The sequence below is a fragment of the Sturnus vulgaris genome, chromosome 1, assembly GCF_052056855.1.
Source record: "Sturnus vulgaris isolate bStuVul1 chromosome 1, bStuVul1.hap1, whole genome shotgun sequence".
NCBI classification, from domain to species: Eukaryota; Metazoa; Chordata; class Aves; order Passeriformes; family Sturnidae; genus Sturnus; species Sturnus vulgaris.
This window is the reverse complement of record NC_142243.1, coordinates 142,510,655-142,582,743: the sequence shown is the minus strand read 5'-3', so window position 1 is coordinate 142,582,743 and position 72,089 is coordinate 142,510,655. Positions and strand designations below refer to the sequence as shown.

Below are 72,089 nucleotides of genomic sequence, written 5' to 3'. Positions count from 1 at the left end.
AACTACCATGTCCAGCAGCTTTGTTGATGCATTTTATTGGTGGCTGAGGAAGAATGTTAGTAGCAAATTTTGTACTCAGCACAAGAGAGCAACCTACAGGTTATGCTTTTGAAATGATCATATATTTTATTTATATGGTGCCTGTCAGTCACAGAAGCCTCCTGTGAAATATTACTGAAATGAAACACAGCTAAGACTCCATATTAAAATGACACAGTCTGATTCGCCACTGCCTTGCATGCTGTGCCCTGAAACAGCTGAAATCAAACCATGTGGAGAAAAAAATATACAGGTATGAAGTGGACTTACAAAACAAGAACATTTTTCAATTGCTTTGCTCTGGTATGTTTTGTCCTACTAAATGATCAGGAAGAATTCAGAGCCATGGCTGTTCTGAGTTCCTATTGGGGTTTTATTCCCAGACCAAAACATTCATCATCCCTTCAGCTCTCCTGTAGCACAGGTAAGAGGTCTGAGGGACAGATGACCATGTGTCAGGTCACACCAAAGGCCATCAGCCTCCTTGCCTTGTCACAGCCTGAGTCAGGATTTCACCCACAGCTGTTTCAACAGGAAGAGTTCCTGCATCACAGCTCAACCCAGTTCAGCACTGATATGCCAACTGAAGACACAGAAGGAAATGGATCTTGCAAGGCTCATCAGCACAATTCAAACCTTAAATGAAACCAACAAGCAAACAAATGAGCTGTAATTTTATCAGGTGGAAACAGAAATCAGAGGAGCTGTAAGTTTGCAGCAGCTGAGACTCCACTGCTTAAATAAGTTGCACAAAGCCACTGCTGCAACTGGAGTGTTTTTCACCTCAGAAGGCAGCAAGTGGGCCCCATGCCCAAGGAAAAGATATTGACACTGTACGTTTTTGAGACATCATTTCCATGCTGTGAAATTGCCCATGTGCTAGACTTGTATGGATTTCAATGGGAAAGCTCACCATCAAACCACATGGCACCCAGCCCATGCAGAGCTTTGAAGAAGATACTAGAGATAATATCAAAATTGCCATGAAAATGGGACCAATGGTTAACAGTACAGCTAAAATTGGTCCCATAATTCATTTAAAATGCTGTTAAAATAAGTCTAGAGCTGAAAGAATCTCAACAAGCATCATTATCAGCTGCACTTTTCTTCTAAGAATGAAATACAATGGGAAAAAATTGTCTTTGTGGATAACCCAGTGCTTCAAGGTAAAAGGACTGAAAAAAATTGCTCCATTAGGATTTAGAAGTTGACACATTAGGCTACAAAATTCCATACAAACCACACAGATCTCATTTAAAAAGCACAAAATCATACACAGTGATGGTATATTCATCTAAGCTCCCCATACAGCTGTTTTCCCCAGTGCTGGACCCATCTGTGTATATCCCTACACGTGTCTGACTTTCATAGAAAATAGGATCACTGAACACATTTTCTTCCTCAGTCTCACAGAAAAACAGGCCCTCACTGCTGCCCAGGATGACCCTAATGACCCTAAATCAGTTGTTCTTGGAAATAAGCACAGCAGCGTCCTGCTGGAGGATGAGACCTCATACCTACCTAAGACTAGAGAGCAGGCTCAGGATGCCCAGAGCAGTAACCAGGCTGTAGGAACTGGGAATGCACCCACTGCTCCAGTGGGCACCAAACCCACCTTTAAAGACACTGTTGATGTGATCACTTCCTTACTTAAAGGATGCCAGTGATGGAGCCTGTGAGGCATGAAATTTAGCAAGAAAAATGTAAAGGCTGATAAAACTTTGGCATTGGTGAGGTCTAATTGAACATGGCATGATCCTGTCAGAGGTTTCTTGTTCGGTCCCTGGAAGAGGTCTGAAAAAAACCACCAGAAAACTACTACAAAGAAGAGTTCTGCATTGGCAAGGCATCCTGCCCTGCTGTGCTTCATCCTTACACTGGTACAATCAGTTTACTCAGGAGATGTTCACCTATTTAATTTTAAGTTAAAAAAAAAAAAACAAAAACAAAAACAGAGAAGGTTTTAAAGCCTCAGGGAAGATTTATCAGCTTAAATATTATTTTTTTAATGTAATGGTTATGTTTTTATACTGATTGTTTAAAATTATTTGAATGCCTATGGGGGAATATGGTAGTGTTATGCTTGCACCAGAGACACTGAGAACACATCTCCTCTCTAATTTACTCAGTATGACTCCACAGACTTCAAACAGGACACAGAGGAAGCAAAGGAGAGCAGAAGTTAACCCTGCAGATGTTTGTCTTGCTGGACTCGATTAGTTTATCTGCTGGTGCCCAGCTGGCACATGGTTTGGATTAGGAGGAGCATTGCCCTGGCCAGGGAGAGTTGCAGCAGTGGCATTCTTTGCACAGGGATGTGTTAGCTGGAGATGCTTGTCTTAGGACAAAGGCCTAAACAGTATTTTAGTATATGATGGTGGCTATCCCCTCAAGGTAGCTTTACATATACATGGGGTTTGTGTGTGATAGTTAATTTAACTAACATGTTTATTTACTGGTTTGCTGTCTTTTTTGTGTTTGGAAAAGATGACTCATCTGCTACTTGATCCTGCCAATGTTTATTCTGCTGGTGGGCTCACTCTTTACTGAGCAGTGAGAGTAATCCCACTCAGATCAGGGCTATTAGCCAACATTCTTTCATGGGATCAGGTCACAGGCTGGCTGTAAATAAAAATATCCACCTCCTCACCCCCAGCTTGGGTAGACTTTCAAGGATGCTCATGTCATCAGCCTGTTATAAGATCTCAAAAGCACCACGTTAGCTATGTCCAGTTTTTCTAGGGATAATGTTTTAGAGGGCACAACATGCAAGGAGGGATTTCGATGTTGCTCAGCTGAGCACACAGCAGTGAAGCTCTCACAGGACTTTCTGCCTCGTGCTCAGTGGTGCTCAGGTTCCTCCAGTGCCTGGAGGCACATAAATGTCTAAGACACTGGCTGGTCAGCAAAGCAGGGAGCTGTCTGAAGTTGAGAGAAATAGAGAGAAAGCAGCTGCATGCACAAAAAAATCAAGGTTCCTGGGGCCAGGATGAGGGTGCAACAGCAAACCCACCATGCCCCAGCCTTGCAGTCAGGACACCTGACAAAGGTGATTAAAGGCCTCTTCTTCCACCACTGCTGCTCCCTGCCAAGGGCTGCATAGACAGCCCATGACTGTGCTGAGCAGCTATGGAGTGCCAGGGGACATCAAATCTATAATTCAGTCATAGGTGCTTTTTTTCTTGGAAACCTTTTGGGCTTGTGCCACCTCTGCATCATAGAATGGTTTGGCTTGAAGAGAACTCAAAGATCATCTAGCTCCAAACCCTCTGCCACAGGCAGGGATGTCAAGCACTACATCAGGTTGCTCAAGGCTCCATCCAACCTAACCTTGAACACTTCTTAGGCTGCCCAAGAGCATCTAGCCACAAGGTGGGAGCAGGAATGGTCAGGGCCTCCCCAAGGAGGCAGTTCACATGTGGTTCCCTGCCTCTGCAAACTTCGGTGCTGGCTGGCCTTTGTGATGGTATGCCTCTGTTTATGTTTAATGTACTGGACAGCTGCAATCTCTATATGACCACTCTTATTTTGGGTTCCACACCAGGGAGAACTAAAAAGTAGGTATTTTTGTTGTTTTGGTATCTCACTTGTAGTCATAAGAGTCTGGCTCTTAATTGCCACCTACATTAATATCTCTGAAAACTTGCTGTCCTTGAGGGTCCATCTGGGCCTTGGCTTTTTGATAACACAGATATTAAGCACCTAAGGGCCAAAATAAATATTTACTTGCAGAAAACATCATAGGGTTTGTTGGAAAAGAGCTGATAAGATTTAGTAAACACCAATATTGTGCACTTCGGTGCTTTCTAAACTTGAACTTGGCATCATGCATCTACCTGGGTATCCTTGCAAACTTTTCCTTCCCAGTGGAGTCAGACTGGAATGAGTTTTGGTGTCTAAAAAGTTATCTAAGTCAACCCTGAGGCCCTAAGTCTACCAAAAGATGCCCCAGCTCAGGCACTTCATTCTCCACAAGTCAGACTACTTGTGAGCCATGGGGTGGCCCAGCCAAGGTCCCTGGAAGGACTGGCTAAGTCCAAGGACCAGCCGTGCTCCTTGTAACTGGAGCACCAATCACCTGAGCACCATGGAAGAGAGGAGAGAAAAGGACACAGAGCACCAAAACAGACAAGAATTGAGAATAAGTTCCCAAGTTGTGCTGAGTGCAGCAGAGCAATGCCACTCCTATTTCAAATATTCATAGACTCATAGATTTGTAGACTCACAGAATGGTTTGGGTTGGAAAGGACATTAAATGTCATCTAGATCCAACCCTGCTTCCATGGCCACGGACACCTTACACTAGATTAGGTCACAGGGAGAGTCTTTTTGCTCCTCTCCAGAAGCAGGCTTGGAAAGATGTTCCTCAGCTGTAGATGGTGCTGGTCTCCAATCCTCAGTCTGCTCAGGCAGTCCCAGCTCTTGCCTCACTTTACCCACTCTATCTCCCACCCTGTGGTTTTTAATCACAGGCACTCTACTTGCCCCAGAGAAGCCAGCTTTAATTGTGTGGCCCTTGCACACAAAGCTACATGTTTTTCTTTCTTTCCTTACACCAGGATAGTACAGCACACAATATAATGGGATAATGTGCTAAAATGAGATGCCAGGGCTGTCTCTTCAGAGGGCTTGGCTGCCAAACATTACACCCACTGGATGTTAAATGAAGGCGATGACTAAGTGTTCACACAGTACCTTGCTTTTGCTGAAGAGTTTGGCAGACTGACGTAAATTGAAAGCCTGCTGCGGGCAGATTTCCTCCTACTATTTTTGATTTCATGCAAATAAGAATTGCAGGACGCCAGGCAATTTCTACCTGTGACTGACATATTTAGTGTTGACAGTCCCACACTGTTTTTATATCTAGATGTGTGGATTTAATGATACATGCAGGGCAGTTGCAGTTTGCAGTATCTCATCACAGACACATCTCCAATTCCTCTCCCTCCCCTGTTCCCAGCAGGCTGCATCCAGCCCCATGGCAAGGCTTCCTTGGACACATGCATGTCTATAAAGTATTGCAGTCTGCTGCCAAACTCCCAAAGAAAACACAACACTGCAATATTTTCTGCTAACAAGCCTTTGTCCTGTGTGTTTCACTCCCTGGTTCTGCTGGATAAAAGCGTCCTGATAAAGGATTAAGGGGAAGCTTAGTCAAACAAAAATTCTCCATCTTCCAACTGATCCAGGGAAGGAAGCATCTACTGCTCAAAAGAATTTAAGCAAAACTGAAAAAGTCTATGAGGGAGGCTCAGCAGGTGCAGAGCTTCTGGGAGAGGAAAAGGGACATCTGCTTTTGGGGTGATGGGGAGACAGTAGGAAGCAGCTGCACAGGGGAGCAACAAGCCCCACAAGAGTGGGAACTGGAATGTGTTGCAAGAGTCTGAAGCACCATGTGCAAGTGTGGCTTCGCTTTCTCAGCTCTGGGTTGCACCCATGTGTCACAAAAAGTGCTGGGTAGGGAAGGCAGTAACGCCCTGGGTATGAAGATCCCAGAAGCTGCAAGCAGCACTGCTGCCTCCCAAGGGCAGGGGCCATGCCTAGAGACAGGGGCTGGCTGCAGATACCTTTGGAAAAGCTCACTAAGCTCACTCCTGGATAAATAATCTGTGAGCTCTTTTATGCTTGTCCTTGCCAGCCCAGAAATTTTCCTCTTTATATTTTAGTGCACTATCCAGCCACCATGAAATGTGGTGGTTTCACATCATGCTTTCCCCACAGCGATCAGTCATGAAATAAAATCTCAAGGAGGAAAGGAGACTAGGGAGTCAGGATGCTAACCAGAATAGGTGACAGGGGTTAATATTTTAATTTCCATCACTCTCTCATTCAGATCAGGACCTTCCATTGCAGCAACTGCCCATTTGGAGGCACGTGCCCTCTCCTTGCAGGTATTCTGTAGCAGATGCCTGTCTTTCCCTACCATGTTTTAAACAAGGCTTAGGCTGTGCCTCCCTGCCTATAGGCATTGCAACAAGCTATACACACAACGTGGCCACTGGCAAGGTGTGAACTGTAGCCCAAAATTCAGGGGTTGTGCTGGAAGCAACTGGAAATCCATACATCTAGCATATAGCCTCAGTCTCCACCAGGGTCCCCATGGAGGACTTAATACATAATAATTTCTGGTGGTTTTCCTCCTAGAGTGTTTGAACTGATGTGAGACTGTTTCCCATAGTGATGTGTTCGCTTAAGGAGGAGAAGGGAAGCTTCAAGATTTTCTGGAATAGTGGTAACTAATGGATGGTGGACAGATACAAACTTGGGGAATCTTGTCCATAATGCCTGTGGAAAAGCGTCTCTGAACAAACTATCCATAGACAGTTATTTAGTAGTGCACATATATCTGTGGGAAGCTAACTTGAAAGGGACCTGAGGACCACAGTTCCTAGCAATATGAGGCATCCTGGGTACCTCACCTCTTATTCCAGAATTCACACAGGCTCCTGAAACATCTCATCCCTACAAGAGCAGAAAAGCAGGTGCCAAGTCAGGCTGAAGGTTTCTTGATCAATGTGCCTCAGAAATTGCCTCAGCTCTATCCTTGTGGCTGGTACATTCACATTGATATGTTCACAAGACCACCTTTTTCCTTGGGCATTTAAGTTCCACTGGGAGAGAGCAAATGAAACAAAAATGAGGAAACTCATGTGTTGAAATAGTTTAAAAGATGAGGGAAAGAGAAAAAAACCAAGTGGGATTCCTCACCCACAGGCAGACCAGCTGAGCAATGACTACCTTGGAAGCCAAAACTCCATTGTTCACTTCCTCTACCCATTTTTATTCCTGAGCACATCAATCACTATACAGTATGGAATATCCCTTTGACCACTTTGGGTCAGCTGTGGCTCCCACGTCCCCTGGAAAGCTGAGTCTGACTTCACCAAGTGCCAGCTGATTCTAAGCACTGCAGTTTAGATAATGGACACAGGATTTCAGTGCTAACACTCCATGTGCAAAAGAGATATACAAAACAGCAAGTGGTAAAACTACCTACACCTGGAGGTGTCTAAAATGTCTTTTTTATGGTTACATATTTCACAGGAGAGCTCTTTCCTATATGTTTGAGCTGTTAGACCTAAACTAGTGAGTTAGGGGTTCTATACTGGGACCAAAGACCTCAGTAAGTGTTTGTGTTTACAGTCCAGCTTCTATTTATATTCTTCCCTTCAGCAGCTGACATCAAAGTGGGAAAAAGAAATGGATGGCCTGTTCCAAGGCTGGCCTAATAATTGCAATTAGGAAGCTTCATAAGAATACACCCAACATTTAAACAGAGCATCCAGTGTTTTGTAGCTTTGCTACACTACTTAACTGTGAGTGTAAATTTAACTAAAAAAGGTTGAACCATTTTTTATCACAAACATCCAGTTTGTTTAGGACTCTATGGATTTCCAAGAGCTCATGAACAAAAAAACCATGCACCAAATCCATCATGCTCATTATTTCTTCTGATCCACCAAGGTAAAATTTCTTTGAGAAAGCAGTACATCATTTGAGCCCATTGCAAGCACCCCAAGAGTGAGAAAACAGCTGCATCCTACGACCATGTCTCTGCCTATCTGTGCAGACTGTCTCTCTCTTTATTGACATTCAAAGCACCGACAGGAACCAGCCCACCTTGCCTCTGCTATGTCCACTAGCTCATAAATGTTATTGTTTTCTATCTCTCCTAGAGCCTGCTGCTTAATTTCCATGCTCCTTGCATCCACATATAGACAGTGCATTAATATTCTTCATCTTCTCTTGTTGAGGTACGCCAGCTTCAGTCTTATCTGTAGGCTGGAAGTACATGTCAGATTATTTGAGTTAGGTGAAAATTTCTCCTCTTTTCTTCACTCTGAGTTTTATAGCTATCCAGTAAATTTGCATGGTTTTGAAACTGGGGGTTTGGTATCCTGTTCTGGCATTAACCACAAATTGCTTATATCTAAAAATAGTACATGATAATTTTGTTCTTTCCCAGAAACTGGCACACTGCATTCTCTAAAGGGAGATGAATGAATATGTGAAAACATTTTCAGAACAGTTGCTTGTCTGTAACAAGTCAATATGAAATCAAGATAGAATTTATACTTTATCTCTTCATAAACACTTAGTGAGCTGTGTTTCAAACATCATTCAGCATGAACCTTCTGGAGGCCCAAGAATGAAGTACTTGTTCTTTCTAGAGCTTTCTATTCAGAAGGAGACAACACACTTGAATATTCATCTCCTGGACAGCAAGCAGAGATTGCAACTCTTGCAGAATTTCTTTGTGGAGTGAAGAAATCGTGATTATCTTTCATTGTGCTCTCAATTTCCTGAGAAACTTCTGGGCATAGCAACACTTAGCAATTTCCTACAAGAAATCCTACATGTTAATTAAATTTCCTGAGAGTCATCTCTCCCAGTCTGAAACAAGAGCCAGACATTTGCCAAATTACATCATTTCACCATGAGCAACTTCTCTAAGTCTCACCCGCGTCAGCCATGTGACAAAAATTGTGGTCATGCCCTGATCATTTCTCCTCAAGACTACTAGAGCCTCCTCTTCATTTTCACCTTTTTCCTTTGCAACCTATTTCAAATGTCTCAGTAAATCATCTGCCTCAACAGCGGCACCTCTGAATTCTTCCATCATCGTCCTTTGGCCTCCTGCATTAAATTTCAGCTACTTGTGCTTCCCTTTAAGGATCTCCAGAACACTGCCCTGACTTATAGCACCAACTGCAATATTTCCTGCCCTCATTTCCACTCAGCCAGTACATCATACCTTGGTGATGCCTTTGTCATCTCCTCCATGCTCCACATCATCCTCACAAACTGAATTCTTATTTTATGCAGTTTAGAAAAGAATGCACTTTTGGTTTCACACATCCTTTCTCAAAGCACATCTTCCTCTGTGGATATGTGCTCCTCCAGCCCTTCCTACTCCACTATGATATTCAGACAAAGCCAAATATTGCCAAAACTATCACAGTCTGGCCACTAATGAGCATCACACTTGTGTTTACAATTCACTGGTTAAAAGCTCCCAGTGGCAGCAGCATTTTTCAAGCCCTGTACCGTATCCACCTACTTCTAGACATCAATAACTGATAAAACTAAGAGGCCTGGAATAAAGTTCTAGTTTCCTTCTTTTTCTACAGCTAGAGTCCTGTTACATTTTTTAAATCAAAGTCCCTTCCAACGTACAAAAATAGTCAAAGTGGAGATCAAGATTTCCTGAGAACTCCTCTATCCTTAACTGGCTGGCTAAGGCTGTGCCCAGGACACTTTTGTTCTCCTGCCATAAGGTGTCTTTCATATTTAGTCCTGGTTGCCTTCCTTATTTAGAGAACTCCTAGAAGACAAGAGGCATGGCAGGCCCATAGTTCCAGCAAATGGTGGAGGATCCCACCTGAGTATTGGAGTCCCATCAAATCTAGTGGATTAGCCATCCAAAAAGGATGTTTTTTCCAGTCATACAAAATATGAATAATGTAGGCTGGGTTTGTGATTATGTGTGTCCACCCGGGCTTGAAACCATGACATTGTGGTTAGAGTGAGAAGAGTTATAGGACTGTGTTTCTTATGCACCACTTAGAAGTGTGTGAAGAGAGCATAAGAAATAGGATGTGTTGTGTATTTTCTACAATGGAGTATTATCTGGCAATTTTGCAAGGATCTGGTGAGAAGCTGTTGCAACCATATCTCACACTTAAGCCAATGACTGCAAATTCACTGGCATCACAAAAGCAGCATTGGACTTAGACAAATATTATCTCTCTTTTCCCTTTGGCTTTTTACACTGTAGCTAAAAGGAACACTTGCTTGTTCTCTTTCTGAAATTTTGGGTTGATCCTGCCTGGATGCCAGGTACTCACCAAAGCCACTCTATCACTCCTCTCCTCAGCTGGACAGGAGAGAGAAAATGTAACAAAAGGTTCATAGGTTGAGAAAAGGATGGGGAGAGATCACTCACCAGTTCTTGTCATGGGCAAAACAGGCTCAACTTTGGAAAATTAGCTAAATTTATTACCAATAAAAATCAGTACGACTCAGTAAGGATAAAAAAATCTTAAATCACTTTCCCCCCCACTCCTTTCTTCAGGCTCTACTTTACTCTAGGTTCTCTCAATCTTCCCCTCAGCAGTACAGGGGGCAAGGAATGGGGGCTGTGGTCAGTTCATCACATCTTGTCTTGGCTTCTTCTTTCTCCTCATTGAGAGGACTCCTCACATTCCTCCCCTGCTCCAGCATAGGCCCCTTCCATAGGGTGCAGCTTGTCAGGAACAGACTGCTCCAATGGGAGTCCCTTGCAGGGTCACAAGTCCTGCCAGGAAACCTGCTCCAGCACAGGTTTTCCACAGAGTCACAGTCTCCTTTGGGCACCCACCTGGTGCAGGCATGGGAACTGCAGGTGGATCTCTGCTCCACCATGGACATCCATGGGCTCAGGGGCACAGCTGCCTCCCCATGCTCTGCTCCACAGATCGCAGTGAAATCTCTGCTACAGCACCTGGAGCACCTCCTGCCCCTCCGTCCTCACTGACCTTGGGGACTGCAGGGCTGTTTCTCTTGCATATTCTCACTCCTCCAAGCAGTTTTTTCTCCTTGAATGCATTATCCCAGAGGTGCTACCACAGGCTGATGGTCTCAGCCATGGCCAGCAGCAGGTCTGCCTTGGAGCCAGCAGGCATTGGCTCTGTCAGACACGAGGGAAGCTTCCAGCAGCTTCTCACAGAAGCCACCCATGTAGCCACCTACTACTGAAACTCTGTCACAAAAACCCAACACAGCAGTATTTTCTACTTTTCCCTTTTCTGGATCAGTTATTTGATTTGCACTCCGAAGCTGTATCTTCCAACAAATATAAATGATACACGTAGTCTGTGTCATCTCTGTTTTCACAAAATACATGTTTGCCTTCTCTCTCTCCGGTGAGGCTGCTATGTATGCAAAAAAAGAGACTTGCATATGAGAAAACACCTTCCAGACACCAAGTTGGCTCCTTTCAGGCACGACTCAGCTGCACCCCTCTTCACCTCCGTCTGAGCCTGATGTGCTCCCAAAGATTGAAGACCTGAGTTTGGGTCCTTTGAAGAATGCTTTAAATGCCAGTGGGACGGGTGTTGCATCTCAGCGTAGTCTCTTGTGCCTCATTTACAAAATGCCTGCTAGTGCCAGTTCCCAAGAGTGAGAGGTGATGAAAGGGTCAGTACGGGATTTTTGCCAACACAGATCCTATCTAGGGATCGCAGCAGCTCAGTTACATCAAGGCTTAGCAAGCTTGTGAGCTCCTGTAACCAAAACCTAGGCTTCAGTGTTACAGTAACATAGACATCTGCAAGTTGAAATGGGATTTGAACACAAGATTTGCAACAAGAATAAGTGTCATTGTTGGATACTGTACTTGAAGCAGCCATGCAGCTTTTGAAGTACTCAGGTTCCAAGCATCCAACACTTAAACAACAAAGAAATTGCACACATAAAGGGCCAGAATTAGCCAGGTTTCATTACTTGCTGTGTTATGTACTGATGCAATACAACATCACAGTTATTGTATTTTACAAATTGGTCCCTTCACAGTTGTTCCAGAGAGATGTAGGCTAATGAAGCGACATTCTGTCATGGACTCAAGAGGCAGAAACTTCTCTGTAGATATTTTAAAAACACCCTTGCTTGAAGAATTAATGTTGATAGAATAAAAAGAAGATTGGAATAGGCTCTCTAGTCAAGCAATTCTTCCTATTACATTATACTTCCTATTATTAATTCTTCCTATCCTTTACAAATAACATATATGTTCCTAAAGCTGTGCCTTTTGGAAATTTTGAGGAAATTTATGGGCCTTAAAAGTCAATATTCTTAGACATCATTAGACACAGAAAAGAGGCAAAATACAGAACAGAAGACTCTCTGAATTAAATGCTTAAAATGTTCCAGTAACAAACTCCCCCACATTAAACTAGATGACAACTAACTGGGGCATTTCTGATGTGCTCAGCTGCTTTGGTGCCACACAAGCAGAGATCATCTCTAAAATGTACAAGATCTAGCCTACAAAGGCCACTTTGTGCACTGTTTCTCTGAAACCATTTTTATAGCAATTACTTGGAAATTAATTGTTCTACTGCATTTGCCATTAGTTTCAGTGGAACCAGGTTTTCATCCATTTCATATCAGCTTTAGGGCTGTTTTTTTCCTGTTTTCCTATTTCTGGCATGATCCAGTTCAAAGAGTAGCTGCAATCTGTCATCTGTTGGTGGATACTGAATGTATGTTGGGGGGAGGCAGGGGAATTAAAAAACCCCAACCTGCCAAGTCTTTCAGCCTTCAACCTTTGGTGCAGTACAAGGTTTACAAGATGATTTAAAACCTACATGTGTAGGAAATAAGGAAGATGGGCTGACTCTACACAGAAAATGGGTTTGAGACAGACACAGATTGATGGCTTTGTGACAATGACACTAAAGTTAATAGCTGATATAGGCTGACAACAGAGTCTACTTTAAATTTCAAATTGAACTCTGTGTTGCTCACAGCATCATACTGACCATTCATCGCTAGACCTAATTTTTTTCTGCTAATGACTACAAGAAGCAGAATAGATAATGATGTGCACTGCAGAACACTTGGGAAATGGTATTAACTGATTTTCATTCCCCCCCCTCCCTTGTTTTAAAAACAACTATTAAGGATTACTAAGGGTGGCTATCCTTGAACATTCCTGAAGGGTAAAAATTGGTCACTCCTCTGGGAACATCTCTGTCGCCTTTCCTTTTCTCTTTGGAGACAGAAGGGGTGTAAATTGTGCTTGCAACAGACTGGGAAGGCTGACACTGCTAAAATATAAGACCTTGACAAAAACCCTTGAGATGATGTATCACCAGTCTCCTGGGCAGTTGCACTCCCCATTCACATTTGCACACTGCAGATAATTCCTGCCTCTCAAAAGCCTGAACCCAAACTTCAAATGCAAATTGTCTTGGAGCTGGAAATGGAAACCTGCATGCGCTGAGACATAAAATGCTGACAAACAAAACCCAAATCCTTTAGTCCTGCAGGAAGCATTTCTTTGCTGTCTGTTTCTGTCATTAATTCCTCCTGTTTATCTAACCTGCAATTCAGGGGCAGAGATACCCATTGATTTTGTACATCCCCACTCATACAAATAGAGATCTTTACTGCATACCAGTATATGGTTGATCACCAGAGATTTGACTTTATTACATGTCAGTGGAAGACCTTTAAAAAAGCACATAAACCATAATACAAGGGACTTCTGAAATTTTATGCTCATGGCACATGGAAGCAACTGACTTTGGGAATAAATATTTGTGCCTCAGACCTGAACACAGCCAGGACATGTGTGGGGTGAGTGTTGCTGGCCTTATGCTGCAAGTCTGGGCTCTGTCACTGAAACCACTTTTCTTGGTAGGTGCTGTGTTAACGTGTGGCAGAATGGTAGTAGTACATTCCATAATTTGATTGAAAACTATTTCAGAGTACCAGCAGGCTGAAATTTCCACGTTTTCCTTACTCCTGTCCGTGACACACATTTGCACATCTAAAGGATTTACTGTTTCCCTGCCTAATTTTTTGTTAAACAGGAAAACCAGCTGAATTGTTTGTGTCAAGTTCAAAAGCTCTAATATGAAAGCCACATACTTTTTGCTTGAATTAATTCCAGCTTCGCTCTGGCTTTGTAAAACTAATTTAAATTATAGGAGTCTCTGCAACTTTCTGCTATAATAAATAAATAAATTCATGCTAAAATAAATAAATCTAATTGTATGTGGCTTTACTATCATGAATCTGCTTATTACTTTCCAAATGGTATGGTGGTGCTCATAATTTTGAGAAAATCTAAGCTACCAAAGGACTTTGATGAGAAATTTGGACTGTGGCAATTATAAATACCCATTTTCTTTTCTGTAAGGAAGAGCAATGCCTATGTTCTATTTCCATCCCTTACTTCTGTCTTTTGTGAATGCTGGAGGGTATTTTAGATGTGGTTGCTCAGACTATTTAAGATCTTTAAAAAAGTTCTTGTCCTTAGAAAGTAATTGAAAACTCCCACATCAAACTAAAATATATGTAATGCATGTAAATGCTATAAAAGTCACATGTTGTTTACAAAACAATTTTATAATGCTACTTCCTATCTGAGGCAAAATATGATCAGATATTTTACACACTTGGATCACCCCTCTGTGTCTGTGCTCCCTTGGTGACACCAGATCACACTGCAAGGCCATGCAAGCACTGCAGCTGGTTTTGTTATAAGATGGGGAAGGGTGGATAAATAGCAACACAAGTCTCATCAGTAAAAGGCTTCCTAAGTTCTACTAAGTCAACACAGTAATCAAGTATCAGCTACTTCACTAAGAAATGCATCAAAACTAGAAGTGGGAAGCTTGGGATGTGAGGTGGGGAAGCAAGGAGTGAGAAACAAGGTTCATTTCTTTTGTCTGCTCCAATTCAATTCCTCTAATAGAAATTCCATGAGGGCATGTTAACCTGAAGAGGAATTTCAGCAACAAATTATCACAAAGAAGACACTAGAGCCTCTTTAATACTTGCAGGTGGCATCCAGTCCTGTGCTCTCAGAAGCTCATTATCTGACAATCATCTGATAAACATGCTTTACAACTGTACAGTCTAAAGGTGGAGAAACCAGTTGGGTCAGCTCAGTCCACCTCTTGCTCTGCCAATCCAAGCCAGGATTATTTCTTTTCCTTTTCCTAACACACTTGTTTAGTCTTTTTGTGCTGTTTAGTTTTAAAATTTCCAGGTAACTCAAGAGGTATCTTCTAGGGAAAATAGTATTTCATGCTAAGAGGTTTCCCTCTTCACTGCTATTTGGTGAAATAAGTTCTTGTTTACCTTATTTCACTGTTCTATAGTACAGCCACGCCAAATCACTCGAATTACCTCCCCATTGCATCTACCCAAGAATTTCTATATTTGACCCTTGTCTTTACTTTCACGGGATGGGACCATATCAGTATTCTTCTACTGTGTTAGTATCATGCTGACCCCAAAACTAATTCAGTATTTCATGCAGAATTACAGTATCAGAATCATTGGTTTCAGAGCAAGAGCTCTAACACTCCCTACTACGCAATATTTGGACATACACCCCAAAACTGCAGTGGCTTTTCACCTCTCACTGTATCCAAATTTATCTCTTTAATGCAGGTTTAAAATATGCTTTCCCAAATCCCCTTTCATTGCCTCTATTTTATGGCCAGGACGTACTCACCCAACTTTTGATTGTTGCTCTTGTATTTCTTTATATTTTCCCCTTATTGTTTGAAAGTCTTCCCACTCTAACAATATATTTCAGTAACAGAAATGTCTTCATGTTCTTCATGAACTTCCTCCCCCCTCTCCAGGACTGTAAACCCTCTATATGGCTATAAAAACAACTGCATTACTATCCATTGCTACTCAGACAATTTTAAAATCAAGAATCTTTCTTCCTATTTAGGCAAATCTGAATTTATTTTTCGAGCAAGATTTCATGATAAGCACACAGAGGCATAGGAGAAAATTTTAGTACAGACATGTATGTAATTCATTCCATTCATCCACTCAAATTCCATTCTGGAGCATTGCTCTGCAGCTTTGTAGTAGGTGCAGTCAGCTAAAAGTGAAAGCCCAAGGGGCCAAGGAGGGCCAAAGCACATCAGGTCTCTTATAGGATTTAGGCAGAAAAATCACAGTTTCTACAACTTCAGCAGTGATTACCAGATATCATCAGCTGCTGGGAACATGTGCAGCAGCAGAACTCCAAGCAACCAGACAGCTTGCAAGTTGAACACAGAGGCATTCAATGAGCTGCGATGCTCCCAGAGTTAAGGAGACACATGGAAACTTGCCTCTATCTATTCACCTCAAACACACTGAGGGTCTTCACTGGGCTAGTCTGGTGAGAAGTGCTGGAAAACACAGATTCTGCTTCTGACTAAATTCAATCAATACAAAAGCTGTTGCAAATGATTCTTCAGTGTTATTTGTTCAGTAGTGTTGTAACACATGCCAGAATGTGTCCCTTATCCAATAAGAGCAAAAAAATATCCTTAGAATTTACACAGAAGTTAACAAAAATTTCACTATATTGTATTTATTTAGCTCTTACATTCCACTTATCCATTACATTTTATTAAATAAAAACTGGCATTGGTACATTTCTGTCACTTTAATTACTATCCTGCAATACTTATCAGCCAGCTTGTTCGTTTTACATATGGAAAACCCCCTTCCCTTTTAAACTCCTGATGCTCTAACACATCAGTCTTCATTACTATTACATAAGGGGAATGAGAAAACTACTCACTTCCTTTCCCAAATATTATTTCTGCACTGATGTATTTGTAAATTCCTTTATAATCCCCCATTTCCCCTGCTAGCATGAAGCAATTAAACTAATCCATCCTCTGTCAACCCCAGCTGACTCATAGTGTCTTCGGGTGTCATTGCACATTTTTTTAAAGTGTTTTTTCTACTTCAAGTCTTCAAACCTACATCTGGAGCTTACTGTTTTCCATAGCAGTAGTCAGTTACCCTTCAGCTGTAGTGTTTTTGGCTTGTGCAGCCATTCTGCACACTGATGAAATCTTGGTTCCTATGACACCAGAATCCTTGTCCTCCTCCCTCTAAATCCATTCTTTAGTGATTGAGTAGTATTTGTGCACAAGTTCTAGCTTCTCCATCAGTAAGAAATACTACAATCAGATCAAGGTTTTTCGTTGTGGGACAATAAGAATGGTCATGGATTTGGCCTTGCTGCCTCTATGGAAGACAAGAGGAAAGGCAAGCTCCTTGCATCTTTCCTGAGCAAAGCATAAATCTGCTCTGAACTTTTGTCTTTTTATGTAAGAAAAACCTTGTACCTTTGCATACTGCCTAGCAGGCATCTTCTGTGCTGTGACACTGAACTATGCATTCAATATCCGTTATTTTGTCTACAAAGGTGTTGGATTAATGGTTGTACATTGAGAGTGTGTGTTAACCTGGACTATTCCCACAAATATCCTTTAAAGTATTCTGCATCTTAGCTCTATTCTCCCAAGTCCTATCTAGGCAAAACAAAGCCCCAAAAAATCCAAACCCCTCAAATATTTTTATATTCTAAAAATATAACAATCCTATGTTCTGGTATTTGCTTTTGGAAGTGTCAGCATGTTTATCCAGCTTCTGCCTTATCAAGAATATAAAAAATAGCCACAAAATCATAGAAAAATTTAAGCTGGGAAAGACCTTTATGATCATTGAGTCCAACCTTAGTAAGCAGCTATACTTACTACCAGTCACACGAAAATTATGCTCTAAGTGAAGAGGGGGCACTTCCAGAGCCAGTCAGAGCTCTGTGTGTTCAGGAGGGACAGCAAGTCCAGCACTGTTGCAGGAAGCAATTCTGAAAGCCACCAGCCTGGTGAGGAAAGTAGGGGAATGCCAGAAGCATGAAGATAATTTCAAAAATATATATTGATATAACAGTCAATGATACATAAACCAAACACTGAAACATCTGTGTTGGTATTGCTTTACTGGTATTTGTAAATACTTCATCTGGTGTAATTTCATTAACCAGCAGTTAAAGTTCAGTTAGCATGAATAAAATATTAAATTTCAGCACATGTTGATGCCCAGTAATTCATTCAAGTGTTTCACAGCTGAGGAATCACCACTTTTCTTGAAACTGTCGTCTTCTTGGCCAAGTCCTATATTTATTTGTGGATCTGATAGCATTTGAATTATGTTCACTACCCTTACTTTCATCTGTGTAACTCAAAGTGTATGGTTTTGGTCCAACACCTTACACAGTCCTGCTTTGACAGTATTTACCGTGATAATTTACAATTCTGTCTATTTCTGCACTTTGCAATTTAGCTACTGCCCATCTATTCTGGTAGTGGTTTGAAGTGTTTCTCCTCCTTCCTAGATGAAAAACTGTAGTACAGACCTTGGCTACTGTAGCAGCTGCACAGAGAAAACCAAATATTTTATCACCAAGACATCTACTTGCAATAGCTGCACTCTTATTTCACATTTTAGCTTACTTCTGTACTGTTTGTGTGTAATAAAAAAGTCACCAAACTTTAAACACATTTAGTAAGAAGACCTAGATGACATACAAGCAGTACAGTGAAGTCTAGACTAATCTCCATTTTCCATAATTGTTCCAAAAATAGAACAAAAATATGAAGAACTGAGAATTTTACACTCATAATTAAGATGATGGTGCCATTTCAAAATCCACTTCAAATACTTCTTCTATGCTACTTGCATGCTTATGCATGCACTAAACAGAAAACTGCCACTACAGCTTGCAAATTAAAAATGCATTTGCATTTTAAACCAACAACAAAGTAAAATCTCTATTTGCAGTTATCTCTTTTTCAAAATGTTTGCATACAAAACAGTTATGACTCTCATAGCTGCAGAAAAAACGATTATTTCTGACCAGCAAATCTGCCATAGTGGTGAATCTAAACAGGGAACAAACAATTCTGCTGCAGCCTTTGCCACAGAGTAAGATATCTACCCTTGCATTTGCAACATGGGAGAAAATATTATTTGTTAAGATTTGTAGATGTTTTGACATCTACTCACATCTGGGTATTGTCATACATAGAGACCACTTTCAACACCAGGTAAACTAATCAAAATCAATGTTTTCTAACACTTTATTTTCAACTACAAGACTGGACATCCATTCATCTGTCAATATTTACAGCCTTTAAAAAAGAAACAAAAGACAACTATATTGTACCTATTTTCAGGGAAAAGTCACATATTGTTAACCAGGTGTGATCAGACCTGTTACCAGTGATTTTTACCTCAAGGAGTAGACAAATGGGTTGAAATTATTAAAAAACAGAATTAAAGAGACTGACAGAACAACAAAACAGCTGTGAGGGTGGTAAGACACCGGAACAGGTTGGCCAGAGAAGCTGCAGATGTCCCATCCATGGCAGTGGTCAAGATGAGGCTGGAGGGGGCTCTGAGCAACCCTGTCTGTGGCAGAGGTGTTGGAACAAGATGGTGTTCAGAGTCCCTTCTAACAGAAACCATTCTATGACTATGAAAATCAGTGAATCTCAAATCAGTAAGTATTCAGTATCAAACCAACAGACTGTAGAAAAGTTAGCTTTTAAAAGGCTACCATTTAACTGGACACTTTAGGAGATTCTGAACAAGTCTTTCACACACTACTATGGAGTCTGACTGGGCATGGAATAAGAGTTACAAGTGGTAGACAAGAAGCAAATCATGAGGATGGTTAGTTTTCAACCTGACAAATACTAAGAGTAAAGTACCCTATGGATTTATATTGAAACTATTGTTTTTATGTGTTTTTTAATCTGGAGAGACACACAGTACACTGGCAGCATCTGTGGATAACAAAAATTTGTAAGATTATTTTCAGGGCAAAAGAAACTTGTGAGGAGTAACAAAGTTAGAACAAAGAAGAAAGATGAAGGTTTATGATTAACTCAAAATAATAAACTGCTCATATACTCCAAAGTTTACTAGGACTCATAGTCATAGGGAAAATATTATTGAGGTCTTTATTTAGCATTCTGGTAAACAAAACCGAAATATTCCAACCATACATAATGCTACAGAAATGCATCACTGGTCACAGTTGTTCAGTACCAGCATGGCTTCCTGAGAGGGAAGTTCTGCTTGTTGAACCTGATTTTCTTCTACAAGAGGGTAACCCACCTAGCTGATCTAGGAAAGCCAGCAGATGTAATCTTTTTGGACTGCAGCAAAGCTTTTAGATACTGTCTCACAGAAGCCTTCTGGACAAAATGTCCAGCACACAGCTGTAACTGAGTTACATGATAGGTAAGCAACTGCCTGATGAGCTGGGCACAGTGTTACAGTGAGTGGAGCACTGGTGACTGTCACTAGTGGGGTTCCACAGAGCTCCATCCTTGGCCCTGCGCTCTTCAAGGCAGGACTAGAAGGAATACTAAGTAAATTTGTTGATGACACCGAACTGGGAGGAGCTGTCTACTCCCTTGGGGTCAGAAAAGCCCTGCAGAGACCTCGACAAATTAAAGGGTTGGGCAATCTCCAACTGTGTGAAGTTTAAGGAGGGCAAGTGTCAGATTCTACACCTGGGATGGGGCAGCCCTGGTTGTTTGTATAGACTGGGGAATGAGAGGCTGGAGAGCAGTGCCGTGGAAAGGGACCTACAGGTCCTGGTCAATGGCAAGTTGAACCTGAGTCAGCAGTGCCCTGGCAGGCAGGAGGGCCAACCCTGTCCTGGGGGGCATCAGGCCCAGCATTGCCAGCCAGGCAGGGCAGGGGATTGTTCTGCTCTGCTCTGCACTGCAGATAACATATAAAATACTGCAGATTGAATTGCAGTATCTGATTGCACTTCAGCCCTCTGGCTTACTGGAGCAACTTTACTGCCTTGCAACTTTGTCTCTCTGTAGAGGCTATTTGCACTGAAGAATGGCATACAAACATATGTTTTTATAATTTTTACTAATATTATTAAAAAAATCCAGAAACATTTTATTTATAAAATCCCCTATCTGCATAGCAATCCAAACTACTATTGTAAATTACTGAGGCTGTACAGCAGAATCACACAGGTAAAACTTATAGGATGAATCTTCTATAAAAACAAACCCAACACCATTCACATTACTAGAAAACGACCCAACATTTTAATCTTGAAGACTTTTCAAACATTACTGCAATATAATTGTGGAAAAACATGTTACTTCTTAGAAGGAAGTTAAGCATATCCAAACAGATTTGTACTTTCTTCAGTTACAAAGTTTGATTTTCCTTGTTCAGTTCCTCATTGCCAACATGGCATTTATGTCCCAAATAAGATTTCGTAACTGATCCATGATCTGCTTCAGCTGCTGATTCTTCTGTTTCAGTTTCTGTGGGAAGAGTTTATTAGAATTATTTTTGTGATCAGTTCAAATAGCGCACTCAAAATTCAACAAAAGTTACAGTGCTATGAAATGCTATAGAAATCTTTTTCTAAGTTGTCAGTGAGCATTATTAATGGGATAATACATCCCCGTTAAAGCACATTCTAAAAATACAAGAAAGCCTCAAAAGTTAAGGACCATTGCTAGAGGGGGAATGCTGTTTCATTTCACAGCAGCCTTTTATCAAAACACCTGACACCTTCAAAAGCTGGAGGCTTGCAGGGATCAGTCCTCACTTTGTAAAGTCTAAAAGTGAGCATCCTAAGCTGGAAGAAAGAATTTGGGGAGCAGGTAAATTTATGTGAATTTATGTTTTATAAATTTGGTTTAGAGAAAAATGAGGCACTAAGATTACAAGTTTGAACACGGTAAAGGGTATAGGTGAAACAAATCAAGCTTTTGCAGCCCTTCTGCTATGTAGGTGAACTGCAATGCATTAAGAATCTTGTATTGAAAATGGTTTTCCCAAGCATGCTGAATTCTTTAAAATTATGTATTTGTTTTTGCAAACTGCAGAAGCATTTGGAGGAGCAGGAGAACAGCAAACTATCTTTTATTTGGTTGCATAGCCAAAAGTTAAAAATTATGTGTCTACAGAAGAAAGATCAGGGCATCAAGACATCACACAATTTCCCTAACCTTTCATGTTTCACAGTAATACCCATATTTATTGTCTCATTTATTCATTTTCCTGCTCAAGTCAAAGCTGTTGAGAACTAAGGTTGTTGTTAACAGTACACAGTTTGTTCTTCATTTCATTCTGATTTGATAAGATGTCAGCCTTCCAACATTAGAGGTCAAACTACTTATTCATTAGGGAAGTCTGGAGTTCCAAGTAAAGTGAAAGCACAGGAAAGACTTGCTTCCATCAAAACAGAACAAAATGTTTCAGGTTTGATTTAACTTTGCTATTTGCACAACACAAAAGGCAACACATTAAAAGCGTGACTCAAATCAGTAATACAACCAAAGTTACTGGAACAGAGAGAAAACGAAGCAACATCCTGAAAATTAGTCTCCTGAATTTTGATGCACTCAACACAACAATATTTTTAAACTGACAGCTGGTCAGCTGGGAAAGAAATCCAGAGGAAAAAGGAAGCCTATTCACTTCAGACCTGTAGAAACAGTCTGAAGTAATATGGTAATTAGGCTTAGATTACATGGGAAACATCGTAAGGATAATACTCCTGAATACAGACTTTGCAGGACACTGGAAGACACAACACTCAGATCTGAACTCCCAAGAAGGATACAACAACATACGTAGGACAGTTCATGTGCACTAACATGGAATTCCTAGCCAAGCATTTTACAGGCTAAACAGTGTTTTAAATTTCAAAATGTGCATTTATCTAATACTTCTTTCTTTTCCATTTTCAAGACTTCACAATATGCAGCAGAGATTTAGCTCCTAACTAAAGACAAGAGACAAAGCTAAGCAGCATGTAAATGACAGCATTGAAATGACAGAATTGAAATGACAGAATTGCAAGGGTCTTCCTACCAAAGGTCATAAATGCAAGGTCCTGATGCTTGAGAAAGCACAAGAGGAATGAGATAAACAAGCATGTTCATACATTTTTAAACATAATTCTGTTTGCCATCCTCAACATTGAATCCTAGAGAAATCAGTGACTGTTACATCAAAACTAATAATTTAATGCAAGCTGTAACTCCTCCCTGTTACTGAGGCCACACCATTTCAAGGTATTTCAAAACCTTCATCAATGGAAATAAAGGCTGAACAGTTGGTGATGGTAATTGAAGTCACAGACAGAAATAAGAACCATTGACCTCTGAGAAGCATGTCGAGCTGTACTGTTAAATACTGTTACTCACATGAACTTTGTGTAAGTTATGCCCAAAAGATTCATTCTGTAATACTGTTTTCCTTTCTTGTGAAAGTATTATGACACTATAAATTGTTTGATCTTTATTTGATGCTAGACAGGGGAACCTTCAGCCTAGATTTCATTTGTTTTCAAAGCATCTGAAAGGACAAGAATTGTAAATTTGTTTCTTTATTTATCTGAAGATAATTTTAGATCCTCATCTTTAGCGAAGAGCTAATTTCTTAGCTCTTCTACTTTTTCTGGAGCCAGAAAAAACATCTCAGATGAAGCACCATCCCTGGGTTGCTAGGCTGTTGAAAGAATAAAGAGAAAAAAAATCCACTTCAGAGAGCACAGTCTCCTAATTGAAATGCATACAGTGATCTTTGCTACTGATCTTTGACAGGCAGTGGTCCACACCACAAAGTACTACATAATTAATATGTTCTGCACCACTGGAAGTGCTGGCCTCTGCTTAAGACTTTGCTGAGCCAGTAAGAACATCTCAACTCAAGTCTAACCTTGAAAAGATAGGTGAAATGGCCTTCTTGGGAAATGGGCAAAATCTTTAAGCAGCTTCTGCAGCAGTGACAAATTTTCTTTTGAACAGATTGCTTGCAAGTTGTCTCCCACTCCTTCCTCCTTCTGCTGAAATGACTTAGTTGAACTCTAGACTGCTTCTCAGGATTAACAGTTGTATGAAACAAGAAAAAGTACTTCATCCTACATACATGGTACAGCTTCTGACTTTATCTGTTTTAAGATAGCACAGGGAAATTCTCTGAGGCAGTTTGGGAGTTTAAGAGACCTACATTCAAGTTACATCTGCCAGGCCTGTTTCTATTATTCCCTCTCTGTCAGAAAAGTGATCTGACTGAAAACCTACCCTAGGGGGTCTTCATTGGTGATACTAATTTTCAGTGGCGCCCATTTTGACTGATCTTGCAAGTATTATGGCCATTGTGATGGAATTGTCAAGGACTGCACCTTCCAGTAACCAACGAGATCTTAGTTGGCTTAGATCATTTATGAAAACATTTACTGAAGCACAAAACCCACATAACTGAAACTAAGTGGGAAAACCATAATATATACCCAGAAAACAGCTGCCTTTCAAGGAAGAAAAGCTGCTAGAAAGAACCTGCCATGTTTCATACAAATTTGGGTTCAATAGGACACAGTAATTTCAACTTTGACTGAAATAAATGTTTTGCTGGAAGTCATTTCTGCTTCACTTGTATTTCATTAGAAATCAGTGCTGTCTAGACCAATTCACAACTTACAATCAGAGATGTATCAGAACCCACCTTTTCACAGTGTTCTTGTCTCTCTCCTCATTTTAAGCTCATGTATCCTTCAAATTTTAAAACTAAAACATCACTGTGAGTCATTGTGCTGCACTCAATCCATTTGTTAGAAATCTCTTCTTCAGGCAAGGAAAACAATGTAAACACTGTGGAAGAGTACGATCATATTCCAAGTGGTGCTTGTAAAAACATCAACAGTACTTGTTTAAGTGGTACAGGCTCTTCTGCTCAAGGAAAAAAAACTAGCAAAGATCTGTTTCCATCTTGAAAATCTTATATTGAAGACCATTCTCCTGAATGCTGTGCCAGCTATGGTTTTTACCTGCTCTATTCAAGATCTACAACAGTACAGGCCAGAAGGACATCTCAGTGTCTCAGTGTAACATTAAGTATTAATAACCATACCTTTACTTGCATAAATATTAGCAAAATTTTGAAAAATTATGTTTACTTTGTGGATTAAGACTATACTACAGAGAACTTGCATCACATTCTTTCCCAGGCATATAGAATCGTGGAACAGTCTGGGTTGGAAGGGACCTTTAAGGGGCATCTAGTCCAACCCTGCAATGAGCAGGGACATCTTCAACTAAATCAGGTTGCTCAGAGCCTGGTCCAGCCTGACTATGAATGTTTACCCTCAGCCTAAAAAATGTCTTCCTTGTGTTTCATCTAAATTGGCCTTCTTTCAGTTTAAAGTCATTACCCCTTGCCCTATTGCAACAAGCCCTGCTAAAAGGTTTGTTCCCAGCTTTCTTCTAAGCCCCCTTTAGGTACTGAAAGGTAGTGCTGTAAGATGTCTCTGCTCTTCTCTCCTTCAGACTGAACAGCCTCAACTCTCAGCCTTTCTTCATAAGAGAAGTGTTCCATCCCTCTGATAATTTTTGTAGCCCTCCTCTGAACCCACTCCAACAGATCCATGTCTTTCCTGTGCTGAGTAGCCCAGAGCTGGACCATTGAACTGCTCTAGGAAGTGATTCTTGAAAGCCTTGTGAAGGTGACAGTGGTCTCTGTGTTTCCGGGTAAGTCAAGCCCAAGAAATTTCTACAGAAACACGGTTTTTGTAATAGGAAGGTAACATTTATACCATTCTTTATTTAAATGAGTCCTTCATAATGAAATCTCTGAAGTATGAAAGTGGAAAAGCCTGCTCTTTTCTTTTTTCCTTTGGTAGTCAAGAGACTATTACAATGTTATATGTACTGCTGGAAAAAAATATGATGGAAAAAGTGCCCTCAACACTTTGTTCAAACTCTCTTAAAGCTACCAAGTGGTGTCTTAACTTATGGCTGCTCAACTGATACCAAGGCTCATTTTCCATCATAATAAATTCATATATCAATCTCTTAATAATTTTTTTCCAAAGGGATAAAAAATATTCATCACTAATACAGCAACTGCTGTGCAATTAACATGAACACACTCACTGTCCAGTATCTACAGCTCTTCCTGATGTCAGTCACAGGCATGACTGTTCTACACTTAGCAGAAATGAGAGACTGAGTTTTTTGCGTTGCACTTCATTTGACAGCTGAAAGGAAAACTGCTCCTTCTGCATGTGTAACCCCGTGTTCCTGAAACAAACAGAAGCATCAGTCATAGCCTGTGCTCTTCTGCAAGCTCAATACTTTTCACCTATTGACCCAGACAGGATTGTATTTATCCACTGATCTGTTGTTCTGAGAGGAGTAAGCACCTTCATTCAAATAGATGGATGTTTGCTTCATACCAATTATTTATCATTCAACAATGAGGTCTGAGGTCTTATTTACTGAGTACCATCTAAGCTCTGTAGCTTGTAATGGAATTATTCATTCCCCAAGGTGCTTCTCCACCACACTTCTCAGTGTTACATCCCCATTCTTAACATGAAAATGCCACAGATCTATGATCCTCAGTTACAGATGGCAAACTCAGTCACACAAACACTACAGATAAAACTGAAGTGCTGCCAACTTTGTCCAAAGACATTTAAGGTTCACGTTCATCCCCAAACTTCGTATTTTAACAGTTCCCACATATTCAAAGATACCACGAGCCATAAGGGTAAGAATGAACAACTACCACAGATAATCTGTGGCAGAGAAAAAAAAATTCAGCTCCCAAGAGCTGCCTTAGTTACTTACTCACTACATACAATTAATCCTTCCTTCTCATTCCCAAATTCCCTGCTTACTCAATAGTCTAATGCCAGTTGTGCAATACACAAACCAGTATTTTTATAATCTCATTTATCACAATACTGATTCAATCTAAATAGTGCCTAGTCTGCCATAAAAGCAAAATAGCTAAAAGGACTCTTCCAGAATAGAAAATGGGAAGGGCGGAAGAGAAATCAAATGTGATAATGCAATAAAGGTTGTATAATATACATCTATATGAGGACAAAAGGGGACAATTGGGATTTTACAGGCAGCATTATGCTCACCTTTTCCTAACTTTTTTCAACTTTTTAAGCGTGATATGGTTTAGAAAAATTTTGTGTGCAACATTTTATACAAAACTGAAAAGGAAATAATTCATTATCTGGAATAAAAGTGCATCTGAATGCTGAGAAAGATGGTTTAGGACATAACAAGACCACTCAATTTTCTGCTGGAGAGGGTGGATATGCTCCTCATGAAAAAGGAAACATTTCAATTCATTTGCAAGAAAGACAAGGAGGGGATCCAGAAAATTACAGGCGACTCAGCCTAACTCCCGACTCCAGAAAGACTGTGCAGCAAATCCTTCTGGAAGTCATATTCAGACACATAATGATAAGGTGACTGGGAACAGGTGACTGGGAACATACTGGATTTCCTGAAGATGCTTGTGGCTGACCAACATGATAGCCTTCTATTGAGAAATAACTGGCTGTGTGGCAAGGGGAGAACAGGAGATTTCCTTCACTTTCATAAAGTAAAATCATTCATTAGTCGGGCTTCTGACACAGCCCCTCATTGCCTTTGAGCAAATTGAAGAGACATGGTTTGGATAGGTAAATTAATGGGCTGACGGAAAACTGGCTGGACTATGGGATTCTAAATGCTGAGATCATCAGTATTAAGACCAAGTGCTACTTGGTCACTCTTTAAGTTTCTCAGGACTGATACTAAAGTGAATATTCTTAATATCCTCATTAATGACTAATCCACACTTAATGAGATAATCACCATATCAAAGTTATCAAATTGGTGGACAATGCCAAACTGGGGAAAGTGAAAAATATACTCAGTGGTAGGATGTTGGATTCAGAGGGACCTCAACAGGTGGGAAAGGCAGACCAACACCTATCTCAGGAACTTCAATTAAAACAACATCCTACATCTGCACACAGAATAAACTCACACCACAGCAAAGGCTGACTGAATAGAAATAAAATTTGCAGAAAAGGATCCGAGGTCCTTTTTGATACTTTCTAACCAGTTTATCATGAGTCATCAGCAGATCTTTTTTGCAACAATTAAGACAAACTGCACTCTGCTCTGTATTAGCAAGAGTGCACCTCTCAGATCAGACGAGTACCTCTCATACTCTCCTCTATTTGGTTCTGGACAATGACTGTCCAATTTGGGGATCAATACAAAGCTCTATCATACTGGATAATGCCTAGTGGAAGGTCATCACAATGATAAAAGCCGTGTTTGTTCAATCTCAAGCAGAGAATGCCAAAGGACAGGATGACAGTGCTGTCTTCGGCCACCTAATGAAGCTCACAGAAGAGACAAAGCTGGACTCTTCTTGAGTATACACAGCAAACGGATGAGGGGCAGCGAATATTATGTTATGACAAGGAAAATTCCACTGTAACATCAGGAAAATTTTCACAGTAAAAGTCAATCCTTAAGAAGGGCCCAGAAACGACAGAATTTCAGTCCTTACAGATATCTGAAATGCTGGAGCATGGACATGAGCTGGAGCTGCTAGATCTAACTTTTCTGGTTGACCCTGTTTTGGGCTGGGGACTGAACCAGATAATCTCCAGACATCCCACTGAGCCTAAATTCCTCTGATTCTACCATTGCAGAGAGTCAGTTTGGGTACTCAAAAAATCATGGGAATTATCTCCAGTGCAGATTAAACAGCCCAGAAGGTGTCTAAGTAACATATTCTCCCCCTCTTGCCAAAGTATTCCTTGATGCACACTCGTATTTTAGGTGAAAAAGGACTCTACACATTTAAAACCAATTAAAATACATGCAAATAGTGTGAAAGGTAGTTTAAAAGGAATTTAGGTTTTCTGCATAGTCCTAAACAGCATCAGCTACAAGGCACAATGTTTGTGCTACCAAAAAAAGCCCAGAGCTAAACTTGTTACGGCTTAACTTAAAACTCTGTCATGTAGATTGTCTTTTTCTCTCTTAGCAAGATCACTGTTAAACACTTCACAAACATTAGTTAAGAATATCAAATATGATTGCTTTCTAAAGGGCCACCTGGAATGTCCAAATGCTATTTTGCTTTCACCCAAATGTACTTACACTACTAATTATGTGATGGTTTTCCTAAGTGCTTCAGAAACCAGAGACCAGACTTACAGCATGAATGAAACCTAAGCTGTACTTGCTCCATTTCTAAAAGCAAACAGTAAAGAAAACCACTAATAGGGCAGCAAAATAGATTAAATCACTCTCAATTTTTGATTTGGTATTTATGTTTCAAGTCCTGTCAAATGTACTACAAGACCACAGACTGAAGGTGAGCCTGTCATCTTGAAAATAATACTGACGATTCTATACTTAAAAGGTAAAAAACTTGATAGACGGAACATTAAACACTCGAAAAACATGAATAGAAGAGAGGAAATCTTGGTAACATCTTCCACTTGCTGCAAATAGATTAATTTCAATGAAAACTGGATCAAGACATGTACTAGAAGACTAATTCAAATGCTAAACTGATTCTGGAACAGTAATTTATTTTTTTAAAAAGTCAACCACCTCAACAATTTACAAGCCCAGAAAGCATATACAGATAAAAAAGAATAAACTACATTTTTGGGAACTGCAGGAGAGAATTGTTTAAGACATGAGAGAAGCAGTCAGTGCTCAAGAAATGGTTTGTTTTGTAATAATGGTACGAGCTTCTTATTGTGGACAAAACTCCCTTGTGTTATAAAGCTTAATAGGCTTTATTAAAATCTGCAGTTGCTAATTATTACTGAATTGCTAGGACAGAAATGCGTTGCCTTGTAAACTAATCAATATTTTAAATTAACAGACAAGTACTTACATAGCCAAGGTCAGCACATTAAACTTTCCAACCTAAAAGCTAACTCTAATATAGCAGAATAACTAAATAAGACCAAAAGGTGTCACAGTAAACCAACACAAAAAGCTCCTGCAGTTTTTAGGAACTCTGATACATCAACAGGTTCTCCTGTCCCATGAATGAGATGGTAATGACAGGAAGCACCAGATGCTCCCCTCCTCCTCCAGTGAGGATGTTCCCTTCCCAGACATCTGCAGTAGCAAAGCAAAGCTGCTGTTTTTCAAGTCAGTGGTTCATGGAATAAGGACATTTTTGTGTGGGAATATATAATCCACAAGGTTTATAAGAGCTACTACTAGTTTTGGCAATGCTTCACACTGTGGGGCAGTTAGTGTCTTTGACATACATCCAGAGCTAGTACTACAGAAATCAGACTGGCTGGGATATCATGGCAAGAAGAACAAAATTAAGAGATCCATGGCAGGTCTAAGAACTAATTCAAAGATCACACTAGCGTCAAAGTCTTGGGTTGCAATAGTGCAATAGAGACTTTTTGTTACCAATAATATGCAAGACTGAAAAAAATAATGCCTATCACAGCAAAATGGGTAAGGTGAGAACAGGACAACTAGCTGAAGGAAGAAAAGATTTGGTCAAGAATATAAAAAGCCTCTTTAACTATCATGTTGGTTTCCCTGTCACAGTATTTTCATCAACATTTTGTATTACTGAAATTTTCCTATAATTAATTCATCAAATTGAGTTGGAGGTAGACATTACACACTAGGGAGGACTGAAGAGCTGTTACGTGTGCCAGCAAGGAACCAGAGCAAGCCCTCCTTGAAGCCAGCAGCCAGTGTGAGAAATTAGACCAATTATCTGATTTTAGTGATTTTTCTTTGGAAAAAAAAAAAAAGATATATTTCTAGTCATAAAAGCATTTCCTAGTCTGTAATGTATGAAAATTTGAACTTTGAAAATGGTAGTAGATATGCTTATACAACTGGAGGGAAACAAAAGAAAAAATCAGTGAACTTTAAAAAAAGAAGTTTAACTTGCTTTTGCTGCAGTTATTAAGTATTTGTCCACAAGAATACTAGAGAAAGTTCAACTATCTTTTGAAGATTTAGTGTGGAAAATCCGGAAATAAAGTCTAGGCATTTAAGTATAAATACAGGATTTCAGCCTATATTTATGTAAAAATTTCAATGCATTCTTAATTACCAGTTTGCTACCAATGGTCCTATAACACCATCAACCTGTTTAAGGTTCAGAACTCTTCATAAAAATTTATGAAATTATTTTCACAAGATCACACCAAGGAGGTTTAAAATCATATTAGCATATAGGTACAACAACAAGGGCAAAACCATGTCATAGAGCTATTAAAACCACAGCAAGTATGGACAGTTAAGCTTATTAACACCTAAAGCTTGCAAATAAATGTGCATAAATTCACGGTACAACATTACATACAATATAATATATACAACCCTGCTACATCAGCACTGAAGAGAAAGATTACAACAGGAGAGCTGACAACTGCATTTCTCTAAAGTCACGTAGTCTTCATTTTCTCCTGTACAATACACATGCATTTTTCTAAATAAATGGGTTATGAAAAATTCAATACATGTATGATTGTGAAAGACAAATTAAAACATTGGAAATATTTAAAAAGCCAAAAACCCATCAATTATTCATTCAGTAAATAAACATTTTATTAATTTATTTCTTTTGTTAGGTTATTTTTGTAGAGTATAACTCCTTTTTACTGAGTATTTGCAGATATTACAGCTGTAGAAATATTTATTTAATCCTATCTTTGTACTTTACAGATTGAAGAAACAACGTTCAAAACTGTGGTCTGGTAAAACTGTGTATTTTTAATCTCCATATTACATTAGCTTCTATTACAGCATAATTATTTTTAGATTTTAATTCCTCTTCAGTAATTTGTACCCAGTTGCACAATGCCATTCAAACTGAAAATTTAACATTTTACTCCTATAACATTTATAATTCATAGTACATTTTTTTCTGAATGTGGCAAGATTCAAAATGTTCCTCTTTACAAAAGAAACAGTCTTTCTCAAACTGTCAAAACACAGAAGGTAGTCCTCAAAATTCTTTACCAAGTCACATAATTATAAGAATATTTACACATCTGGTGTTCAGTATCAATTATTTTAACATCTAAGGTAAGTTCTAAAGATAAGTAAGTTCAACGGGCACTTTAGTCCAGTTTGTACTGTCAATATCAATATACACACTGTATTCATAAGAATATACGTTTGTTTTAAAAGAGACACAAGTTAAAATTGTTAGGAAGGCTAAACTCTAGTGCCAGAGGCACAGCTGAAAAATAAGTATTTTAACTAAAAGGTCAATACTGAAATATTTATAGATAAAAAGTATTTCTCTCCAGTTTTGATGGTAGTCATCGCACATTCTGTATTTAGTAAAGCAATCTAGAAATTTAGGCTTTGTAATGTGAAAAAAACATTTCTTAGTTTATGCAAATTAATTTCAACTTTGTTACCTTATTTACTTCCATGATTTCCCTTCTCTCTTCACTAGCAAAACGAAGCTGACTTGCAGCACCACGATCATCATGCTTGGAGCCATCTTCCTCAACATAGGGAATAAGTTGCTGTGAAGACAAGAAACATCAGCGTTAGAGAAAGAAAAAAGATAGGAAAAAAAAGAAAATTAAAAAAAAAAAACAAAAAACAAACAAATCCAGGAAATGCATACGGTACTACCATTTCTCCACAGGCTCTAACTGCCCAAGAGAAAGTGGAGAGAAGCCTCCTTGCCACCTCAAACCTAAAGGCCTTGCAATGACCTCAGCTGGTTCTCCAGAAAACAATGTGCTGCAAAAAGACACAATCCCACACATTACTAAGCCTAGACCAAAGAAATTTCATAACTGCAGGCAGAAGCCAGTCTTTCCATTTTAAGATGTTTATTATAGATAATCCTTGTAGTTTTGAATTCTGCAGACTGGGATTTTAAAATTTGCTATTTCACACTAAAAAATAAAGCCACAAACATGAAGTTATCATTACCAAAAAGCAGTTTAGTGATATACTGAACATAAATATGACTGGCTTTACATAGCTGCTTGCTTAATACTCTAGTTATGACTTGCTATTTTAGTGAGCCTCTGGTTGGCTACTCTTAAGACTAGGCCCACAGTTACCTAAAATTAGTTATTTTGTAAGTATTTCTCACTGTGATCTCCTCAGACACACAGAATCATAGTTTGGTTTAAAATGGAGAAGACCATAGTGCACTGTCTTTTTTGTAAGCTTCAACAAATTCCTTGATGCAGAATTTCTAAATGAATACTACTATGTTTCCTTCCTAAAAAAAAAATGAAAAAGAAACATACTAGATACAAAACAAATACTTGCTTCTGTGTCAGAATACTCGCAAGTGACTAAAATTTTCTTAAAAGGTAATACATCCACAAAGTCCATAGTCTGACATTGTTTCTTCTGCTCTGAACTATGCACAAATATATCTGTGTTCACATACACACTACAGACATATGGAAGACGAATACTGATACAAGTGAGCAAGAAGATATTAATTTTAAAGCCTAGGAGCAAGTTGCTCATCAAGTGCATATTAACTTCTGAGTTAGGTTGGGGTGTAATATTTCAAAAAGCATTCAGTGCCTTCAGCACTCCTCTGATGGAAAACTTACTTTGATTTAACCACTCAAAATATAATTTCCTCCTATATAAAAATTTTTGCAGCCATTTTTGTTCAGCTTAGCAAAATGGACAAAAGCTACCACACTAAACTCTGCCGTGAACAAAGTAGCAAATGTTGACCACTTACTACATTTGCAGACCATAAAGAAGAAGTAGTGGGGCTGCTGTATGTTCTTGGAAAAAACTCTCTGATGGAAAAATAAAGTAGCACTCAAAGTAGAATATTTTCTTCAAAAGCCTCCCTATCTTTCAGAAAAGGTGATAATGAAAAAGAAAACCCAACAAACAAACCTACAAAGAAAAGCTGAACTATACCTAATACACAAAAGAAGCAGGAAATTTAATCTTTGTAAGCAGATCTTCACAATTATCTCATGCCTTGCTATGCTGGTTAACAGAAAGCTAATAATACCTATTACACATTAGTACACATTAACAAAAAGTATGAAATCATTTATATTAATAATAATGGAATAAATAATACTAGTAGGTATGGACTTCTCTTGACTGTGCAAAAAAAGAGTTTTGTTGATATTCTGTAAAGACATGGTAAAAATACTGGCCATTAAATAATACAATTGAGACTATTATTGAACTACTGGAAGTAGAATTTAAGAAAAGTGATCCAACAGGAATGATGTGCCACTGTCATTCACTCTAACCAATAAAAACATGGGGAGGCAGGCATCTACTAAGTTCAGAGAAGGAAAGACTAAGAAGATTTTAAAAAATACCCCATCTATCAATAAAAAACTCTGCTAAGTTATCAGTGAAACTTTGCGTTAAAAAAGCCTGAAGTGACTGCTTATTTCCTCTATGGAGATTATTTTCCATCCTGATAACAGGAAAAAAATATGGAAAGTTATAGAAAAAAAGCAACTCAACCCAAGTCATTCCATTGATACGGGAAAAAAAGACACATGAAAAGCTTTTAAAGAGGACACAAGTATATGGTTATTGTGCACAAGTCAAAACACTGTGAAAACAGATTTATTTTCTTAAATGGGAAAATTAACTTATTCCCTTGCTCGCTGGCAGCATTCCAGATACATTTCTCTGAAATCCTTCTCAAAAGTCAGTAACTGTTAACTCAAATAGTAGTCTAGAATGGACTGTACAGAATGGACTTCTTCCTTTCTTTACTCCTATTCAGATAAGAGACTCACACTTCAAATATAATGCTCATACGATTAAAATTCAATGGACAATCAGAAATCTGTTAATAAAGTTGCCTTAGAATCCAGAGGTCAGCAATTATAGAATTTCAAAATTCTGGTTAATATAGAGCAGGAGCAACTCAAATTGTAACAAAATACAAGGTTTAAAAGTAGTTTAAATTAGAAACAATTTATGAGGAAGATGACATTTAAGATTTTATAACTAACAGGAGTATTATTAAGAAAAACTTTGGCCAATTTTCCTCCCTGGAAGTTTTATGTTGCAACTTTTCTATCACCACTGAAGACTTAAGTTTGGTTCACACTGGCCAGCAGGTTAGGAATAGCTGAGTGAGGAACTATGGAGGCACAGAGTATTGGCCAGAGAAAGTAAATAATACTTATTACTCAGGAGCCAGGCTGACGGGTGAGATCTTGAAGGAGACTTTTTCCCATTTCTTGTAAAAAATTTGATCATCTTTTTTCCCTAGGGCAAACAAATTGGTGAAGGTACCAAGAAGCCACATGAAAAAAAACTTAAAATTTTAAATTAAGTTTGCTTTCACAGAACCGATTAGACTGGAAAAGACCTCTGAGATCGAGACCAACTTTATGACAGAACAGGGTGTCAATTAGACACTAAGTTTCACAATCTTTCAACAAGCTCTAATTAATAAACAGAATTCAGTCCACTGAATAATTCCAGTATCATTAAAACTTGCTATCAGTCTCTGAGGAAGATGGATGATTTGCTATCCAGAATGGTTATTCTGATTTGCAATTTATACATAAATTAAGGTACTTACTTCTATGGGAACAGGATCGAGTCCAGCACAGTTTTCATTACATTTGTCATAGACTAATCTCAGTTTTCTGAAGAGTATTGATAGCTGACGGAGATGTTCCTGCAGCTTTGCCAGTCTGTCTTGATATGTTGCAGTATGATAAGTAACACCGTTTGGTAACTTAGAGAACCAAAACATTAAAAATATTACAGTAAAGTTTCTGTCACATGAAATAAATAAAGGTATCAAACAGGTTTTTGTATATTTTAAAATAAGACAATCACACTTTTCCCATAGCAAGCACTGAAATTTTTATTTTCTTTACTAGCAAAACTGCATATTTTATGTGCTCAATCACTGCTGTCAAACACTCTCATGTATTCTCCAATTTGGTCATTGTCAATCTTTCTGACTTTTCAGTGAGTGCCTTCACAATGCTTAAATATGACACCGTTGTGACTGGGTTGAGATTTTGTGTCTCAATCCCAGCGAAATCAATTCAGTGGCTCAAGAGTCATGAAAATACAGAAGGAGTGGGAGCAATTATTTATCCTCTACTCTCCACAGAGCAAACACAACAGAAGTCTGTATGTTTTCTCAGTAAGTAGACAAAAATAAGGATTATGTCATTTTTCCTAACAAAGAAAAAAGTTTTAGGTGGAAAATATTACAGAAAAAGATCAATGAAATTTCCTCTAAATTTACTCCCCATATGTTAATATAAACAGAGAAACATAACCAACCTATGAACAATCTTGATAATATATAAAAGAAAACAGTTACCAAGCATATTTAGAGCTTTTTTGTTGTGAGGGCAATGACAATTCAGCATTTCTGAATTTTAGTTAATTTACAGGACTAAGCAAATATATTAAGTGTAGCACTCACTTCTTCAACCCATCGTCCTTTTCAGAGCAATTTGCTCTAGTTTTCTAAACGTCCTAAGGCATTTCCTGAATCTATATATACTGGCAGTCAGTGATAAAAACAAGTTGAGTGTATAGAAATAAACAGCTGTTTCTCACCTGCATGTTCCTCAGTAACTGGAAGATTTCCATGGTTCGAAAGACAATGTCCTGCACGGTCTCCTGGCCGATGCGGCAGAGGGAAGCCGTGTTCACCTCCCTGGCAGCCTGAGCCTGCGTCCCGGAGAAAGCGCCCGGCGGCATCCCCGCCCCGGCCAGAGGGGGGGTCGACATCTCCCGGCCTTGACCAGTCAGTCACACTAGGGCAAACTGCACAAAGCAGTGATGATGGAACGATCAAATACTTGTTTGACTCTATCGTAGTAAACTTCTGCAGGGTGGCTATCCCAGCCCGTTTCCCCGTGTTGGCTCTGTCCAACACGAGGCCGGCTCAGCGCAGTCCCCTCGGTCCGGACACCGCCCCCTGACCCGCCGCAGCTCTGCCGGGCGGTGGAACTGAGGGGGCCCCTCACGCACCTCCCTCCCCTCGGAGCGGTCACTGGGCGCGCCCTGCCCCGATCCGTCCCAAGGGGAACACGAGAGAGGTGTTTGCCCAGCTCCAGCAGACAGAACTGCAGCCCTGCGCTCCGGGACCGGTACCTGCCCGACCACTCCTCCCTCGGCTGACCCACTCTCTCCCGGGGCGAAGCGGTGCCCTGGCCCCGCAGCCTCCCCTGACCCCGCGCTCCCGCCTGGGCCCGGCCCCGCTCCGCGCTGCAGCCGCTCCGGACGGGCCGGTCCCGCGGTCCCCGCCGCACTCACGGGTCCTGCCGCACTCAAGGGACTCGCCGCACTCACAGGACTCGCCTCATTTACTGGGCCCCGCCGCACTCACAGAACTCGCCTCATTCATGGGCCCCGGACCCGCGGCGGAAGCACTTCCCGGCGCCCGGCGCCGTCACAGCCGGCGGGGCGGGAGCGGCGGGCGGGGCCGCGGCTCTGTCGCGTCGGCTTGGGGCTACTCCTGTACCGCCTCCCTTGTACTGCTCCTGTACCTCTCCTGTACCGCCCCTGTACCGCCCCTGTACCGCCTCCCCTGTACTTCTCCTGTACTGCTCCTTTATCGCCGCTCTCCGTCGAGCGTCTCGCTGGGAGTGGGGGCGTTTTCCTGGCTTGCTGAATCCAGTGCGGCTTTGCGGGAAGATCAGCCAGTATGCGGGCTCTTGAGGTTGAAAAGTTTGGTCAGAATCCCCAGACATATTCACACATTCCCACCACCCCTCTGTCAGATCATAGAATCATTGAACAATTTGGGTTGGAAGTGACCTTAAAGATCATTTAATTCCAAGTCCCCTGCCACGACCAGGTCGCTCAGAGCTCCATCCAGCCTGGCCTTCAACACTGACAGGCATGGGGAACCCCAACTTCTCCGGGCAACCTGTTCCAGTGTGCCACCACCCTCACTGTAAAGGATTTCTGCCTAAAACCTAAACCTATTGTTTTTCAGTCTGAAACCATTCGCCCTTTCTTATCACTAAAGTTCAGGATGAGGAGTCCCTCTGTGAGGTCTCCTCCAGGCTGAACAGCCCCAACTCTCTCAGCCTGTCTTTGTAGGAGAGATGCTCTAGTCCCAGTCACACTGATAAATGGCTCAATTTCTGTTTTGTGGGATAAGTATGTATTGTCAGTATACACTTTAAAACGTGCTAATTGTATAGCTTTATGGGTGAACTGCTAATCCTCCCTGCATAGACATATTATTGTGAATACATAAAAGCCTTAACACTTGGCCTTCCTGTGTCTCAGTATTTGCATGGATATAAAACCTCTCTGAGTGCTTGTACCACACTGATACAATTGGGGCATTTTTGAAGTACAGACAAGGCCTCCTATGTGAGGGAGAGGGAACATCCTCAGAAAGAAACCAGGTAGGTTCTGTGAGGCCTGACATATATGAGCTGTTTCTACAGTATTTAATACTTACTGTCTGCCTAACAAAAAAATTTCTTCATATGCAAAAATCAGTAAGTACCAAAGTCTCTCTGTCTCTGGTATCTAGGACTCTGTATTTGAGTGATTGTGACAATAAGTATCTAAATATGCAGAAGAGGACATTTATATACCTGCAACTTCTAATTAATTCTTAGTACAGTAAAGGTAATTGTGCTGTATTAAAACTGATGCTACAAGCGATCTTTTGTGTGAAATGTTTTGCATTTGTAATGCTGTAAAAATAAATCAGAAGTTTGATGTGTGGTATACAGCCCTTGTTAAAGAGGAAAGCAGTCAAGGAGCATTCAGGAACAAAACCATATAAACTTGCTATCAGAGGTATTTTGCTTCATAAAACATTTTTTACCTTAGAAACAGACTACTGAGGGGAAAGCATCCCCTTTCATAAACTGGAGCTTTTTGCTGCCTGGCTAAGTTCTCCCTAGCACTCTGCCTTACTCAAGGTGCAATATAAATAATTATATTTTAGCAAAGATCTTGGCATAAAGGATACAAAAGTGGTTTCTTAAGCAGAGAGGAAAAAATGGTTTATAACAATAAGAGGAGGATATTTTCAGAAAGCAAAAGAACATCCTATGGTGTCTAGCAAGACAATGCTAGACAATGCTTGGAAAGAACTCTGGAGAACTTCAAAGGGCTTGTTTGAAGGTTTGCCTCTCATTGCATTGTACACTAAAAAATGATACAAGAACTGTTCAAGTGTTGAGCACAGAGGATAACATTTTCATCTGCTACTTGCATGCCCAAGAGCTCTGTTCACAATGCTTAACTTGCTGCCTCAAATCTGGTGGCATAAGAGTAATGAGGAATTCAGACAACCCACTGTTCAGGGCTGCCAGACAGACTCCATGCGGAGCTGTATCCTGCAGTTTAGGGCTGCCATGTACAGTAGGCCATTGAAACACAGAGCCTAGCCTGCATGTGGAGAGTGCTGGAGAATGTTGCTAGAAGGCCCAATATTCTTCACTACCAGTTTGTGAAACTGTCTGAATCTGGATTTCATTCCCAGACAAAGGAATCTTTGAATGTTTTCCTGGTCGAAAGAGAAAAAGATGAATTTGCTTTTTAAAGCAATCTATTAAGCAACCAGTCTCTGACTTCAGTTGGGCCAGGTGCTTTCATCTGGAAGGTGTCCAAATCAGAGATCATCTTTCATATCCATTTCAGTTTCTGTGGCATCAGTTCAAACCAGTGTCTTAGGATTCTGCTGCCTTTGTTGGGTAGTGGAGAAGCTACCAAAAACTTAAGAAAGAGTCTGCATGTAATATTCTAGTCCAATCACCCTTAACCCAAAATTGAAATAAGGACTCTTTAAAGAGTAATTACTTCAGTGATTATAATTTTCATTGTAATAATGGTTTATTTTTTTTTTTTTGTATTTTACAGTGTTCTCACTTATATACCCTGAGCAACTCCAAGGATGGTTTTGATGTCCTCTACAAAGAGAGTAAAAATCCTCAGAAGTGAGGGAAGAGGATAATTGTTACTGTTGTTTAAATAATTTTCTCTAAATCAGTTGATATGCTTGCAAGGCAATATGAATCACTCTGTTTAAAAATAAACAGAACTAGTGAAATTCCTGGATTACCATCTGTTTTCCTCTAATAAAGAAGTGTTTACGGCCTCACAAGTCTCCTCACACTACTCCTTATGCGGTAGTGCTTTGTTACTGCTCTGAGGGTAGCAGATGGGCTGTGGGGAAATGTGTTAACCATGGAAGGACTTTCATTCTCCACCCTGTCCAGTGTTTATGTGTTCATTCAAGGAGAAATAATGGGACTTTGTGGAACCTTTGCCAACAATAAACAGACATGGCACAGTTTTACTGTTACCAAGCTGTGGTAGATAACAGCATGGCACATAACTTTTTTAGTATGTAGCAACACTTAAGGTAGGTGGAGTTTAATTCAGCAGAGATTATATTTATAGACCAGAGGAAGCAGTCAATGGCTGTGATTAGGTGAGGAGGACTGGGTGCTTGGGGAGGTTTTTCTGCATGACAGGGTTTTTGCAATGGTGTTTCCTGCATCCAGGCAGGTATTTTCATGAACTGTGAAAGAATCCATTTAGAGGGAAGCAGGGCCATCTGTGGTAGTACTATATAAGATGGGATAAATTAGACAGGATCAGAACCCAAAGCATCAGAGCAGAGGGCAATATGCCATGCCCTCGCTCAGTAGGGGTTGAACACAGCTGGTTTCTGGACCAAGGGGAAGCTGGAGTTTAGCAATGAAGACCTCCCTGCCTTTACAGGATTCTCTTGCACAGCTCTCTGGTGCTGTAGGTGATAGAAGGACCGCAAGGAGAGCAAGATAGAAGGGGCTCAGCCTCACCAGCCTCACTGCTTGCCTCTTGCTTCTGTTATCTGTGTATCCATAAACAAACATTTCTATACTTGTCTTGTTTTATGTGTTAACAGCACAGTCTGCTGGGGCACAGAGAAACAGGGTCATGCCTACTGCGTTTTCATACAGGTAGTAACCAACTTCAGTAGTTTGCCACAGCCCAACTTCTGAACGTTCACAGAGTGGTCAGAAAAAAAGGATCAGGAAACCACCCATTTCAAAATGGCTTTATGTGGTGGGGTGGCTGCCAGGTGCCTACCACACCACTCCACCATCACACTCTCTCACTCTCCCCCTCTCCCTCCTCAGCTGTACAGGGGAGAAAATAGTATTAAAACCTCATGGGTTGAGGTCTGCATGTGGAAGCACAGTCCTCCTGCAGACTGATCCAAATGGCATTGCAACAGCTTAGACACTGTTGGGACTCACATCATCTCCATAAGCCAGGGTCATTGTGTGGGTTGCTATAATTACTATATGGGATTACTATTTCCCATGGCATAAAAACAAACATTAATAGAATATGGGGATGTCAGGTGCAGTGTGATAGTCCAGCCTACATGTGGACGTTTAAAACATGATGTAGCATTTTGGTTCTCACTATGCAGTGGGTCCTACACACCATTTCTTGATCTTGACAGGCATGTTGTATGATCAGTTCTCTATTTCTCTGAAGTGTCCTTCTTGACATTCAGCTCAGGAATGTTGCCCTTGGCCCATTTCATATTCCTTTAGACACCAAAGAACTAGTTTTGTAGTCAGTTGTTTCTGGCGTGAAGATCGTTATCCTTCCCCATGTTTTATGTGACGGGTTGTTATGCCCGCAGCTGGTACTCTCCCTATAACTGTGACAGAAGAAAAAGGAGTAGCAGGACTTATTCCAGGGTATCACAATGCAGAAACATCATCCTGATAATTTTTCTGCTTTTGCAGTTGTTCAGTTGCTTGTCTCCAAAGAGACGTCTGGAAGTCTCAGCATAATCTTGACATGGTGACTTCAGACCCAAATCCAGAAGCAGACGTATTGTGTCTCCTTTGGTCGCTCACAACCCAGCACCTCTCCTGCGGCTTTCAATTGTATTGGTACTCCAAATGCTGACACTGAAAATTATTTAAACAGAACAGTACCAAGTTTCTCTCCTTGCCCCAAAATAGCTGTGGGCAATCTGTGCCTTCTTATACTGGGCTTTCCACACATTTCCCCTGGTCCTACTTTTCCTGAGCAAATGGTGCCATATGGGACTAGCTGTTTAGAAGAAGAGGCATTCCAAACAGAAGTTTATATGAACTCTATGTCTTCATCAGCCAAATGTGCATTTCTGATGCCTGTGGATAAATTTTCAGCATGTTTGTTTGATGACTTCTCTTGGGGCTTGCAGAAAAATGGCTTGGAAATGGAACATTTGCAAAGAAGTGGATGCTGGCAAAAGAAAGCATTACAATGAGATATAAAATATGTGCACTGTAATTTATACAGGCAACTAGCTTCTGGAGAACTTGACCTCTGGCCAGTAGAGGACAGAAACATATCCAAAGAGACCACTGAAGCAGTGACTGGTACCCAGTGGGATAGAGATGGAGGGACTAATTATATTTTCACAGCTGTTACACCAATGCTGAAAGTATGTTGGTGACAAATGACTTTGTGGTGGACTTCACAGTAGTTAATACAGGAGAAAAGCTAGTCTGCCCTGTGGTTTGACTACTTATGTGCTATTAGCATTATAATCAGGAGTGCAAGGGTGATTTTTCCCTTCAGGGGTCATTGCCAGTATGTAGTTTCCTATTGTTGCTCCACAGTTGGAGACATAGTTCTCATTAAGGTGTTGACAGATGATATTCCTGTGACTCACTGCATAGTAGGACAGACAGAAAGGTCTGTGCTTGTTTCCTTCCTAAAACATGTTCTAGTGTGTGAGGGGACCCTTGCTGCGTTCTGTGGTACAAGGCTTTTTTGTCTTAGACCCTGAAAAGTGAAGCAGCCCAGTGTTTCTCTCTTCATCTGCTTCTATTGATGTTTTATTCCTCTCTCTGACTGTAAACCCTTAGCAGTAGGTGGAAACTTTCTCTGTGGCTTTACAGAAGTAAACCCACCTCACCCACTGTCATTTGGGGGAGCACTGAGTACCCATCAGCTGATTGCAAAGAACATTTGTATTCTTGAAGTGTTGTAAGGCTCATTTTTGTTTCCTGTATCTGTGGCACAAGATGTTTTCTTTCACCTTAATTTCCTTCTCATGAGCAAAATTATGATTTATTCAGTGTCAATCAAGCTAGATTCTTTAGCCTCGTTTCTTATTCACAGGTTCCACAACCCTTTCTGCATGTGAATCAGATATTGCATGTAAACATGGATGGCATGTAAAATAGGTATTAACAAGATCAGCTGTTCTGGTGCTTAAAAAATCTGGTCCTGGGAATTTTTGCATTCTGGTCAGTAGCTCCCCTATGTGTGTGACCATTCATGGAATCATTCTTTGTCCTTCACTACCTCATTGGACATTCAAGCACACAATCTATTCATCTCTAGATACATTTTGCTCTTGTTTTCTTCTTAGAAGATTTAGAATTATTTAAACAAACACAGACATACATTATGTGATTGTTATGCATGCATTATGGTAGCAGCAGAAGACTAAGAGTATAGTAAGAGTAAGAGTATAGTATATATAGTAAGAGTATAACTTCATTCTGCTGTGTGAGTACAGAAGCAAACAGTCCTTGTCCTTGATGGTTTATAATTCAGAGATTTTATATTTCACAGCAAAGAAGTACATAGATTAAAAAGGGACCTAATAGTTCCTGGATAAGGAGGCTGGAGTGTCCTAATTTACCATGAAAGTCATCAACAGTATAGATGACAATGCAGAAAAAATTATAAGGGCATGAAAGATTTATAGTGCAGGTCGTGTCCACAAAAGCCATCATCACTCGATGCAAGTCAAATGCCACTTGTGTCTTCCCAGTGATATAAGACCATGTGAAATAGGGAATGGAATAATAGATAGGAAAAAGCATAGCTGGAGGCAGATGTTTGAACACAAATCATTCTTCTAGGCTGATGCATTATTGTGGAGTTCCTGGATTGACTCACTGACATTATTTATGCAAAACTTCTGGCCACATTCCCTCTGTGCAATATTACAAGCAATATATTTCAAAATGGAGGATCTCCTCTATTTTCCCAGAGTTTTCCCTCCTGTTCCTATATAACCTTCCAGATGTATATCACAATTACTACAAGCAGTATATTTCTCATTATAACCTGAATCTATATACAACATCTGGACATTTTTACTGACCAAATTCCCATCCAGTGCAGGCTTGGATGATGGCAAAACTCATCATCTTGCTGGATCTGTACTAATTGCACATTAGCTTTTAGACTTCTTTTCTTAACCATCGTGTATCCTAATTTTATTGCAGCATGTTGGAAAGTTTTCTGTAGCTTGTAGGGTATGATATGTTGTGAAACAGATGTTCAATAGACTTTGTATGGCTGCAACTATACTAATAAATTAAATCCTCATCAGCTTGTTCTCTGGGTCCAAGGCCAGTTGGCGTTGAACAGTCTATCTGAACAATATTTGACTCTATTAAACTTCGGAAAAGTGTAGTAACATGCACACACTGCCTACTGGAAAGGATTGTTGTCTCCTGGTACCTCCCAGACAGTTGGTGGTAGAGTGCTACTGTCCAGGGTAGTCTGGTTTTCTTTTTGCAATGCAGTCTTACCAGTGTATACACCAGAACAAATGCATTTTTAAATTTACTTTAAGACCAGTAATTTTGAAATGCAAAATGGGATGGAGGAAAAGCAAGCTACTAAAGAAGAAACTTCACAATCTTGTAATCCATGTCATTTTTAAGAGGAGAATGGAATTTGGTGAACTTGTTTGTTTTTTTAATTGTTATAGAGGCATTTTTAAACATGAAATTGGACACGAGCAAGTGCTTTCTCCATGAATTGTGTGAAATGAGTGAGAAGTCTGGTGTTATTTCAGTTTCACAAGTTTGTCAGTATCTGGAACAAGGCTTTTCCTGGAATGAAGATGATAATTAGTGATCTGAGATCTGAGTGTATTCTGAGGTTACAACTCAAAATGGCTTATTAGCAGAGTGAACATACTGTCAGATGCCATGTGACAGCATGAAGATCTCCAAACATGGAAATGCCTAGAGAATTTGGAGAATTCCTTCTTTGGATGGCTTACTTCCAGTCATCTGTCAGTAGAGACTTGACCATAGCTAGCAGCAATGTTTTTACTGAAAATAATGTTAACAGGAGGAAGAAAGGCGTGTCAGCCCCACAGAGCTCACGTATCAGTCTCTGCTGCTGTACCAGGCTGTTACAGATGAGAAGTACAGTGATGTTTCTTGAAAGGAGCTGCCACGGAATTGTGGGTTATGGTGCTTTGACAGGCACAGAAGAGAAGCTGCCTCAAACCTAAGAAAACTCTCATGGCTGCATCTGTCTTTACAGATTTGTGGAAAACAAGAGTGCAGGCAGACAAACTGTAAGGGTAGAGAGGCAGAATACATTAAAATTACATGGTGCTATAGTAAAGGATCTTGAGAAAATCCAACTGTTTTCAACCAATGCAATGAATTGTCAAAGAAAAGGAGAAACAGGAAAGCACAACTCCCCTCTCATGTAAAGCCTTACTACTGAATCCTTCAAATGGGTCTTCAGCTCTTTTGCAAAACTCCCTGAAGTCTTGCTCCATTAGCAGGTGGCATGATGTGGTTTTTATTTGCACTGGCAGTGCTGACAAATCACCTTGGCTTCATCACTGTATACTGTGACTTTTGCAGCAAGGTGCTACCCTCCTGTGCCTCCTTCATCAAACTGAAAACAACCTTTATGGGGCTCTTCAGCTGCAGTTGCCTGCTTCCTGTAATATGGGGAGGTTTGACTTGGATTTTAAAAGACCCCATTAAAACAATTAAAATAATTGCAGAGGCTCTAAATGTAGGCCTTAAAAACCTCAAACTATGCCAAAAGTAGATTAAGATGTTTTCACTAGGTATTTTCAATATGTAGAAAGAACTGCACATGTAGTAATAGAAAAAGAATTTGTTAAAATGTCATATTTTCCTCATTCCCAGCTCCTTCCATCTAATCCCTAGTTACTACAGTAAAATGGTTAATATTATTTTTGTATGTTTTTCAAATTTTTTTTTGTTTGTTTTTTTTACTTCTGGAATGTACAAGAGTGAGGTTTCTTTTTGAAAGTGCTCATCTTTTAGTATATAATATGTGGAATACCTACAGATGTTTTCAATTGAATAGAAGCTTTTCATTAAATGAACGTTTTTAATGGAAAATTTCTGGCCAACACTATCTGAATGACATATCACATAGCTCTGTGATAATAATAAGAGAAAAAACCTGAAGTGAAATAGACCAAAAAGTAGCAACCTGAAAAGGAGAACATGACTAATTAGTTTGATTGTTCAAGCAAAGAAACCACAACAAATCAAGATAACCAAACCTCCCCCACCTTAGTATTTATTGTTCAACTAAAAACCTGCAAATTCTTCCATTTTAATACTGTAAGGGCATTAATGGGAGGAGTATTGCAGCTTTGCAGCTTTGGGGGTTAGAAATGGGACTTTTAAATAATGTTATTTTTACCAATACTAGCCTTTTAGAAGATGCCTTTTTAGAAAGCACTAGCAAATATCATCCACGTGTTATCAACAGAAGGATTCAGTGTGCTTTCTTGGTGTGAGGCTGGTAACAATAATAACAATTCATGCATCACTGTAAAATAGATGTAAACCAGAAAATATTAAAGTGATGTTATTGTAGAGTTTCTAGACTTATTTTCCTATTTTTAATTTCTAGAGGTATTATCCTTAGCTCTCATTGTTTGAGCTGAGGATCTTCAGACCCAAATGTCTTTATGTTTCATGTACAGGTGCCAAATTTCTGTATAGAAAGAAGGATTATATTTTTTTAAATCAGAAAAGTCTCTGAAATCCTTTTTGCATCCCTTAGAGAATGAAAGTCTGGTTCTGGAAAGAATGCTTACAGATAAAATCTGTGCCCTGCTGCTACTTCTGCAGCCAAGATTAAAGAATTTTTAGTTTTATGTAGAAAGATTGTAATTTACCAGTATGTGTTCCACACACTATAGGACAATCCTTCCCTTGGATCTGTAAATATTTATCTTTCAAATATTCTTTTTTCTTCTGTCAGCCTGTACACATCTTTCCACTGGAGATGCAACACTGCCATCCTTTTTTCTTAATCTTAATATTTAATGATAGAAATGTATTTAGGGATGATGCTTCCATTAGCACCAAAAGTGACAGAGCAAACATACATATTGAGGACGTGGGAAGAGGTCCTTCAGTAGCTGATATCTGCTGAGTAATAGCTGTATGCATAAGAATTAAAAGCTTGTACTTAAGCATGAAAAGAAGAAAACTACAGTGCAAAGGTCAATTCAGTGTTTCATCATTTGTCATTTGAGTGGAACTAGTTTTTCAAATCCATATCCTCTGAAAGCATGAAATGTGAAGTTTTCTAGGTGACTTATCTTTTGTCTGTATGGCACTGTATGACAGCAGTGGCAGCATCTAGTGATTCATGTCTTCAGGGAAGTGGGTAACAGGAGAGAGAAAAATGAATATTGGGTTGATGGCAATTGTCATGGTTCCACTGACGTCAAAGAGACAGCTATCAAGTGGCAGGAGTTGAGAAAATTTACATGAGTTGAGCATCTGTGCCATCTTGTATTTTATTAACTGACAATCCTGACTGAAAACTAATGAGGGAGAAACTTAAAAAGATTGGTTTGATACAGACTCAAAATATGAGCTGGAGAATTTAAGCCTTAGTATGGAAGATTTTGGAATGTGGGATGGATGAACTTGGTCCAGTTCCAGTAAATACAGGGCCATTTCTAAGAGGCTTATTTTTGCTGGGATAAGTATTCTTTCTATGTTATCCAGCTAACACAAAGTTAGTGGGAGAATAATTCTTTACAGGACACATATTAGGATACCTAATAAAGTATGGTAAAGAAAAGTCTCTCTCTGATTTTACATTATTTTATTTTTAAAATACTTTTGTTTATGGTTAAAATTGTTCAGAATTAATTAACCTTATCGTTCAGTCTTCCATGACCAATAGAGTTTAAAAGTTGTAATATTTCAGCTAAATTAATTAACAGCAACCCAAGTAATACATTTCAGATGTTAATCACATCAAATCCTCAGGCTAAATAGGAAAAAAAAGACATTAGGGACAGAACTGCCACTACTGAAGTAAAGGAAAAGGCTGCATTAAATCATTAATGGCCTAAACATCAGGTATGAAATAACAGCACTTCTCAGACTCGTAATCCCACTGGGAACAACAATCTTTCATCCTTATAGAGTAAATATAATAGGAGTCAGTAGTTTGCTATGCCTCAGTCTTTAGCCTTAGTATTTAAATATCAAGAAGTTGTATTTTAGATTAAGAGATCTTATGGGAAGAGCATGTTTTAGTTCATCCAATTTGCCATAATTTTCACAATTTTTAAAATCTGCATATCCCTAACTCTGGGCTTTACAATGTTGCAATTCATTTACAACAGGAAGAACATGGGAGCTGTAAGCATAAAGCAGGAATCCAGAGTAAGGGCAGTGCTGGCAGCTATTGTACTGAAAACACTGAAATAATGCTGCATGCAATCAGAAGTTAATTAACATGTTAAACCAGTTTAGGGAACATAGTTGATAATATTTAACCATGTATTTAAAAAACTGTTTATATTGACTAACATATGATGCTGTTGCATCACTCCAGCAGCAAATCTGCTGTGGGTTTTTGTTTTTTGAGGGAACACCAGGCTTGGTTTCTGTCAACATTCTAATGTTTTTGCAGTTCCCTAATATGGACATTAGTGGTGGAAACACATATGCATTCCCCAAAACTGCAAGACTGCATCTGAATCTCCCAGCTTGGCCCTTTCCCTATTGTTAGGGCCATATTAACAGCAGAAAAAGTGACAGTCCTACATGTGGTCTGACAGAACAGAGACAGATTCTTGCTGGGATGTTTTAACCAGATCTTTCTCCTGACCTCAGCTTCCTAATATGTCCAACAGGGGCAGTTATTAGTGTCTCTTGTCTTCTCTTTGTTTGTGTCCAGTCTCTCTGTGTAATCTATTTAAAAATGTTCAGTGACTATTTCCATGCAAACGGTTCATGAGTCCACCTTTAATGAATCCCTCATCTCAGCTGGTTTTGTTGGCTCTGGTCCAGGCAAGTACTTAAGCATGTACATAGCTTTGAGTTTATTGGCATTCCAAACTGAGACTAACATCACACTTTGGAGAGCTGTAAAAATAATAACTGATTTTATTTTTGAAATTCCTATGCTTTGTGCAGCAAGGTCAATACAAAATTTTGATTAGTATTGACCTACTAAATAAGGTACCTTATAAAGTTGTTCAAGACAGAAGTGATTTCTGAAAAAACTGAAGAAAGAGACAATATAAATAAATTTTAAAACAGTTGTATGTATCTGAATGCCAAATTTTAATAATATATACAATACATAATTCTACATTTAGGAGAATATATTTATAAAAGCATATGAACCATATAAGTTAATATTTCATATTCTTGTATAGCATGTTAAATGTGTACATATGTGTATCTGTTTGTATGTAACTGTATCCATATGAAATGTATACATCTGCCCAGTTATCTGTGTGTTGTAAACTACTGCATGAAAAATGTAGATGAAATAAAATAATGCTTTCTGACACCTCATGTATTTCAATTTCTTGACTGAAATTCTGAGAATTGTCCATCTGTCTTCACACTAGGAGAAAGATAGCAGCTCTTGTCTTATCTGGCGGTTATTTAGTAAATGTCAGAAAGATAATTTGTCTATAGGAATTATGCTACTGCTGGTAATGCCCGTGCTGTGATGTGTGTACCATGACAAGATGCCAGTGCATACTGGTTGTGTTTATAATGGGGAGAACTTCCAGAATGAATTTAAGTGTTCCTTAGCTGAAGAAGAAAGAAGAGTAAAAAATAGCTTCAGACGAAATGTTCCTTAGGCACAGACAGAATCCTTATTTGACCATATAAGGCTAGACCTAAATTTGAGCACAGCCTTTATATGAGCCAGGAACAGATTGTCTTCCTGGCGAAAAGTGAGTGCATTGCTTCAGCAGCCTCTCCTTGTTATGTTTTTCCTAATGCCATAAACTTTGTTACAGTGATAATTGCTTTTTTCTGGATTCCTAAATCTTCTCAACGTTGGACCAAGGGTGGAGATCTGCTCAGGCCAAACTGCCCACGGCTCCTGATCCTTGTGCATTAACAGGTCGCAGGATCTGAACTAGACTACCCTACCTTCTTACCCTCTGATTTAAACGGTGAATCAGGAGCTAGTGGGAAATTCTAAGTTATGGTGGATAAATCCAAAGCATTTTGGATCTGTTCTTATGAACTAACTCTTGAAAAACTTATTAATGTGTTATATGTGGGCATTTCTGAATTTCAGATATTTACAATCAGATACCTGGTGCAGATATGAACTTTATTTTTAACCTCAATTTTCATAATCATTGGAATTAAAAAGCTCAGTTAAAAGTATCTCTGAACATTCAGAGCTTTGTGGATTTCTTCTGCTCAAGATCTTAATGTCAAGATGAGGAAGTATGAGGTTAAAAGATGAAAGTGGTGAGAGTGACAGCTAAACATAGCAAGCCAAATAATTCCATATTTGGAATGCTGAATCTATGCTGTGATACTAACAAATTTAGCAAATATGAAAGATTTGCAGAATATAAGCTGAATGTAGCCAAATCAAAAAGACATTGAAAATCATTCTCAAGTAACCTTCCTACTGGCTAACAGAAGAAAGGTGGATGGATGTGGCCCGCTGCTGGCAGAGCTCTCCACCTGCTCTAGGAGGGTGGACGTGTCCTCCTCTGTTTGGCCTGATCTTTAAGAGGACCTAGAGTGGTGCTGCCAACTTTCCTGCAGTGGAAGCATGCATAGTCCCTCTTTTATCTAACTGGGCACTCTTTGAACACAGAATATGAGAGTTACAACATTATATAGCATCCTGGATGGCAGATAACCATCCCACAGGTGGAAGAAGGTCATGGTTTTTATTGCCATAGTAGAGATCTGGGGAGGAGAGCAGGGAGGCAGAACATTTCTTTGTAAATATTGGCCATGTGAAAGCTGTCATGTGGACAGCTGTTGTCCAGACTGTCCCACTTTTCAAAGGAGAGTGAAAGGTACCTTACAGCAAGTGGTGTCCCTAGAACTGCTGGTCATGCATTTGTCTTGACTGTACAGAGCTTAGACTGAACAGCTGAGTCAGGGGAGGCAAGCCCCATTGCCAGTGCCAGAGGCAAACCTCCTGGAGACGCCTGTGTCATAGTTAAAAATTGGAAGCAGGTATCCAGAATCCTGTGTCTTATGTGCAATGCTGTTCTTTATGTGTAAAGATGAATGTTTGATGACAAAGAAGGATCCAAGTGGAAGATTTCTGCTGAAGAAAAACTGAGGTCATCAGTTAGGTCTGGAGCTTAATCTTGAGAAATTATATCTATTTCAAAGTTGGAAATTAATATGAAGGCTGTATGGAAAGTGAAGAAGTGAAAATGTGGCTGTGAGGCAGAAAAAGTGTGATTAGTTAGCAGACAAGCAGATTTTAATTGCAGTAAAGAGCTGAATGTGACAAAACAGACAGTTCACCTCATCTTCGAAAGATTCCCCACTGTGCCTTATGACAGTGACAGATAAGGGAGCGTCATTTGAAAAAATATAAATTGAGAAGCGGTGGCTTTGTGGGTCTGACTGATGAAGCCACCCAGAAACTGAGACTTCATCTAAAGAGGATTAGTAATTTAAACATAAGACTTGGTGTCCTTCAAAGGATTGCAAAGGTGAAAGGCTGTCATACAAAAGGAAAAATTGCACTTTGTTACTTAGTCTCTCTTCTCAAAATGAACTGTAGGCAGGACAAAGGAGAGTGAAAATGTCAAAAAGTAAAAATGCCAATAAAAGACTAACAAAGGGAAAAGAATTGTAAAAGCATTTTAACTTCATCTGTGATAAAATAGAACCTATTTACAGAAATGTCTACAGCAGCCTTCTTTCATGTGAAAACCATAAAATCTTGTATGAGCTGAGGTTAATGGGATTCATACCAGAGTAAGATTTGATTTTTATACAGGAGCAGTTTCTTTGATATAATTGTATTTGTTTTTTGGTACTGTCTGCCTTGCCATGCCCTTATATTCAATTTTGTTTTCTGTGGAACAGGTTTTTTTTCAATGAGGATTTCCTTTCTATCAGTGTCATCACCAGTAGCTTATCCAGCCTTTGTTTCACTTCCCCTGTCTTGTATCATAAAATGCTTTGTCTCAAGAATGTCTTAAGGGATGTAAGGGTATGATTTGATACACTGATAATACACTCAGCCTCAAATCTCTTTTGGGGGGTGCCAGAAGCTCCTCTCCATATGTACTAGCTTTTTGTATACCAGTGGTTCGAAGTGCTCAAATCCAGTAATTCTAAAAGTCAGCTCTGAGAGTCAGGTGAGTATTGAAGTTTGAAACAGGATCCCTGAGCATAGTTCATATGGTGCTAAACAAAGGACACAGTTTGTGTTTTTTAACATGTTTTCATTATTTAGCTGACACACCTGGCCAAAGCCCACACAACCCTTGTGTGTCCTGCCCCTTCCTTCCCCTGGCAATGCACTTTCAGTCCTGGTCATGTAGGGGATTCAGTTTCCATTCCCATGCTCCCTGTATTGACAGATCATTTCAGATGAAAGAGACAAAGCAAAGGCAACAGGAATTCAGACAAGTAACTTGGAACAGCAGGAGATACATGTTGCCAAATGCCCAATCTATCACTATCAGCATCACTGAACCCAACATCTTTCTGCACTTTTGAATCATCATGAGCTTTATAAACCACTCCCCTCCAGGTTTCTAAATGTCTTTGTTGTTCTGTATAATTTTTCTTTATAGTGAGTACTATTTTCTTGGGGTTTTCTTTGCTTCCACACATACTTTCGTGCAAGTCAGAAAAGATGTTTTGTCACCTACAGCTAAGATGCCAACTGAAACTGTTTGGCATATGCACATTAGGCCAGGAATCTGCAAATTTCACTGGCTGCTAATAAAGTGGCAGATTGATGTTAATGTTAAGATTGTCTGACTTTTAAGTTCCTATATATGAGTCAGCCTCGTTAGCCTTATTATTTATTTATATGGTACCAAATGTATACATAGCACTTAACTAACAAATTAGCAAATTAGGGCCCTCCACTGAACACTTACAGTGGCTAGTTTGGTTTGCTATGATGCATGAAAAATTAGTGGACACGTGCAGGTATGGGAGCAAATAACACTGAAGAGGAACTGAATCACGGAAGGTTTAATGGAAGCAGCGAAGATACATTGCAGTTGGCTTTAAGGATGTCCTTTAAAGTGACAGCCCCAGAGTGCTGGATTTAACAGCTGAGTCTCAACAGATCTTCTGCTCAAGCCTTAACAGTGCATAGTGTGTATTGCTGCTGTGCTGCAAAATAGGGTCTTAACTATGTGCTTAACTTTAACTTCTGGCATCTTGATTTCAATAGACCTGAGGCAGCTTACATCAGCAGAGGATATGTCCCAAAAAATAGAAACCCAAGAAGTACCTAGCTTAGCTGAGTTCAGAAGAGGCATCTGCAAACATTTGTGCTGTTTTATCTGATTCCACTAGGGTTTATTTGTAACTTATCTGGCAGAAGAAGATGAAATATGCCTTGCATACCGTTTCCAGGGCAGGTACATCAGAGACTAAATCACTGCTAACATACTTTGTCTTTTTCAGTCTTAGTGTGTGTTTTCTGCTGCTATTGTACAAGACATATAAACTATTTAAATTCTTTATTTTTCTCTTTACTTGTTGACGAAGCAATGAGCCGGTTCTAACACTGATCTCTAAGGTATGCAGGCATTCTTTTCAGCAGGCAAAGGATTTGTTTATGACAACTTGTTATTCTTATCCCATTGTTCCACTTTCTTTGCCTTATCTGTTGATGCTTCTTTCTTCACATTAGACATTTGTTGCTGGTGGGCTGTGTTATCAAGTGCACTAGGACATCTTAGCTAAGGGCTGCATCTCTCATGAGCAGCTTGTCAGAGGGATCTTCAAAGAAGCCTTAACAAAGGATGCATTTGAAGCAGGAGAAGTCTGGCTATTTTAGCTATTCTTCCTTTTGATCTCTGAAAGTAGATTGTGAATGTGATTGCTCTGTATTTTCCTGTCGGGTCCCTTGACTCTTTTTCTAAAAGGTTATGTTAGTTACTTTCTACTCCAAAGGGATTCTTTCCCATACTAAATGCATTTCTGAAAATGTCAGCCAAAACTCCTCCACCTTCTATTCTTGTTTGTTTTTAATATTCCCAGTTTCCTATAGCCTGAATCTTAGAGCATCATCAATTTTCAGGTCTTTCAAACTTTTCAGAGAAGTTTGGTGCTACGGAACATCTTGTTTGTCCTTATCACTTTGCTGACTGACAACAGAAGCGATTCACTTTTTGTATTTTAGAATGTAGCTTATCACTTTATTATTACTGTTAGTCCTCCTCCTTCTCTGTAGCTTCTTCTGCCCTTGTGCAACAGTTTTCAAAATCTCTGTCAGGCTTAGTTTTCTTACTGATTATTTTCTTAAATTTTCATACTTTCATTTAAAAGCAATAACAACCTATCACTCTGTTTCAAGGTGAACTAAAATATAACTTACTGTTTAAGATTAGAAAGCAAAATAATTTTCCTTTCAGTTTTAGTGGGTTTTGTATATGAATTTCCTGAATTTTTTGAATTAGGATAGGAAGAGCTGTACAGGAATTGATTTATCAGGTATTTTATTTTTTCATTCAGAATCAGAATAAAAATGGCAAATTAAAAAAAGTTTCCATTAATAAAAATATTTTATTCTGGTCCACTAACACATTTCTTTTCAGTGAAATCAGAAATTTAAAGTCAGTTTTGACAATCTTGATTTTCCAGAATTTGTTTAAAGGTCAATGTGATTCGAGAAGTAAAATTAATGTATTTATTGCCCCAAATGAGAAACGTTCAATTTTTTTATTGTACCCAGGCTTCTTTTTTCTTAATTGCACCATCTGGTCTAATAAAGTTTGTTACTTCTCCTTGCAAACTGATTCTGTGATGGATATGGGTAAATTTTACTTATTTAAAAATCTTAACTGATGTGCTGTTTTTGTAGTTTAAGCCCAGATGGAAATTAAACACCATGCAGCCACTCATTCAACTCTCTCCCACCCTGGTGGAATGGAGAGGAGAATCGAAGTAAAACTTGTATGTTAAGAGTAGTTTAATAATTGAAAATTAAGTAAAATTCAATAATAATGTTAAATAATGATAAGGAAATAATCAAGTGAAGTGCAATGCAATTGCTCACATCAGCTGACCAATGCCTGACCCCTTCCCCAGCCCAGATCAGCCACATTTCTGGGTAAGTCCCTCCCCAGTTTATATCCTGGGCATGATGCTCTGTGGTGTGGAATATCCCTTCTGTCATTTCAGATCACCTGTCCTGCCTGTGCTCCCTCCCAGTTTCTCCTGTGTACCTCCTCACTGGCTGAGCATGAGATAAGGGAAAGAAAGAGCCCTTAACTTACGATAAACATGATGTAGGAAAACCCAAATCATCTGTGTGTTATCAACACCAGTCTCATTCCAAAGGCAAAATACAGCAGTGTAAGAGCTACTGGGAAGACATTAACACTACCCTAGCTGAAACCAGGACAATATCCACCCTTTACTCCATACCATTTATGTCATGCCAAGTTTCACAATCCTCAATATCCTATCACCTTTCCTATTTATCTGTTTTGATAGATGCAAACACCATTCTTTAGTCCATGGAAGGCCTCTGTCAAATGTTCATAAAATGTTCACATACACACACACACGCAAGTTTGTTGAATTCATTTAGTCCATGACTTTTGGCCTCTATCCTTGGGATCAGTCTTTCAAGCAGGAATGATGATGTAAAGTGTTGGATTGTGGCATGCTGCACGTTTGACTCAGGTGTGATTTCAGTGCAGCTATGCTTGTTCAGTTTTATCAAAGTTCATTTTTCATTGGTGTGGGTGCAATGGTCAGAGGCAAGTCAGGCTGGGATCCCCAGAGTGCTTGTGGTTAAGATCGATGCTGTGGGGTGCTCAGTGAGGTGATGCACACATAGCCACCACTGAAGTGGTAATATACAGTGTTGGATAATTATTAACATAATACAACTTAATTAATTTTTAATTTTTTATTTTCACCCAGAATCAAATTCCCTTGAGGCACACACCAGACTTCCCCATCCTTCTCTATTACCCAACAAGTGCACCCAAGTTTGTGAGCAAAAGCAATCCCACAAATGGGTTTGCCTTTGCCTGAGCCACGAATAATCCAGACTGTTTTTCTAAGTATGTTTTTAATGTGCTCGAAGGAACTTTATCTTCTTCTACAGTACATAAAAATTTATAAACTTGCTATAGTTCTATCTGTGTGATCACTGGAATGTCTAGTGTTAAAAAAGGTGAGAAGAAAGGGAGATGGTTTTCTTAAAAGATGCAAGAATGTCAATGAAGGTGGTTGTACCATAATGTGGGGACTTTGGAATTAAGACTAAAATGGCTGTAGGCATGCTGGCAAATGTGCTTGCTTCTCTGAAATCTAACTACTAATGTGGATTTCTTGTCAAGTCCTTTTATTAACTATTTTCAAGGTGGCTGGTTACTATATCTGATGAGAAAATCTGTTGATGGCTGTAATCTGCCGCTTGACTATGGTCAGGTGCTTCCCTGGGACTGCTCAATTCCATTTCTTCCTGCTTCAGACATCAGAGACAACATATCAGAAAACTACACGGGTGACATGGTTAATCCATCCAGAAGGGAACTGAGAGAGTGGACGAATTTTAATGAAAGATGTATTGTTCATAATACAAGTAAATGCTTTTCATTTTTTATTTTATTGCAGCTTTCCAGTCAAACTGGAGCTGATTCCTAGCCTAGTAAGATACAGTGGTGATTGGTTTACTCAGGTGAAATTGGAAGGACACACAAGAAAACCAAGAAAACCAGTGTTTAGAACTGAAACATAGTAGGAGGCTTAGCATCTTTAATAGGAGGAAGTTTTACTTTGTGCTTCTTTGCATGCATATGCTTGTAGGGAAAGAAATCCTGAAGAGGAACAGAGATATTTCCACTTTGTCATGGGGAGTTTGACATATACCCAAAATGACAGCAGAAATGGAGGGTGGACAGATTCACGTGTGATTTCTAGTACTCATTGTAACTCCAAACAGTGTAAGCAGAGCACACAGAGGCTGTAGGGACTATTTTACTCCAGGTAGCCTGGGGCTTACAACTTGTAAATGAGTCTCTAGCTGTGTCATATCCATTGCTGTGGATTAGTTAATATCTTGAACACTTTTGGAAGTACTAGAACTCCCAATGCCTTCAACTAGACATAATTTTACTATTTGCAGCTTCATATTATATAATTTTGTCTCACTCATATTCCATCATTTTTAAGGAGAAGACAGTCACAAACGGAAATACTCAACATGAGGTTCTTTCCTGGGGTACCATGGAGCAGCTCTCACAGAAGAAGTGGCATCACGGGGCTGGGAGTTTCTCCATGAGGAAAGACACACTTGCTGGAAAGTCACTGTGCTAAAAGAGAAGACTCTTCAAGAAAAGTAAATTCAGACTCTCGTTTAATAAAAATTATTAACATTTTTCCTAGTGAAAGGATCTCAATTTGGAAGGCTCTACCAAGCTTTAAGAGGATGTACACCTCCTCCCACTCTTTTAAATAATGCCAAAAACTATCAGCTAATATTGAATTTCTATCCAATCCAGAAGCATCACATTCATGTAGTAAAAGACCTCCCTAATTGCAGAAAATTATCTTACTATTTCCGAATTTGTCAATATATGAAAAATGTCCCCATATGTGGTATATAGGAATGTTAGAATATGTCGTTCATGAAATATGATTATTTTCTATTTTATTTGCAACAAAGTCCTTTTCTAAGCTTGAAAGGCTTGAATAAACAAACCAAGCCAACCAGGCAAGCATCTGTTTTCAACTCTAAGGGTAAGACTGGGATACAATCAAAAGGGGTGATTGCCATTAGTATTTATATATAAGAGTTTGCTTTTCAATCAATGCCTTTGGACCTGAGGAGAGTTTGTGAAAATTTTATCAGACTCTGTGCAACCTTTACCATTGGGCAAGATTCTGTTTGAGTACCTGAATATAATCCTTATCTCGCCTTATTATAGAAACCAGCTCTAGAAGTGACCCTGATGAGTACTCCAGTCCTTCCTGTGGTCACTGTGCTAAAGAGAGAAAGGACAGCAACACACACGGACCTCTTTAGGGAAAAAAGGCCAACTTTATTGTATGGACAGCCCTTATTTAAAGTGTGTTACGTGCAGCTAGGACAGGACAGTAGCTCATTGGACAATTGGGAAAAATATCCATGGGACAGTACCTCAGGATGTATCCCACAGGAAAGACACCAGATGTTAATCTTTATTATGAATTCCACTCTGTTTTTCACCATATTATCACCTTGGGAGACTTCCTCCCTAACTGAAGCTGTAGTCAGCTTATCAGCCTGGGAATGGACCTGAGAGTCAGGAGAAATTCAGGCCTGAAAAAGAATTTCCAGGCTGTAATTCCCTAGCTCTCTGTATGTGTGTGTCCACACTTCCTTCACTGCTTTTCATCCTAAACCACTCTCACTGGTGAAAACCAGTGTCAAAAGGTCTCCAGAGTCACCTTGTGCAATAATTTCCAGTGCTTTAATCTCTTTGGTACAGCATTTTCTTTATTGTCTAACCTAAATATCCTGTATGTTCTTTTTTGTGCTAGTTACAGTGAATGCAAAGGGCCGTGTATCCCTGCAGTGCTTTGTAAGCATTTCTTACGTACCTGAAAACTGTTAGCGTGTCTCTTTTCTCTCTTCTTTAGGGATGAACTTCTAACAGTAGCACAAAAAGCCATAATAACAACAAAAATAACTACGAGGTCCTGTTTGCTGACATGTCCTTACAAGTTATCTAAGTTGTTTATTTTATGCCCTCACCCCAGACAAGCACAGGGCAGTAATCTGCATCAGAGCTCCGGTTCTGTGCGCTCCCCCGGCCCCAGCGCGATGCTGCTCCCGCCGGGCAGAACCGCGGGCCGGTAGTGCCACCTGGTGCCAGCCCTGCCCGCACCGGGACGGGCACGGATTCCTCGGGAGAACGAGGGGATGGCGGGGGGACATGTCAGCTAGCAGCCTAAGAGCAGCCTAATGAAAAGAAATTCACTAAAACAGCAGGTAGGGAAAATCCCATTGCTGTCCAGAAGTCCAAGCCCTCGGTGTTTAATTTATTTTTTTCGGTAGCTGCTTCTTCCAGACCAGAGCTATGAAAAGCTTTGAAGAGTTAAACATTTTCCTAACTAATTTGAAGTCAGTACAGGCATACAAGCCTCTAAACAAGAAAAATCTCCAGGTATAACCTCTGCCTCCCACTCTCCGATGTCAAGATCTTATCTTAAACAAAGTTGACTTGACACCAATTAGCAAGCAAAAAGCTGAGGAAAATAAGAATAGTTCTGAACTATGTGATCTTCCTCAAGTACAACAGAAAACTTCTGAGAGGTTGGATTTGGCCTGGAGAATTACAGAACATCCGTGTTTTCCAGCTTGCACTGGTTGGGTCATGGTGTTAACCAGGCTTAACACCTGGTATTCGGGTTCTGGTACAGTCCCTGAAAGAGAATAAATTATTGTTGCTATTGACAACAGTCCAACAGGGTAATATTAAACAAAACTATAGTTTCTATTAGAAAGTGCTAATTTTAGGAAATAAAAATGCTAATTAGATATATTAGTTTCTCAGATGTTTTTGTGAAAAAATATTGAAACATCATGTTCTGGCAGAGTAATAATATTTTGCATTAAGCGCACCAAAATGTGTATTTTCTATATGGCTACATATTAGAAAAGGTTAAGAAAAAGGAGTGAAAACTTACAATATTGACTGAAAAATCTTCTTAGCAATTTTCTTTCTACATTTCTAAAACTTACATGGCACAATGAAACAAAGAAATGTACTACAAGTATTTTAAAGTCCTTATCTATGGAAAATCCATACTCTCTATGGCAGAAAACTGGGGAAGTGGGAATGGCAGTTGTTGCAATTACATGGAGAACTGGAAGTTGAATGGCATAAAGCAGTAAAACAGAAGGGGAGACCACAAAAAATCAAAATGGTGAGTCAGAGAGGTAAATAATAGAGCTAGCAAAGGAGTGAAGAAGGTAAACAAGATCATTTTTAAAAGCCCATGGACATTAACATTGTACTTTATAGTAACTCAAATATGTTCCTGTATTACAGTATATGAATTTTACATTACATTTACCCAAGTAAAAAGTTTTTTTCCTTCTTTTTAATTTTTTTGTTATTTAACAAACTCATGCTGCACAGCACTGATCAACCACATTTCTGTTATGTACATACATTTTTGCTAGGTGCATTGAGCAGCAGCCTGGGAGTGGAGGTGGGCTTTAAAGGTTTCATATCCAGCTATTCCTGCATGTGCACATACACCATAGAAACTGCACAGAATCCCTTGTCTTAGCATTCTCTGACCATCGAGAGCATCCCTGACACAGTGAGGTTATCACTAAAAGTCTAGGGAACAATAGACTTTTAGTCACAAGCATGAAAATAACAAATTAGCTACAACAGAAAAATTACCTGGAACATCAGCTTGAACTTGTACCAAACCATTGTGGCTGCTGTGCTTGCCATTTACTTTAGCAGCTATGAAGAATGAGCAACATGAGCTGGATTTGGCTTTATAGAAGAAACTGATGTGCATTCTGCTGTCAGCAATTAAAGAAGATTCATTAGTAGATGCTGACATGGAAAGTGATTTTTGTCAGTAAGCGTGCAGAGATGCAGATGTATGAAGGGGATTTCATAAAGATAAATGGAAGTAGTGGATGTTAGATGGGCTTTGGGTGATTTTTGTCATTTATTGAAATAACTTGTGACTTTTAAAAGTATCAAAAACTTAATTAATTAATTGTCTGAAGATAAAGTGATGAAGTAGCCCATGAGTTTGAGACGTGACATATTTGACAATTGATGATCCATTGCTGTCACCTGGAACAGTACCCATTATACACATTGTCTCACTCGAGGCAGGTGCAGTAGGTAGCAAGTTATTCTCTCTATCTCTTCCAGATAGAGAGGGTCTATTCTCCTAGAATCATAGAATATCTCAAATTGGAAAGCACCCATAAGTATGATCAAGTCCAACAGCCTATTCCTCACAGTACTTCCTAAAATGAAACCATGACTAAAAGCATTGTCCAGACACCCCCTGAACTCTGACAGGCTTAATGCAGCAGCCTGTGGCAGAACCAGAAATGGGATGAAAAAAAGAAAGGTCTCATTGCAGGGTGGGAGCTGTTTTCAGTTGAACTCTTCCTTACACACCATCACTCCAAGTGCACCCGTTCCTACCCAAGGAGCACTCTCAGCCCTGTGTTGGCTTTCCTCACGTCTTACTGCACTGTGCCATCACTGGGAATGTTGCTAAGTTATTCTAGTTAGGAAGATGAATATTGAAGTGTGTGAATAATTGCAGCAAACAGGTTTCTTTCACCTCCTCCTTCTCTTGCCTTCTTCTTGCCATAGGTATCCCATTCAGTATTTGGCTGTGTGAGGTTGGCAGCTGGCACCCCCTGACTCCCCGTGGCTGAGACCATGAAACCTGCAGGACTGGAATGAAGATGTTGTGCTTTTAATTGGTCCCTGAAGCAGTGTGCAGGAATCCAGAATAGGAAATTCCAGTGATTACACTGCTTAAATACTTGATACTCAGGGTAGATTTTGGAGGTTAGTATGGTTTAGTTTGTTTTAAATTATAAGCAAGTCTCCAAAGTGAAGTTTGGCTCTGAGGGGTAACTCTGAGCTGTTATTCCATATGCCACATTTTGTATCTCTTGGGTTTCCTTATTGAGTTTTCACCTGCTTAGAAGTGGGGTTTTTTTTATACCTTCGGTGTTACATTTGAAATTGGAGTATTTGAAATCTGGGTCTTTCCTTCATCCCCAGGAACAAAGTTTATGGGATTCAATAATTTATAACTTGGTTTCTGTTCATTGGGTATGCAAGTATGGAGAAGATGCATCGCAGCTAGCTCTGTCCCATAGTGAAGGGTTAATAGTGGCCATCAACTGGAAAATATTTTCCTTTCTTAGATATGCCCTTAAGTACACCAGGGCTGATTTCTGAACAAATGTGCTTGCCCAGGTTTTTAATTTTGTGCCTAATTTTTATGTGTCTTTTTTTCTTGCACCCCTGGTTTTAGTACATTAACTTTGAAAGTTTTTCCTGATGTGAGAAGGGTTTATGTGTGAATTTCTAATGACCTTAATTTTAGAGAAAAGATACCACTGAGTCTATGTCATAAAGATGTCAAATAGGTGTTATCTCTAGTCATAATAAGTAATGTTTTATTGTCTGCATTATTCAACAAGAACAGAAAATTACTTGCTGCTTAGTAATTCAACAAAATACTTGAATGAGCAACCAGGTCTTTAAAAAGCCCTGACAGATCCCATGTGAATTCAAAAATTAAAAAAGCAAAAAATATGATTGTGATAAATCATGGGCAATGCACTCGAAATTAAAAGTGAGAGTAAGAAGTTCTGGAAACCTTTAAGATTAAATTATATATTTTCTGAAATGACAGATTATATTTATCCCCCACACATAATATCTTGTGCTGTTTAAAACAAATTATTCTTTTAAAGAGGGAAATAATTATTCACTATTTTTCAATTTTATCTTTCCTGTTTTCCACATACCTTTCTGCTCTCTTGGAGCCTCTGCTATCACCGTTTGCAGAATGCTGTGAAGATTAACACAAAGGAGCAACAAAATTGTACTAACAACAATCTAAAGGCCTGGTGTCCATGAAATATTAGTAATGAATTAAAAATTGTCATAATAAAGCTTTTTCTGAAATCTTATAATTGTTTACATTATTTTTGATGAAATAGATTTTTTCACTTCATATTTAAAGAAAGAGATAAGAATAAATGTGGGTCCTGAATTCCTTTTAGCCCATTTGATTCAGAAATTTCAATGCAAATTTAAATATTCTTCTTACTAAATAAATAATTATGTCTTATAATAATTTTTTTACTATTTATAATTCAATTTTAATTTATTTTACTTTTTATTTCCCTTCAAATGTAGTCTCAAATAAAAGACATTGTAGAAAACAGATATTTATTAAATGCAAATACAGAGTTCTGTGGGACACTCTATTACATGTGAGACTATATCAAAATCTATGAATTGCAGGTATATATGTACAGGTTTTTTCATTTTTATAACAATCTCCCTGAGCAAAAGAACAGAGTGTTTCAGCAGCAATGCAGACAGGTCCCTTCAGAGTGTCCTGAATGTATCTGGAGCTGCTGGTGGAGCTGAGCCTCTGCTGGGTGAAGCCTTTGCTGCCTCAGCTCACCTCCTCCTCCAGCTCTGGTTGCAGATGCAGCGCTGTGAGCTGGGGCATCTCAAACACTGCAGTTTCTATGGCAATGGATGTGAGGCAGGCAGAGCTCTGGCTGCTGCTCTGGGCTTGTGACTTCCCACGCTGGACTCGGGAGAGCAATCCTGGGACACCAGTGAGGGCACCAAGAGTGGAACTCGCCCCAGTCAATGCACGGGGCTGCAGATCTGTGCCACCTCCCCAGAGACTGCCCCACAGCCACAGGGGTCCTCTCACCTTCAAAATCTTTTTGTGGCTATTGGACATGGCAGCTGAAGGCTTTAGGTCCACACAGAACCAGTTCATTTGTCATTTACCAAAGGCTCTGGGCTCCTTGTCCACCAGGACAGTTCCTGAAGGGTTAAACTCCACAACAGAATATAGAAATAGTGATTCCAATTAAGGTAATCACCAGGGAGCAATTGAAGGAGAAATAAAAACGTGGTGTTCTCATTTCCATAAGCAAATGAAAACAATTTAGATGACTTTTATCTAGATGAAGGAAAACGCCTATGTAAAAACTAATTACCCTCTGTGCTAATTATGACAAAGAGGATAAAGGACAAACCTTTTGAAAAATATCCAAGGATATTAAATGGAGTTTTATTAATAGATGAAATAAGCTGAAAATGAGAGTTGTGATATATTGTGTTTGGGCCTAGATTCAATAAAAATTCTCTCTGGCTTCCACTTCACAGCAGCCCCATAAAATCAATTTATTATATGAAGCCAGATGGGTCTTTTATTGAACCTGGACCTTATTCATTAAATAAAAGTAATTATCATCAGAGTTAAAAGAAACAATACCTACTGCTTCATGAATCAGTTACTATCCCATACATTTAAGTGACAATAAGAAAGAAAAATATATTTTTAAATCAATAGACGTACACTTCATCAAGTGTAAGAGCAAGACCTGTAATATATTTTCTGGTGTAATTTGTTCCTCATCAAAAGGTTCATTTAAACCATAATATCTGCTTTGGCTGTTGAATTTGGATCAACCAAAGTCACAGCCACATGGAGAGTGATGCTCTTGGCCTTTTCTCTGGACCTCCAATTCCAGACATGGGACTAAGAACTGGGTCTGAGATGAGGAATGTGAAAAACCAGCAGTGGTACTGAACAAAACTCACCATTCTTTGCACCATTCCACTTGATATGAACTTTGTTCTACCTCCTCTGCTGGCAGTGCTTTACCCCAGAGACCAACCAACCCTGAATGTTCAAATCCTCTCTACAGCTCCAACACTGTTCTAGGGAGGACTTGGCATGAAACACAAAGATACTCTAATGGGCTTGTGTGACAAAATTTTGGTAGAAGGTGAGTACTACTGGGATGGCTTCTGTGAGAAGCTGATGGAAGCTTCCCCCACATCCAACAGAGATAATTCCAGCTGGCTCTGAGGCAGACCTGCCTCTAGCCAAGGCTGAGCCATCAGTGACAGTGATAGTGCCTCTGGGAAAATGTATTCAGGAAAGGGAAAAACACCAGTAGAGAGGAGTGAGAATATGTGAGAACAACAGCCCTGCAGATACCAGTGTCAGTGAGGAAGGAGGGGCAGGAGGTGCTCCAGGTGCTGAAAGAGATTCCCAGGCAGCCACTGTAAAGAACAGGCAGCTCTGCCCCTGAGCCCATGCGGGTCCACAGTGGAGCTGAGATCCACCTGCAGCCCCTGGAGGACCCCACACTGGGGCAGAGGGATACTGAAAGGAAGCTGTGAGTCCATGGGAAGTCCAAGCTGGAACAGATTCCTGGTGGGACTTGTGACCCTTTGGAGAATCGTGTCCTTATCTGGACCCAAAAGCTTGAGTAATGTTTTCTTTCCCCTGCCCAGCTGAGCAGTGGCTTTGGTGGGCACCCAGTATCTACTTTACCTTAGATGAGACCTCAGATGAGACATCAGTAGATGCCAAGAGTTAATGTTAGAAAGGTTGTGGGATGTAGGTATAGACATCTCACACTGCCTGACCTAAGCTACCATCATGATAGCAAATGAGAAATGGCCCCACACTGTAGAATTTTTGCTTCACACAATTAAAACAGTACAGTATGGAGGAAATCGGAGGAAGACACCAGGAAGGGCAACCCGTCCTAGGGGGCTGACTAGAAACATGGCCTTTCAACAGGACTGAAATTCACAAGGTGATGTGGTTTAAACCCAGCCAGCAGCCAAGCTCCAGGCAGCCACTCACTCACTCACTCCCCCCACAGTGGGGTCAGGGAGAGAATCAGAGGGGTAAAAGCAAAAAAATTCAAGGGTTGAGATAAAAGCAGTTTAATAGGGAAAGCAAAAGAAGGAGTCAATTCACTGCTTCCCATGGGCAGGCAGGTGTTCAGCCATCTCCAAGAGAGCAGGGTCCCATCACATGTAGCAGTGACTTGGGAAGACAAACACCATCACTCCAAATGTCTCCTTCTTCCTCCTTCTTCCCCCCACTTTATATCCTGAGCATGATGTCATATGGTCTGGAATTCCCTCTGGTCACTTTGAGTCACCTGTCCACAAATCCAAAACATAGTCCCATACTAGCCAATGTTAAGAAAATTAACTCTACTGCACCTGAAACCAGCACACAGGGAAAGCAATTAAAAGTTGAATAAACTCAGACAAGAAGGGACCTTCCAGCAGGGTTTTGTCAGGGCTGCTTGCACTTGACAGGCAGAGAGTTTATATATATATAATTAAAAGGAGTCCATAGACTTAGATTTCACTATTTAAAAATATTTAGTATTTTTAATATTGTCATTTTGAATTATTTCATTGCGACCAGTCACTTTCAGGAAATTAGTAATTTCAAATCAATACTGGTGATAATAGTGTAATTCCATAAATCAGTGCTTAAAACCCCAGATTATAGGTCTTGAACTTTAATGCATTGTCTTCAGTTTTTGTTTATACCACAGTGCCTTTCTTCTGCTTCCCTGGAGAAGTTTGTACATGAGTTATATCTATTTAGTCACATCTTGCTCTGTATTTTATAACACACAGAGGATAAAAACTTCCCATAGTTAAATCACAACTCACTTGAGCACTGCCTCTAGTTTAAAAGCTGACCTGGAAAGTGTGCTTCTCTTTTCAGTTTTGTTCCTTTAGGTATTTTTCCCTCCATCTTTCAGGGTAATAATAATGATGATTTGTGTTGCTGCTATCCCACTGTGTTAGCCACTCTGAAGCACTGAACAAAAAGGTTACTCTGCAGGATGTTTCAACTGCTTGTTTATGGCCTTTATTCCCAGGACAACAGTAGTGGGATTCCTGCTTGGCAGAAGAAGTGAAGAGCTTAACTGGTTGAGATGCAAGTCAATTTTTCCTAAAACTTTAAAGCACTCGGTGGGGTCCCACCTGATCACTGGGAGGCAGCCCCATGCCACAGCAAATCCTTTAGAAGCTGATGAAGTAGATGAGCTTAACCACTCACTGGAGTAGTCCCTGCTGTCTTCAAAGGAGACAAATCTGAGTGACTCCATTCCTTGTGCCTGCTGGAACAGATGCACTTTGTGCTGGTAAACCTTTCCTGGCCTCCACTATCACATGAAACCCAGTGAGGTGTTTCTCAAGCACTTGTGCTTCTTCATCAATGTGAGCTGGCTTGGGACTGGCATAGGATGAGAGCAGAGGCATAAGAGCATCCCAGTAATTCAGATTCGGACACCCTCATGCTCCTTTTCTCCCTCCCATGTTCTCTTTTGAGCTCTTTCCAGAATTAGGGCACTGCTTATGCCTGATAACTGCATCTGGTTTCTTGGGCAGCAGAAATAGTCAAAAGGCTCAGAGTACTCCTTCTGGTCACCAAAGACTTCATTTAGATCAACACGTCCTGAAAAGTAAGTGATTATTTGGGACATACATAACTTTCAGAGTTGAAGCCAGTATTCAGTTTATAAATCCTGTACAGTTGTTGAAAATGTATTGCAAGGGGCATCTGCAGAGTAGGAAGGAAACCAGAAAAAGCTACCAGGAATCTGTAACACAGGGATGTTACTGAAATCTACTCTCTGAGACTCACATGAGGAGGCACACTGGTGTCCAGGACCCAGAATTTCCTCCTGAGAGCAAACATGGGTTTTTCTTGTTTTAAAAACAGAACAGAGCTGACTTTCAAAGTGCAGGTGCTGAGAGGCTTTGTTCTTCAGCACTCAGAGCATCCTCCCAGGAAGGTGTGCAATGGGTTGACACTGTGTCCCAAGCCTTCATCTCACACCACGCAGTTTACATTAAACCAGCACTACACTGCAAACTCAAACAACCTCCTCCACCCCTTCTATCAAGAAAAAAATCTGCAGCCATACATTGTTTGCAGGCTGATCCTGTTGTTGTGTGTTAGGTACTTGCCAGACATGGCTATTTGCAGTGGTTGCCCTTGCTTGGGCCCTGCTCCATAGCAGCTTCAATGTTCTAGCAGGGCTTCAGGAGAAGCACAAGGTTTCCAGACACTGCAGGCAGATCCAGATCTTTCTGGTGAACTTTCAGGCAGCTCTTGAATGTGAATTTTGGGATTTAATTTTAGGCTGAGGCTGCTGGCATTTGAGTGAGTATACTACATTGCAGTTGATGGGGAGATGGATTTGATGGATGCACAAGAGCAATTAGGATCATTCTGGTTCGTGGTCCACTTGTTTTCAGACTACCTCGTGCTTAGCCTGAACACAAGCTCTCTGTACACTCGACAACATGCTGCCAGATGTACTTGGCTCCAAGTACAAACATCATCCAGGAGAGCCCTCAGCTGCCCCTGGAGCTCAGCTTTCCTCTTTGCCATTAAAGCAGTGCCGAGTGGTGTTAAAGCAACCTTGAGCAACACCTCTCACTGCAGTGCAAACACATATCCTAAATCCTGATTTGCACCCTGCCTTGGGGCTTTCACCCTGCCACGCTTCTCTCCCATTCTGTTTTCTCCTGTGTATTCTCTCTCCCAATGGAGCAAAGGCCAGTTCCATAATGAGAGAGGAAGAAAAGACTCTGGCTTTTAAATAGGAGAGCTGTGCATAACAGGAGCTCAAAGCCTACAGGATAGTAGGCAGCTGAGCTAGTGGGACTGTCTTCCTGCTTGCATCAATAGCTGGGGATTTAAAAGATGTTCTGAGTATGCCTTGGGGGTGTGATTTAACCGTGTGTGGTGGGTTGTTGTGTGATGGGGTGAGTGGAGGGATTCGTTATGTAAATCCCCTCACTTTTATGTGCTTAGGGATGTTTAACTGCAGTATCTCAGCAATGCAGTTTGTAAAAGATTTGTATTAATCACGGATCAACCTTCATTATAAGTTGAATTATTTCGTGGGTGATAAACATAAAGCTTTTGCAGCTTCAGAGACCGTAAAAAATATCGGTGTCTTGCACTGGAGTTTTCGGAATGATTTATCTTAGATTTTGATTTAGGTTTTCTGTATTATCCCTTCTGCTTCAAAATGCTTTATTTCAGAGGGATTATTATGAAATATAATGATGCTATAAAATCCGCAGTCCACCAAAGCTGTGATTCAAAAGAAACTCTTTCATATTTCCAACCTATTCTTAATTCTATTTTAGTCATATATGATATCAATCTTAGCCTTGCCATCCTTTAATGAGAGATTTGATACCCAATTAGAAATGTTTGGGATACAGAGGCTAAAAAAATCCCTCCGGGAAGAGATTTCCAGCAAGGCAGGAAAACCTCTAGATGGCAGAAGTGCACTGCAGAAAACTCCAAACCTTAATTAAGCAACAAGCTGTAGAGGGGTTGTGTGCCAGCTGTGGGGAAAAGGTGCTCTGATTATTGACTGGTCCACTGACCTCCTCGTCCTCCTCCAATTTTAATTGCTGCTCCAGATGATCTGTGCTTTACAGCCACACAGACATGATGGCAAATTGTGTCTGAACAAGTTTCCTCATGGATGTAGTTTTTATCTTTCTGCAAAATGACACTGCGGCTGTTTTTTTAAAGGTGAAGTGAAAGGCTCTGGCAGCTGGCAATATATGGAGTTTGGGATGATTTCTGGCAGTTAATGCCACTGAAACTTCACAAGGAGCTGCATCCTTTATGAGTGACTGTGTGACTACCCCTTGGGAGGTGATTGTCAGTCTGCAGTCCTTTAAAAAACTAAAATCTCACCTTCTGTGTAGGTGGGCAGTACACATCATAAGGTATTTTTGACTTAGGGTAGGAAAGTTTCAAGTGTCCTTATCTGTCTGATAGAACTGTCAGCAACTCCTATTGTAATCAGTTACACAAGAATCCAGTAAAATCTGTCATTAAAGCACATGGAAGGAAATAATTCTGTAAATCTGAGGTTTAAGCAGTATAAATGGCTGACACACAGCTAACTTGTGTGCCAGTGAACACTGTTATAGTTTCATCAGGATCTCTCTGCACAGTCACCTTGAGAGAAAACCCAACTGCTTAGGCTTGCATGATGCCAGATAAGTGAATTTAGATAAAAGTCCAATTTCTAGCTCTGCAGTCTTACACCTCAGTCTGGGTAGAAAATTTCTTGAGATTTCAGAGTATTCAGTTTCAAAGGAAGGTCGTTTGATGTTGGCTTCTGGTTGCTGATGAAAAGCAATTCCATGGTACTCAAAACACTTGGATGGGTCTTCAGTCCCATATGACAGGCGTGTGCTAACCTTGAGGCAGCTGCAGGGATAAAACACAATCTTTCCTGAGATTCTGCTTAGTATTAGGTACATAAACCAAGGGTTTGAACCTTGACATAGGTCCCCAAGACTGCAGAAGCCCCACAACCTTGACATGTGTCTCCAGACATTTATGATGGCTGTGAGTCAAGTTATCTGCAACGGGGTGGAAAGAAAACAAGTATAGGAAAATCTTTGCTGCTTCCAGATCAGTTGCTTTTGGCAATACTTGCAAAGGATAGGCTTTTTATTACAGCATTTTCCCACTAGGCCTTCTTCCTTCCATGGACCCTCGGCATGGGGCAGAAACCAGGCAGCAGTCAATAATATTGATTGTAAATCACAGCCTTGGTGGTGTCTCAGTGGAAATCCTGTAAGGAACTACCTAGTGCTGCTTAGCTGTGTAAAAAGCAGCATAAGTTGTCCCAGGAAATTCCAGAGTTTAGTTTTCTTCTGTAACAAAACCAAGTGAGTAATTTCAGAGACACACACCAGCTCTGGCACAGGTGGCTCTTGGGCAGTCTCGTGCAGTCAGTGGGACTGGAGCCACTGGGCCTCCTGTGCAGCACTGTCATAGCCATGCTGGCAACCTCCTAGGGATTTGTTCTACTTTTTCCGAGAATGCTGACTGATTGCTTGCTGAGGTGTCATTTGTACTTCAAGCAGTACATTTCACTTTTTAAGCAAAAGACCTCAATACTTGACTTGGAGACTCCCAGAAGTATTGTAATAAGATGTGTGACTACAGTAAAGACAGATATACCAATATAGCAGCAGAGAAGATGTGGCAGCACAATTTTCAAGGTAGCCTAGCGACTCAAGTAGCTGTTATTAACATTACTGTCTAGATAGACGCTTCTGTCACTATTTCTGCCTGCTTCTGCAGCTTTTATAGCATTTGTCCTTGTTCTCAAGATACCAGTGCTAATGACAGGAGACAGAATTGTTTATCTATTGCATCTCACATTTTTTCAACCACACTAAGCACTAAGTCAATGCATCATCACAAGGTTTGAGGGCTGCTAGCCAATTCTTCAAGTAAGAAATAGAATCAATGACTTTGCCGTATTTTATCAAAACCAAAGATCCTTCCATGTTTTTTAACTGAGCCAGACTTTAGACACGATTAGGCTAGTAATTGGGTAAGCACAAGGTATCTACCCAGTTTCAGACAGACTTGTCTTCATGGTTGTGTATCCATGTTATTTTCTCCAGCCCGGCGTTTCAGGAATGACTGCATTTCAGGGAAAAATGAGTGCTTTTTTTTTTTTTTTTTTTTTTTTTTTTTTTTTTTTTGGGTAGTTTGTGTGAGGAGCAAATATTTTAGTTTATTCAGTAGATTCTCCACGTTTTATTCAGATTCTCATAAAGCTCCTCTCATAAAGGAGTTGGTCTACAACTTTGTGTTGTATTTCTGCTGGGGAAAGTTTTGCATTGCAGACAGTTTGGCCAATGTTTAATAAAATGCCTAGTGCTCACTAGTGATAAAAATAAAATCCTTAATCCCATTCACATTTAGAGGACACTTGAATAGCTGTTACTTGAGGCATGAATTAGTCTGAGAGTTTGTGAAAAGAAACACATACTGTATTTTTTAGAAGCATTAGATAGTTTTAGAATACTCTTCCCTCTGAGAAACTGTCAAAGCACATAACATCCTGAATGAGCAAAATCCTTGCAGGGCTGGAGGGCACATTACCTATCAGCAGTGGCTGTGAAAGGGAGCCCTGGTGCTCACAGTGAGAGCCAGGCAGGCAAATAGACAGGATGGTTCCTTTGATCTGCTGCTCTGCTTGCAGGCACCCTGCACCTGCTGCCTTTCAGAAGGTTGTTAGGATCTGTGGGATCTGGTTGGGTATTTAGCTTCTGTGATTCCTCAAGATTAGTCCTGTTCAGATTACAGATTTCTAATTTCACATTTAAATATGTTCATTGCCTTTTTCTTATACTTTGTTTGCTAACTTAAGCAACTATTCCCTGGTTGAGACTCCCAAGATATCATTTTCTGGTTTGAACAAATATCCATTATGGTAATTTCCACAGAAACAACCTTCTTTCTGAATCAGCTCACTGCAGTGTGCTAGGGGTTGGAAGGAGGGAGTCTGGGGCTGGAGATAGCCACAAAAGTCTTTGGAAGCTGCACTCAGGTTCTGCATTTTCTGATGGGTGTCCTGGGGCTTGAGTGCAGCCACACAGAATAGTAGGCTTGCTGGTTTGATGCCCTCTACAGAAACCTCTCCCCAGGAAAAAAATCAGCCTGAATAGAGCTGTATTGTACTTTCAAAAGTTCTTTTCAGAGTCCAGACACCAGTCCAAGTCTTTTATTTTCTCACTGCCATCCTGCTGAGGAATTAACTCTGGGTATTGACAGGCTGTATCTGAGAACACGACCTGCAGAGCTTCTGCAGGCTGCAGCAGCAGCAGGACACGAGCCTTCCTGGAGTGAGAGCAGGGCTGTCGTGCTGAGCCCTAAAGTACATGAACATGCAGAGTTAGAGGCATCTCCTCAGCTCCCACAAATCCAGCCCCACAAATGGGTACATAAATTAAACCATTTATTTACATGTGGCGGGATTAATATTTTTTAC

The 72,089-nt window shown here is 39.9% G+C and overlaps 1 protein-coding gene across 1 annotated transcript; it reads right to left on the bottom strand.

The window, feature by feature from the left end:
- Window positions 1-20,676: 20,676 nt before the first annotated feature.
- MED30 (mediator complex subunit 30) lies at window positions 20,677-36,869 on the bottom strand. The gene is given in 6 exon segments (XM_014870098.2): window positions 20,677-20,837; window positions 20,840-20,930; window positions 31,862-31,972; window positions 35,008-35,166; window positions 36,012-36,221; window positions 36,750-36,869. Coding segments are annotated over 5 exon segments (561 nt in total). The 5' UTR covers window positions 36,186-36,221; window positions 36,750-36,869; the 3' UTR covers window positions 20,677-20,811.
- Window positions 36,870-72,089: the final 35,220 nt, after the last annotated feature.